Raw genomic sequence first — 70544 nt, 5'->3', positions numbered from 1 at the left:
AGCTCCGGGGACTCCCCGTCGCCCGGCTGTTCGTCTGACACGTCGCTCTCGGGCAGGTCGTCCGGCCCGTACCCCGCGGACACCATCACGCTGTCCGTGTCCCCGTACATGACCGGGCAGCGGTTTTTGTAAAAAGTCGACACGCAGTCGTTCACCACCGATATCTGTCTCCTGCCGTGTCCCGATATGAGGGACCCGCAGGGTGGGGGAGCGGTCCCGTAAAACGAATTGGCCATGACTTTGCACTCTGCCTCCTGCACCTTGTAGTACGCTCGCTCCGCGTCGCAGAGGGCCGGGTCCTTAAGCTTGGCCTTGAACTCGTCCCGCCTGTTGAGGTAATGCTCCACGGAGGAGGAGAAGACGGCCGGCGCCCGCTCGAAGACGGCTCGGTCCGCGTCGTACCGGAGGATCAGCGTCGCATACTCAAAGCCTTCGGCCTCCCACTTGTACACGACCCATCCGGAGAGATCGTGGGGGAAGGAGCGCGGGGGCCAGGGCACGGTGGTCTCTGGAGAAATGTTGAGCGCGCACATGATGGACGGGTACATGCTGGCGAAATCGAAGGCCAGCTCCAAGCCCATGCCGGGCCCAGAGTAGTGGAGGCCCGAGAGGGGTTCGCACACAGACCCTCCCTTCCACGTGTCCTCGCCCGCTCCGTCGAGCCCCGGCGGTGAGGCGTCCCAGGGCTCGCGGCTGCTCAGCTCTCTGCCCGAGGGTCCCGCCCTGACCCTCAGAGTGTCGAGCACGTACTTGAGCTGGGGCATCTGGACCGAGTGGATGCTCTGCACGAAACCGCCAAAGTTGTCTCCCCGCCCGTGCACCACCACGTCTATGTTGAGCGTGATCCTGCACCTGTGGAACAGCGCGGACGCGGGCTTGAGCGCCTTGGCCATCCTCGAACACAGCTGCGAGTCCACCAAGTTGTACAGCAGCACAGCGAACAGTTCGGTCCCGCCGCGGTGGATCATGCCGTCCATCATCGAGTAGGGCACGTCGGTCAGCTTCCGCAGCTTACGTGGGTCTTTGGGAGGCAGTCCGCGCAGCTCTCGGTCTCTGGAAATCACGAAGGGCGCCACGTCGTTCAGCTTCATGCTCGTGCAGGCGAATCTGATCTCCCTGGTGCCCGCCATCCTGTACAGGTCCACGACTGTCATGCCGCAGCCGATCATCTTAAAGTGGCCCAGCTTGCCCTTGTCCTTGTTGAACTTGTCCACGTGTCGACACGCTGCTTCGACCTCGCGCTCGGTGAGCTTGCCTCCGGTCAGGCTCGAGCCCACGGCGGTCAGCATCTCCTTGTAGATTTCCAAGTGGCGCACCGACTCGAAACGGAAAACGGGAGGCAGGTCTTCCGAGAGGTGCCTGGTGACAAAGAGCCCGTGCCAAGACCGGAGGATTTCAGCGCACCTTCTGCGGGTATCCTCGTCCGATCGCTCTGCGTAGTTGGAGTGCGCGTAGAAATGCACGCGCTGGTCGATGACTCTCAGGTCGAATTCCGCATTGTACACGTACAGGAGCTCCACGCCGTGGCGATCGAGCAGCCGCAGGGTCTGCTCTAGGAGCGCGAGCTCTCCGGCGCAGGGGTAGAAAAGGATCCTGGACGCGGACTCCAGTCCCACGGCCTCCACGAGCGCGCCATCGGGTTTCGGGCGTCCCTTGCCCTTTACCTTCAGTTTGTTGTAGACCACTATCAGTTGTTTCCTGTGACTCCTCGGCTCGGGCTTTGGGAGGTGCGAGTTCATCAGCACCAAGGACACGCATGTGATCTCGTGCTCCTGTCCCGGCATGTCACTGGCCAGGGCCGGTATGGACACCCGACAAGCCCCTCTGAGCGGGCCTTTCTTCAAGTCGCTCAGGATCTTGACCAGTTTGCTCCTGTACGCCGTCAAATCGGAAACCGTGCGCTCCGTGCAGTAGGGGAACCTGTGGGCGAAAAACTCGCACCTCAGGGAGCGATCGCGGAAGGCCTCGTCCACCACGGTCTCGATGTCAAGACAGGCGGCCCTGTAGACGTGCGGCGCGTGCACGGTGTCAAACAGCTTGGCCTCCTCTTCGGACCTCTCGTGGTCGTACACGAGCTCGCTTGGGACCAGGGTCCCGCCACACTTTTCCTCGGGCAAGAAATACACTCGTCCGTACATGACATCGCAGCACAGGGCCGGCGTGTTGCCGTCCCGTGCAACGTAGTAGCCGCTCTCTGGGTGGAAATCCCCAAACGTGAGAGCTCCTTTTACGGTCTCCATATATTTTTTGGCCAGCGCTATGCTCCCCAGCGGGAACGCAGCGGCCTTCACTTCCCTTTTCACGTCGTCGTGCACCACTCTCACGTGAGCCGGTTCCGCAGCAAAGTGTCTGCGCCACTCTCGACTCACCCGCTCCCAGCTCTCACAGGCGTCGCCCTGGTCAGAGTCCAATTCCAAGTCATAGCCCACCACGGGCATTATGCCCACCACTTTGAAACACACTGTGGTGTACACCGTGGTGCCGTTGTGAGCCTGCAGCACCAAGCCCCTGCACAAGAGTGCCTCCTCCAACCTGTGAAACATCACAGACTTGACCATGAGCCCGATCAAACCTCTTTCCGAGGGCGATACTGCTCTACGTTTCGGAAAGATGTCGGGGAACAAATTCACGAAAGGAATGGGCCTATCCATCGTTCTCCTCAGAAAAAAAAAAAATGGGGGGTACAGTGAACTTAGACTGGACACAAGGTGTTTGGTTTATTTTTATTTTATTTTATTTATTTTTAAATTCCTTTTCTCTTCTATTTTCTTCTTCTTCTTTCTTATTCACCTCTTTTCTTTCTTCTTCTCAACACAGGTTCCCCTTGCTACACAGAAGGACTCCGACCGCCGCTGAAAGGGTCCGGCCACGATCTAAAATCTCCGACGTAGCAAAGACCAGCCCCGACCGCCAGCAAAACGATCCGATCGAAAAGAGGCAGCCTCTGAAAGTGTCCAACCCACAGCAAAAAACTGAAGGGGATGCCCTGCCTCCAGACTCTGAGCGTTTCCCACCGCCTCAGTTGAAGTCAGACTGCTCACTTGGCCAGCCTACCGATGAGCTCGTGAGTGAGTGAGCCAGAGGCCGCCTCTGAAAGTGTCCAACCCACAGCAAAATCTGATCGAAAAGAGGCTGGCTGTGGGCGCCTCTGAAAGTGTCCAACCCACAGCAAAAAACTGACGGGGATGCCCTGCCTCCAGACTCTGAGCGTTTCCCACCGCCTCAGTTGAAGTCAGACTGTTCACTTGGCCAGCCTACCGATGAGCTCGTGAGTGAGTGAGCCAGAGGCCGCCTCTGAAAGTGTCCAACCCACAGCAAAAAACTGACGGGGATGCCCTGCCTCCAGACTCTGAGCGTTTCCCACCGCCTCAGTTGAAGTCAGACTGCTCACTTGGCCAGCCTACCGATGAGCTCGTGAGTGAGTGAGCCAGAGGCCGCCTCTGAAAGTGTCCAACCCACAGCAAAATCTGCCGGGGATGCCCTGCCTCCAGACTCTGAGCGTTTCCCACCGCCTCAGTTGAAGTCAGACTGTTCACTTGGCCAGCCTACCGATGAGCTCGTGAGTGAGTGAGCCAGAGGCCGCCTCTGAAAGTGTCCAACCCACAGCAAAATCTGCCGGGGATGCCCTGCCTCCAGACTCGGAGCGTTTCCCACCGCCTCAGTTGAAGTCAGACTGCTCACTTGGCCAGCCTACCGATGAGCTCGTGAGTGAGTGAGCCAGAGGCCGCCTCTGAAAGTGTCCAACCCACAGCAAAAAACTGACGGGGATGCCCTGCCTCCAGACTCGGAGCGTTTCCCACCGCCTCAGTTGAAGTCAGACTGCTCACTTGGCCAGCCTACCGATGAGCTCGTGAGTGAGTGAGCCAGAGGCCGCCTCTGAAAGTGTCCAACCCACAGCAAAAAACTGACGGGGATGCCCTGCCTCCAGACTCGGAGCGTTTCCCACCGCCTCAGTTGAAGTCAGACTGCTCACTTGGCCAGCCTACCGATGAGCTCGTGAGTGAGTGAGCCAGAGGCCGCCTCTGAAAGTGTCCAACCCACAGCAAAATCTGCCGGGGATGCCCTGCCTCCAGACTCGGAGCGTTTCCCACCGCCTCAGTTGAAGTCAGACTGCTCACTTGGCCAGCCTACCGATGAGCTCGTGAGTGAGTGAGCCACACGCAGATCCAGATGTAGTGTTGGCAGCAGGTTCGCGCACACCACGAGCATGGAGTCTGACAAAAAGGCCCCGCAGAAGGAGCGAGCGGCGTTGCCCCACAGGGAATCTAACACCGCCGTGGTGCGAATGGTGGAACTCCCCACCGACAGGAGAGCTCTGTTCCTCGCGTTGGACACCGAAATGCTGCACGACGACGAGACGGTCGAGCTGGCTTTTCGGGCTCTGCCGCCCTGCGAAAGGTCTTTGGTGCAGCTGCTCCTCTACCTCACCTATTGCTGCAAAGGACAAGTCCTCCAGTTGACCTTGGAGGACCCGGACTTTTCGAGCATGTCGGCCCCCGTCAGGGAGGACTTTGCGCACGGAAGGCTTTTCTGTTTCGTGTTGGACATGAACGGGGGCGACTCTCCCGGAATTTCTAGCTTTGTGGCCGCTGGACGCGAGTCGGGTAAACGTCGCGGTCGCGAGGACGGCGACCCGGCCGAGTGCGTTTACGGCGGTGGTCTACTGCGTTTCGTGGAGGCGGACGCGAGCGTGTTCCGCAGTCCCGGGGCGAGCGGAGACGAGCATTCCGACACCAGTGTGGACAGCGAGCCTGACGAGGGCGATGACGGCGACGAGGAGCCACACGACTGGACCGCCATCGACTACGAGCTTGGAGAGGAGGCCTACAACGCCTTCATGAGACTTCAGCTCGTCAGGCAGAAAGCTGTGTCGCTGAACAACGCTATGATCGTCATGAGAGACCCCAAGGGAGAACTGAACCCTGCGTTCGAGTGGTTAGACATTCGCAGCGATACGCTGAACCCCGACAAGATAGATCGGAAAAAGGTCAAGGAACTGCAGGGCTCGATGTACGTGCCCGCCTGCCAGGGCGGAAAGCAGACGACCGCGCTGCCTGAGGCGATCACCGGTCTGACGCTGAAGTCCCTGGCCGAGGCGATAGGGAGGATCACGGACACCGAGAGTCGGGACCAAGGCAAGGAACTCTTCGAGCGCCTGGTCTCGAGGCTCGCAGAGGACAACTGGAGAAGGCACAAAGTGGTGCAGAGGTACAGCTCGAGCATCCCAAACGACGCAAGATTCTTGGAGGAGGTGAGAGCCTTCACGCGAGCCCTCGCGGGCGGGACAGCGCCCCAAGTCTGCGTGGGTAGGCTCCTGGTGTTTAGGTACTCGATCGAAAGGCTTATAGACAGGGACAAACCCGACGCCTTCCTGAACTCCATGCTCCACAGGCACATGCCGGTGACGAAGCCTCGCATCTCGAGAGCGCTGCGAGAGATCAGGGCCAACCGCAGGACCCGGCACCTCGCTCGGCTGTTGACGGGCGGGCGCTGCCACTGCCCCTGCCCCCGGCCCGGCCCGGCCGTCGACCAGGATCGTCGAGGGAGGAGGTGCCGGGAAGACTGTCAGACTGCGTACGCGTGCTTCTACAACGTGTGCGAGCAGCACCCCTTCTCCGTGAGCAGGTGCGACTACAACCATTACTTTGCGCACCTGTACCCTCACCTGGGAAAACTCGAACGCCTGAGCAAGGACATGAAGACGAAATACGGAGGACACAGGCACTTCGAGAGCATAGCCAACATGGTCTTCGACATCCTCGCGAAGCGCCGTTCCTCGCACGCCGACGCGCTGTACGCGGGGCTCCGGGACCTGATGGGAGAAGGGATGCTCAACTCGCGCCTGTCTCTCGGACGCGCTCTCCCCGACATACACGAGGAGCTGTGCCTGGAGTTCCCGGCTGAGGACTACTACGACGACTACGCCGAGGACCCGCGCTCGCTGAACCCGGTGAAGGTCTACGACCACGCGCTGGTGCGCTACATGTTCTCTGACAGCCTCCAGGTGGGCAGGCTATTTCAGGCCTCCACCACCTTCAACTACGTGGTGACCAACACCGCGCCCAGGTACACGATCGAACGGATCATGCTGTTCAACGTCACCGGGCCCGGGGAGGGCAAGAGCTACGCCAACAACGTGCTGAACTGCCAGTTCAGGCAGGTGAAGGGCTGCATAGAGACGCTCACGTCCTTCACCCCGCAAGCTTTCAAGTACAAGCAACAGAGGAAAGCTTGCGTGGTGATGATAGACGACGCTCACATCACCCACGAGAAAAACCTAAAGGCCCTGGACAAGGAGTCCAGCGTGATACCCAACACGTTCAAGAACCTGCTGGACACCAGCGTCTTGGAGAGCGACGTGGTGGGCAAGGACGCGTGCAGCGGAAAGGTGGACACCGTGAGGTATCACGCGGTGCACAACTGCGGGTTCGTGTGGAACACCAACACCCTGGGGTTCGTGAGCGACGCCTGGGCCGACCGCTGCGTGATCATGGAATCCGAGTTCTCGGCGCACGTGACTCGGACGCGCAGCTCGAAACAGCTGCAGGACACAGTGGAGAAGCGATCCATGGACAAGGTGGCTGCCGTCTGCCTGTACAGGCAGAACCTGGTGCAGTCGGCCACCATGATCGCCGAGTCCGAGATCATGCAGTTCGACAGGAGGTTCGACGCGGCCAGAGACGCCTGCGTCGAGGCCATGTACGCCAGTCACGTCGTGTGCGCGGGAGCCTTGAGCAGACGGGTGTCCTTCTGCATAAACCAGCTGGTCTTCGCCGAGGCCATGAAACTGGCCTGCCACTTTGTGTTCGACGTGTGGGTCCCTCCGTGGACGGAGGTGCCAGACGAGGGGAGCTTCCCGGACCTCCGCGGCTTCTGGACGCAGCTGAACAGGAACAGACTGAGGGCCCTGGACAGGCTGTCTTTCGGACAGATCTGCCTGGAGACCAACGCGGCGTTCAAGCTCTGCGCGGCCGCCTGCCTGCCGGACATTTGCCCCCGCGTGCTGGACGCGCAGGGACGCTTCGCGTGCAAGGCGCTGGGCCGCCTTCTTTGTCAGGTGCGGGAAAAGGGCCTGAAGACCGCCGTCAAGGACGGTCAGATGTGCATTTCGGGCGTCGATTCTTTGAGTTTTTCGGGCCCCGAATTTAGAGGCGGCAACGACGCCGCTCACGAAATGCTCCAGCTTTGCTCGAACTGCACGTTTCCCGAACGTGGCGGGACGGGTCCCAGGAGCCGCAGGCTCTGCTCGTACAAATGCGCCCCCTCTCAGAACACGCAGCAGGGCAGGCGTGGACACGCTCGGCCCAAAAAGGTGAGCTCCGTCACCCTTTCTCTCGAAGCGGTCTACGACATGCTGGCTCTGTACGCGCCCGAGGCGCACCGGGGCTTCTGGGACCAGCTGGGCGAAGCGATGATGGACGCCTATGACAACGAAACGGTCGAAAAGACCAACGCGTTCGGGACCGCACAGGCCGACGGGGACGAGGAGATGGATCGGAGCGCTAGACTGGTGTTTTCCCTGGACTTCGGCGACGACCCGGTTCGCTCCCTGATACTCGAGGCGACGGCGGGAGTGGATCCTCTGAACGAGCTCTCGTTCAACAAATGCGCCATCGGGGGACAGCTCTTTCGCTGCACTGCGCCCTTGTACTACGGAGGGCTGGTGGCGAGAGCCTTCAGGCTCAGGGGAGACGACCCGCCGCGGGGATCTCTGGACCCTCTGCACGAGAGGGAGTCCGAGAGAGGCCCGGCGGACACTTTTCACGGGCCTCGCTTGAGCGTCTACTCGCCGGAGTACTCGGGCCTGCCGGTGAAAAACGTGAGCTCCTTCTGCGCCACGCGAACCGTGTACCACCAGGAGCGAATTCTGCTGAGGGAGGAAGACGGCACCCGCCGGCCCGTCGTCGAGCTGGAACCGGATTGGGAGTGGCTGGAAGCCTGCGAGGTGTTCAACAGACTGCACGGTCATGATGCGTTCACCGTCGAAAGCCTGAAACGGGACTACGCCGTGGCCATGACTGTGGTCAAGGGGGAGGACGCGTCCAGGGCGCCTATGAGATCGCGAAGGTTGGCCCGCGCGGTGAGCGTCTTGCGCAAGGCCGACGGTCGCGCCGCTCTGGAGATGAGAACGTGGCCTTCGACCCAGTCTCGCGCAGGTGAAACTCGGCACGAAGTGAGGACTTCTGGACTGGGAGGGATGGGCCGTTCGCGCAAACGGCTGACCTCCAGGTCAATCTGCTCTGAGAGCCTTGACAAGCGACGGAGACGTTGACTAGGAACATCTGAGCGATTCGCTGGACAAATCTTTTGTATTTTTCCATTTTATTGTCTATGAGAGCGTCTCCAAGTCATGCTGTAATAAAAAAAAAATCACCACGCAAAACCAATTCTGGGTGTCTTTGTGGCTTTTTTATTCGTTTTGTTATTGTTTTATTCCACAGCCAGTGAAAACCACACACAATGTTTGCAATAGCTTCTGAACCTATTGCTCGAACGCCAACCCTCTCCTCTCGTGATGGAGTTCTGGGCCCTTTTGGTTTCCAGCCTGGGTCAGCCCTAAATGTAAATCCCGAGGCTCTTCCCCTGACTGTTCGAGCGTGGGATTTACTCGTGGGGCAGCGTGCCGTAGTGAGGGGCGGCGGTATTTCCCTCTCAAATGCGTGGCTGGGGACAGCGAGGACTCCGATGGGCAGACTCTGAAACAGAATGAAGAGTGCGGTATCTAACAGCAGCACCGAAAGTGTTTCGCACGACTACCAGTCGCCTTTCTAAGCACCGTTTTTTTTTTTAAAAAAAGCACAGCTTCTTTTGCTTTTCATTTCTTTTTATCACTCTCCAAAGCTCGGCGGGGTCTCTGAGCCTGCTCTGAAGCATCTCTGTTCCCCGTTGTATGCCCACAAGAACAAAACAAAAATCTGGGTTCTTCTCAGAAGAGTCACACTCCACTGAGCTCTGCGGGCTGCAATTGCTTCAGGTGTGGGGCTGGAAAGCCAACTCTTTCTCCATTTCGCTGAGCTATCCCTGGGTTGAAATAAAAAAGTCATACCAAAACAAACAATTTCTGTGTTCGTTTGGATTTTCTGTCCCGTTTGATTTTTTTTTCTTTTATTTCACACCCATCGCAAACCTCACAGAACATTCAGAATAGCTTTAAATTTGTTGCTTGAAGGCCAACTCTTTCTCTTCGTTCTGCTGAGCTCTGGGCCGTTTCGGTTCACTCCCCGATCTGGCCCCGCATGTAATTCTGGCCGCTCGAGAGAGAAAAAACCTTTCCAAAAACGACCCATACGCCAGGCAGCCCTGCGTCTGTCAGGAGAGGCAGACTCAGGGGCAGGCTGCAACCTTTGGTCGAGACGAGTCACACGCCACGGAGCTGTGCGTCCTGTCGAGGGGAGCCCGCTCAGAGGCGGGCTGGAGCCTTTAGCAACCAGAGCCGCACAGCCTCGGAGCTCTTCTTCTGTCAGGAGAAGCCCGCTCAGGAGGCAGGCGGGAGACTTCCTCTCAGACGAGTCACACGCCACAGAGCTCTGTGTCAGGGAGGGGCGACTCAGAGGCAGGAGGCAGGCTGGAGAAGTCATACAAAAACAAACAATTTCTGTTTTCATTTGGATTTTCTGTCCTGTTTGTTTTTTTTTTTTTTTTTTTTTATTTCACACTCATTGAAAACCTCAAAGAACATTCCCAATAGCTTCAGGCGGAGAGCTCTAAGACCGACATTCTATTCAGTCTGCTGAGCTCTGGGCCATTTCTGTTCCCTCTCCGGGCTGCCTCGGGATGTAATTCTGACAGCCGGATTGAGAAAACCCTTTCCGAACACAAGCGTTCTGACTTTGAAACAACTTCACGGGAGCTGCAGCGCAGCCCGCAGGCGGACCCTGTCCCCTCCGTCAGCACATGAAGCTTGACAGAAAGGCTCGGTTTGTGTGAAGCAAAAATCACGAGCGGCTCTGTGTGGAGTAGAGACACGGAGGCTCGTGTCAAGGGGGGGGCCAACGCAGAGGAAGGCTGGAGCCTTTTGCCTCTGAGGCACACGAGCCTGCAGGGGAGGGAATGAAAGGCAGGCTGGATCGTGCAGGGGAGCGACTGAAGGCAGGCTGGATCGTGCTTTGTCTGAGAGCGGCCCGCAGGCAGGCTCTGTGTGGAGTAGAGACACGGAGGCTCGTGTCAAGGGGGGACCAACGCAGAGGAAGGCTGGAGCCTTTTGCGTCTGAGGCACACGAGCCTGCAGGGGAGGGAATGAGAGGCAGGCTGGATCGTGCAGGGGAGCGACTGAAGGCAGGCTGGATCGTGCTTTGTCTGAGAGCGGCCCGCAGGCAGGCTCTGTGTGGAGTAGAGACACGGAGGCTCGTGTCAAGGGGGGGCCAACGCAGAGGAAGGCTGGAGCCTTTTGCGTCTGAGGCACACGAGCCTGCAGGGGAGGGAATGAGAGGCAGGCTGGATCGTGCAGGGGAGCGACTGAAGGCAGGCTGGATCGTGCTTTGTCTGAGAGCGGCCCGCAGGCAGGCTCTGTGTGGAGTAGAGACACGGAGGCTCGTGTCAAGGGGGGGCCAACGCAGAGGAAGGCTGGAGCCTTTTGCGTCTGAGGCACACGAGCCTGCAGGGGAGGGAATGAGAGGCAGGCTGGATCGTGCAGGGGAGCGACTGAAGGCAGGCTGGATCGTGCTTTGTCTGAGAGCGGCCCGCAGGCAGGCTCTGTGTGGAGTAGAGACACGGAGGCTCGTGTCAAGGGGGGGCCAACGCAGAGGAAGGCTGGAGCCTTTTGCGTCTGAGGCACACGAGCCTGCAGGGGAGGGAATGAGAGGCAGGCTGGATCGTGCAGGGGAGCGACTGAAGGCAGGCTGGATCGTGCTTTGTCTGAGAGCGGCCCGCAGGCAGGCTCTGTGTGGAGTAGAGACACGGAGGCTCGTGTCAAGGGGGGGCCAACGCAGAAGAAGGCTGGAGCCTTTTGCCTCAGAGGCACACGAGCCTGCAGGGGAGGGAATGAGAGGCAGGCTGGATCGTGCAGGGGAGCGACTGAAGGCAGGCTGGATCGTGCTTTGTCTGAGAGCGGCCCGCAGGCAGGCTCTGTGTGGAGTAGAGACACGGAGGCTCGTGTCAAGGGGGGGCCAACGCAGAAGAAGGCTGGAGCCTTTTGCCTCAGAGGCACACGAGCCTGCAGGGGAGGGAATGAGAGGCAGGCTGGATCGTGCAGGGGAGCGACTGAAGGCAGGCTGGATCGTGCTTTGTCTGAGAGCGGCCCGCAGGCAGGCTCTGTGTGGAGTAGAGACACGGAGGCTCGTGTCAAGGGGGGGCCAACGCAGAAGAAGGCTGGAGCCTTTTGCCTCAGAGGCACACGAGCCTGCAGGGGAGGGAATGAGAGGCAGGCTGGATCGTGCAGGGGAGCGACTGAAGGCAGGCTGGATCGTGCTTTGTCTGAGAGCGGCCCGCAGGCAGGCTCTGTGTGGAGTAGAGACACGGAGGCTCGTGTCAAGGGGGGGCCAACGCAGAGGAAGGCTGGAGCCTTTTGCGTCTGAGGCACACGAGCCTGCAGGGGAGGGAATGAGAGGCAGGCTGGATCGTGCAGGGGAGCGACTGAAGGCAGGCTGGATCGTGCTTTGTCTGAGAGCGGCCCGCAGGCAGGCTCTGTGTGGAGTAGAGACACGGAGGCTCGTGTCAAGGGGGGGCCAACGCAGAGGAAGGCTGGAGCCTTTTGCGTCTGAGGCACACGAGCCTGCAGGGGAGGGAATGAGAGGCAGGCTGGATCGTGCAGGGGAGCGACTGAAGGCAGGCTGGATCGTGCTTTGTCTGAGAGCGGCCCGCAGGCAGGCTCTGTGTGGAGTAGAGACACGGAGGCTCGTGTCAAGGGGGGGCCAACGCAGAGGAAGGCTGGAGCCTTTTGCGTCTGAGGCACACGAGCCTGCAGGGGAGGGAATGAGAGGCAGGCTGGATCGTGCAGGGGAGCGACTGAAGGCAGGCTGGATCGTGCTTTGTCTGAGAGCGGCCCGCAGGCAGGCTCTGTGTGGAGTAGAGACACGGAGGCTCGTGTCAAGGGGGGGCCAACGCAGAGGAAGGCTGGAGCCTTTTGCGTCTGAGGCACACGAGCCTGCAGGGGAGGGAATGAGAGGCAGGCTGGATCGTGCAGGGGAGCGACTGAAGGCAGGCTGGATCGTGCTTTGTCTGAGAGCGGCCCGCAGGCAGGCTCTGTGTGGAGTAGAGACACGGAGGCTCGTGTCAAGGGGGGGCCAACGCAGAAGAAGGCTGGAGCCTTTTGCCTCAGAGGCACACGAGCCTGCAGGGGAGGGAATGAGAGGCAGGCTGGATCGTGCAGGGGAGCGACTGAAGGCAGGCTGGATCGTGCTTTGTCTGAGAGCGGCCCGCAGGCAGGCTCTGTGTGGAGTAGAGACACGGAGGCTCGTGTCAAGGGGGGGCCAACGCAGAAGAAGGCTGGAGCCTTTTGCCTCAGAGGCACACGAGCCTGCAGGGGAGGGAATGAGAGGCAGGCTGGATCGTGCAGGGGAGCGACTGAAGGCAGGCTGGATCGTGCTTTGTCTGAGAGCGGCCCGCAGGCAGGCTCTGTGTGGAGTAGAGACACGGAGGCTCGTGTCAAGGGGGGGCCAACGCAGAAGAAGGCTGGAGCCTTTTGCCTCAGAGGCACACGAGCCTGCAGGGGAGGGAATGAGAGGCAGGCTGGATCGTGCAGGGGAGCGACTGAAGGCAGGCTGGATCGTGCTTTGTCTGAGAGCGGCCCGCAGGCAGGCTCTGTGTGGAGTAGAGACACGGAGGCTCGTGTCAAGGGGGGGCCAACGCAGAGGAAGGCTGGAGCCTTTTGCGTCTGAGGCACACGAGCCTGCAGGGGAGGGAATGAGAGGCAGGCTGGATCGTGCAGGGGAGCGACTGAAGGCAGGCTGGATCGTGCTTTGTCTGAGAGCGGCCCGCAGGCAGGCTCTGTGTGGAGTAGAGACACGGAGGCTCGTGTCAAGGGGGGGCCAACGCAGAGGAAGGCTGGAGCCTTTTGCGTCTGAGGCACACGAGCCTGCAGGGGAGGGAATGAGAGGCAGGCTGGATCGTGCAGGGGAGCGACTGAAGGCAGGCTGGATCGTGCTTTGTCTGAGAGCGGCCCGCAGGCAGGCTCTGTGTGGAGTAGAGACACGGAGGCTCGTGTCAAGGGGGGGCCAACGCAGAGGAAGGCTGGAGCCTTTTGCGTCTGAGGCACACGAGCCTGCAGGGGAGGGAATGAGAGGCAGGCTGGATCGTGCAGGGGAGCGACTGAAGGCAGGCTGGATCGTGCTTTGTCTGAGAGCGGCCCGCAGGCAGGCTCTGTGTGGAGTAGAGACACGGAGGCTCGTGTCAAGGGGGGGCCAACGCAGAGGAAGGCTGGAGCCTTTTGCGTCTGAGGCACACGAGCCTGCAGGGGAGGGAATGAGAGGCAGGCTGGATCGTGCAGGGGAGCGACTGAAGGCAGGCTGGATCGTGCTTTGTCTGAGAGCGGCCCGCAGGCAGGCTCTGTGTGGAGTAGAGACACGGAGGCTCGTGTCAAGGGGGGGCCAACGCAGAAGAAGGCTGGAGCCTTTTGCCTCAGAGGCACACGAGCCTGCAGGGGAGGGAATGAGAGGCAGGCTGGATCGTGCAGGGGAGCGACTGAAGGCAGGCTGGATCGTGCTTTGTCTGAGAGCGGCCCGCAGGCAGGCTCTGTGTGGAGTAGAGACACGGAGGCTCGTGTCAAGGGGGGGCCAACGCAGAGGAAGGCTGGAGCCTTTTGCCTCAGAGGCACACGAGCCTGCAGGGGAGGGAATGAGAGGCAGGCTGGATCGTGCAGGGGAGCGACTGAAGGCAGGCTGGATCGTGCTTTGTCTGAGAGCGGCCCGCAGGCAGGCTCTGTGTGGAGTAGAGACACGGAGGCTCGTGTCAAGGGGGGGCCAACGCAGAGGAAGGCTGGAGCCTTTTGCCTCAGAGGCACACGAGCCTGCAGGGGAGGGAATGAGAGGCAGGCTGGATCGTGCAGGGGAGCGACTGAAGGCAGGCTGGATCGTGCTTTGTCTGAGAGCGGCCCGCAGGCAGGCTCTGTGTGGAGTAGAGACACGGAGGCTCGTGTCAAGGGGGGGCCAACGCAGAGGAAGGCTGGAGCCTTTTGCGTCTGAGGCACACGAGCCTGCAGGGGAGGGAATGAGAGGCAGGCTGGATCGTGCAGGGGGGAGCGACTGAAGGCAGGCTGGATCGTGCTTTGTCTGAGAGCGGCCCGCAGGCAGGCTCTGTGTGGAGTAGAGACACGGAGGCTCGTGTCAAGGGGGGGGGGGCAACGCAGAGGAAGGCTGCAGCCTTTTTTCCTCTGAGGCACACGAGCCTGCAGGGGAGGGAATGAGAGGCAGGCTGGATCGTGCAGGGGGGAGAGACTGAAGGCAGGCTGGATCGTGCTTTGTCTGAGAGCGGCCCGCAGGCAGACCGTTGAGCTGTGGCCCGTTTCTGTTCCCTCTTCGGGCTGGCTCCGCTTGTATCTCTGACAGCTCGAGTGAGAAAAACTCTTTCTGAATGCAACTCTTTCTGGCCAACGCGATGAGCCTTTTGCATCAGGAGGCATACCCGAGTCACAACAAAGAAAATCATCATGCAAAAAATAAAAAATAAAACAATTACAATAATTTTTGGGTTCTTTTGGATTTTTTGCTCTGTTTTTTATTTTACATCTAGTGAAAACCTCACACGACATTCACAGTAGCATGAGGTGGACAGCTCATTTGCAAAAACAATAAGAGATTTAGTGCTAGAAGGCCAACTCTTTCTCCATTCCGCTGAGCTTTTGGCTGTCGCGGTTCCCTCCCCAAGCTGGCTCCACATGTAATTCTGAAAGCTCGAGAGGGAAAAAAAAAAAAAACCTTTCCTCAGGCCGCACCCTCAGAGGCAGGCCGGAGCCTTTCGCGTCTGAGAAACACAGGCAGCCCCCGCCCGCGAGTGAGCCGAGCGAGAGACAGGCTGGATGCCACGAGTCACACGGCAGAGCTGTGTGTCAGGCAGGGTTGGCTGAGCTGCGGACCGTTTCTGTTTCACCCCTGGGTTCGATACCCAGCTCGTGTTGTAATAAAAAAAGTCATCACACAAAAGAAATTTTCTGTGTTCTTTTGGGTTTTCTGTCCCGTTTTTATTTCGTTTTCATTTTTATTTCACAGCCAGCAAAAACCTCACAGAACACTCTAGACAGCTACGGGCAAAGAGCTCGGTGGCAAACTTTCTCTTCACCCCGCTGAGCTCCGGGCCCGTTCGGTTCACTCCCAGAGCTGGCCCTGCACTTAATTCTGACCGCTCGAGTGAGAAAACAAATCTTTCCCAACACCAGCCAGGCTCCGCAGAAATCCGTGTCAAGCAAGCTGCAGAAGCAGAAGCAGAAGCAGGCTGCGGTCTTTCGAAACAGATGTCACAAGGCACAGGGCTCCGCTTCTGTCGGGAAGACCCCACTCGCAGGCAGGCTCTCTACGGAGGCTCTATACAGAGGCTCAGGCCGCACACTCAGAGGCATGCCGGAGCCTTTCGCGTCTGAGAAACACAGGCAGCCCCCTCCGCGAGTGAGCCAAGCGAGAGACAGGCTGGATGCCACGAGTCACACGGCAGAGCTGTGTGTCAGGCAGGGTTGGCGGAGCTGCGGACCGTTTCTGTTCCACCCCTGGGTTCGATACCCAGCTCGTGTTGTAATAAAAAAAGTCATCACACAAAAGAAAATTTCTGTGTTCTTTTGGGTTTTCTGTCCCGTTTTTATTTCGTTTTCATTTTTATTTCACAGCCAGCAAAATCCTCACAGAACACTCTAGACAGCTTCGGGCAAAGAGCTCGGTGGCAAACTTTCTCTTCACCCCGCTGAGCTCCGGGCCCTTTCGGTTCACTCCCCAGCTGGCCCTGCACTTAATTCTGACCGCTCGAGTGAGAAAACAAATCTTTCCCAACACCAGCCAGGCTCCGCAGAAATCCGTGTCAAGCAAGCTGCAGAAGCAGAAGCAGAAGCAGGCTGCGGTCTTTCGAAACAGATGTCACAAGGCACAGGGCTCCGCTTCTGTCGGGAAGTCCCCACTCGCAGGCAGGCTCTCTACGGAAGCTCTCTACAGAGGCTCATGCCGCACACTCAGAGGCATGCCGGAGCCTTTCGCGTCTGAGAAACACAGGCAGCCCCCGCCCGCGAGTGAGCCGAGCGAGAGACAGGCTGGATGCCACGAGTCACACGGCAGAGCTGTGTGTCAGGCAGGGTTGGCTGAGCTGCGGACCGTTTCTGTTCCACCCCTGGGTTCGATACCCAGGTCGTGTTGTAATAAAAAAAGTCATCACACAAAAGAAATTTTCTGTGTTCTTTTGGGTTTTCTGTCCCGTTTTTATTTCGTTTTTATTTTTATTTCACAGCCAGCAAAATCCTCACAGAACACTCTAGACAGCTTCGGGCAAAGAGCTGAGTGGCAAACTTTCTCTTCACCCCGCTTAGCTCCGGGCCCTTTCGGTTCACTCCCAGAGCTGGCCCTGCACTTAATTCTGACCGCTCGAGTGAGAATACAAGTCTTTCCCAACACTAGCCACGCTCTGCAGAAATCCGTGTCAAGCAAGCTGCAGAAGCAGAAGCGGGCTGCGGTCTTTCGAAACAGATGTCACAAGGCACAGGGCTCCGCTTCTGTCGGGAAGTCCCCACTCGCAGGCAGGCTCTCTACGGAAGCTCTCTACAGAGGCTCATGCCGCACTCTCAGAGGCAGGCCGGAGCCTTTCGCGTCTGAGAAACACACGCAGCCCCTCCCGGGGGGAAATTCGTTTGAATTTTCTGTTCTGTTTTTTTCTAATTTTTATTTTACAGCCAGTGAAAACCTCACGGAACATTTGCGATAGATTCAGGCGTAGAGCTCTAAGAAGGACATTCTCTTCAGTCTGTTCAGCTCTGGGCCATTTCTGTTCCCTCTCCAGGGTGGCTCAGGATGTAATTCTGACAGCCGGAGTGAGAAAACCCTTTCCAAACACAAGCGTTCTAACTTTGAAGCAACCTCAAGGAAGCCGAGCCGCAGCGCAGCCCGCAGTCAGAGCCTGTCCCCTCTGACAGCACATGAAGCTCAACGGAAAGGCTTGGGGTGTGTGTAGGGAAAAATCCTGAGCGGCTCTGCGTGAAGTAAAGCCACTGAGCGCTGTTTCAAGGGGGGCCGAGGCAGAGGATGGCTGGAGCCTTTCCTGTCTGAGGCACACACGCAGCCCGCGCCTGCAGGGGAGGAGAATGAGAGGAAGGCTGGACCGCGCAGGGGCAGGCTAGATCGTGCATTGGCTGAGAGCAGCCCGCACGCAGACCCTCTCCCCTCTGACAGCACATGAAGCTCCGTAGAGAGGCTCAGGTCGGGTGAAGGGAACCGCACGAGCGGCTCTGCGTGGCTCAGGATGTAATTCTGACCGCTCGAGTGAGAAAACCCTTTCAGAACACAATCCACACACCACAGAGCTCTGTGTCGGGGGGCAGGGGGGCATCCTCAGAGACAGGCTGGGGCCTTTCGCGTCTGAAAAACACACGCAGCCTGCGCCTGAGAGTGAGCTGACTGAGAGACAGGCTGGATGCCACGAGTCACACCGCAGCGCTCTGTGTCAGGGAGGGCCGACTTTCTCCATTCCGCTGAGCTCTGACCGTTTCGGTTCCACCCTGGGTTGGATACCCAGGTCATGTTGTAATAAAAAAGTCTTACAAAATAAAAACAATTTCTGTGTTCGTTTGGATTTTCTGTCCTGTTTTTTATTTTTATTTTACAGACAGTGAAAACCTCACGGAATATTCGCGATAGCTTCAGGCGGAGTGCCCAAAGACCAACATTCTCTCCTTTCCGTTGAGCTGTGGTCCGTTTCTGTTCCCTCTCCGGGCTGGCTCCGCTTGTATCTCCAAATGTTCCAAATGTGAAGCAACCCCAAGGGGAGCCCAGCCCCAGAGCAGGCCGATCGCCTCCACTCTGACAGCACATGAAGCTCTATGGGAAGGGTTTGATGTGTGGCTCTGCGAGTCACATCACAGCGCGCTGTGTCAGGGAAGCCGAATCAGAGGCAAACTGAAGCGTGTCGTTGATGAGAGGAGCTCGCAGGCCAATCCTATCCCAGAACGAGCAGCCGTGTGGCAGCTCGGCTACCCTCGCAAACCCACGCTGCTCGTTTCCAGGGCGCAGACCAGATCGCGAAGGCTGGCCAGCGCTACGAGCCTTTTGCATCAGAAGACATCCCCGAATCACACAAAAAAAAAAAAAAACTATAATGTTTGGGTTCTTTTCGATTATTTGTTCTGTTTTTATTTTATTTTACACCCAGTGAAAATCTCACACAACATTCACAGTAGGTTTAGGTGGAGAGCTCATAGGATTCATAAGAGATTTGGTGCTACAAGGCCAACTCATTTTTTTCCCCTTCCGCTGAGCTCTCGGCTGTTGCGGTTCCCTCCCCAAACTGGCTCCACATGTAATTCTGACAGCTCGAGTGGGAAGAAAAAAAAAAATCTTTCCGGACTCAAGCATTCTGAATGTGAAGATACCTCCAGAACGCCAAGCCTCAGAGCTTGCAGGCCAATTCTCTCCCCGTAAAGCTTAGAATCCCTGCTGACTCTGTTTATCCACTCGAACGAGGACAGAGTTGGCCTGTGGGCGCTGAGAGGCTTTGCGAGCTCAAACCAGCCCTGTTTGTAGGCCTTTCTTTGTGAATCGAACACGTTGGATCGAAATATCCGTACCTTCGCGTAGACCCCTCAAACCCTTTCAACAGTTTTGCTTCTCGAATGTTCACACAGACACACGCGCACACAGACACCTTTGTACGACAGCAGTTCTCAGTTTTATTTTCAGAGGACATACAGGGCGGCACAGAGGACAGACTCGCTGATATCAAAACAGAACAGATTTTCAGTTACTCGAGTGGGAAACGAGGCATCAGGTCGCGCTACCAGACAGCTCGATCCCTTTCACTGGGACGCGTCTGTGTCGCCGTCCCTTCCCTGGCGCTCGGAGCAAAGGGGGCAAAAGGGGACAGTGCAGCCTCTGCAGATGCTCTTTCCGCAGCTCTTGCAGGAGATCAGCGTCTTTGTGTCCTTGGAGCGCGGGCATATCTGACATCGTTTTCTTTTCCCCTCGCTGCGCGCGCTCGTCCCGCCGGCTTCTTGCATGCTGACCATTAGATCGTAGGCCGGCCTTGCGCGAGGAACACGCTTCCTGCGAAGTACGAGCGGTCTGACGAGATCTTTGCCCAGCTGCTCGAGGAAGATTCTCCTTCGGTTGCGGTTCCACGGCATCCAGTCCGGGTGCATTTCCCTCCATATCACGTACGCGTTGTACGCCGACATGTCTATCATGTTGTGGAACATAGCCAAGGGCCAGCGCTTGGTCATTCTCCTGCAGCTGTACGTGGCCAGCAGTTTGTCCAGGTTGTCCACGCCGCCCTTGGTTCTATTGTAATCCAAGATCATCTCTGGTTTTTTGTCCCTGCGTTCGTGGCATATTTCGACCCTCGAATGCTTCGTGCTAAGGAGCAGGACGTTTTTGTTCTTTTTGGGCACGTAGGAAAGGACCGCGGCGCAGTCCGTAAAGGCGAACCTGGAGGAGAGTGCTTCTCGTCCGCGGGCCGACGCGAGCTCCGGAGGCAGTTCGGGTTTGTTGCTTTTGATCGTACCGAGCAGGGTGATGTTCCGTTTCAGGAGCTCGGTGGCGAGCGCGTACGAAGTGAAGAAATTGTCGCACGTGACGTTACGGTGCTCCAGTCCCCGGGTGAGATCCGAAACCACTCGGGACGCAAGGTTTGTCTCTCGAGCACCCGAAGCCAGCTTGCCCATGTACGGTTGGACCCTCCAAGCGTAGCTCGTCCTTGCGTCGCAAGCGACCCATAGTTTGAGGCCGTACTTGGTAGGCTTGCTGGGAATGTACTGTCTGAAAGAACAACGTCCTGCGTAGAGAAAGAAAAACAAAAAGGAAGAGTTAAGACAGACGCGAATACGTCAAGGATACCCTGAGAACAGTAAAAAGGGAGGCTGAAACCGCACCTTTGAAAGGAACCATTCGTTCGTCCACAGTCACCTCGGGTCCGATGTCGTAAAGCCTGGGCAGCCGATCGCACCACTCTTCCCACACCTCTCTGACTGCGGCCAATCTGTCCGAAGCGCTCCTAGAGGCTCTCGTGCTTCGATCGTCGAACCTGAGCGTCGCAGAGCGCTGGTAAAAGCTTCTAAGGGACATGGTTGCCCCGAAGATCGGTCGTCCGCACTCGGGCTCCCACAGGCTCACCAACGCTTCGCCTCGAGACCTGTACACCCCGGCCAAGATCAGCAGTCCCACGTAGGCTCTCAGTTCAATCTCGTCCATGGGTTTCGGAGTCTTTAAGGCGTGGGCCTTATCGGCGCTATGGCGGTTGGTAGCTATCAAAATCAGTCTTTCTACATTCGGAGTGAAAAACAAAAGAAAAGAAGACAGGATGTCTTGAGCCCCCTCCCTCGCCTCAGTGGTAGGCCCTGAGGCCTGGTGAGGAGGGGACGCCCGGACGCTCGACCGATCACGCTCGTTCGCTGACCACTTTATTTCACCGTTCTTGGAGGAAAATGTATCCGGGTACACGCTCGCGCTCTCTGCGGCTGGTTCTTCCTCTATGTCTTCCTCGGCGTCTTCCTCAACGGCTTCCTCGACGTCTTCCTCGCCCGATGACCTGGGGCCCCGGTGCTGTTCTTCCGTTTCACTTTGAGAACCATCGAGCTCGTCCACGTCCGTTTCACACTCGTACAAATCCCAATCGGAGGGTTCGTCGCCTCTGCCCTGCCCTTCCAATTCATGCTGAGGACCCCCGGGCTCGACCGCTGCCGCATCAGGCTCGAGGGCTTCGTCCCGCGGCGGATCGGATCGCCTGTCCTCGAGAGTTTCACGGCCGACCTGACCGTGGCCCCCTCTGTCTCCGTCTCCCCCGCCCTGCCCTTCCGAGTCGTGCCGAGGACCCTCGGGCTCGACCGCTGCCGCATCAGGCTCGAGGGCTTCGTCCCGCGGCGGACCGTGGCCCCCTCCGTCTCCCCCGTCTGAGTCCGAATCCCAGTCGTAGGGTTCATAGCGGCCCGGCTTCGGGGCCCCGCGCTGCCCTTCCGAGTCGTGCCGAGGACCCACGGGCTCCACCGCTGCCGCATCAGGTTCACGGGCTTTGTCCCCCGGCGGATGGGATCGCCGGCCCGCGCGAGTTTTGCGGCCGACTCGACCGTGACCCCCTCCGTCTCCGTGTCCCCCGTCTGAGTCCGAATCCCAGTCGTAGGGTTCGTAGCGGCCCGGCTTCGGCCCCCCGCGCTGCCCTTGCGAGTCGGGCCGAGGATCCTCTGGCTCGACCGCTCTTGTTCCCCGCTTGTGGGCCAGGGGCCTCGACCTGCTTCTTAGTGTTCTTTTGCGGCCTTTGTTCATCCTTAGCGCCGCCTATGACCTTAATGTACATGGATGAGCAAGCTCGAGTACGCCAATCATCCTTTAGGTTGACACACGACGAACTCCAGCGGTAATTTAGAGATGGCTTCGAGAGTTGAAATCGACATTGTGTGGTGTAAATACAGACGTGCCCGAATGAAATAAAACTCTGAAAACTGCACTGGTGTGTTTGAATTTACTTTTATTGTTTCCATCGTGTTTGTTCGCTTATTTTTTTTCTTCTTCATTTTTTACACAGAAATTGGAATTGAAATGAAATACATCTCGCCCCTGTATCAACTTTCAAGACACAGACTCTGGGTCATCCTCTTATTGTGTTTGTTCGCTCGTTTTTTTTTTTCTTCTTCATTTTTTACACAGAAAATGAAATGAAATACATCTCGCCCCTGTATCAACTCTCAAGACACAGACTCTGGGTCTTCCTCTTCTATGAAACGCACGACTCCGTCGTGCACATGAAACCCATAATGGGGACCGATCCGGGGACCCTTCAGGGTCCACAGGTCGCACACGTATTTGAGCGTCCTGCACATGATTTCAAACTTTTTTCCAGTCCAATGCTTTGAGCTCGTAGACTTGGGGACTCCTGTGAGGCTGGCCAACTGTTCGCCCATGGCGCGAAACTCAAGGGACCTTTCGCTCCCTCCGCCATCCTCTCCGTCCCGGGACCACAGCGCGGTCACGAGCTTGGCGCACCAAGAGCTGAACTTCTCTCGGTTGCGTATCGCGCCACTCAGCAACCTTTTGATTCCCAGCCCCACTGGAGTGAAGCTGTAGTCTGTTCCGCAGAGGGCCATGAACAGCAAGTGTTTGGATCGGACGCTCTGGTCCTCCTGCGCTCTGGCTTTGGCTCTCAGGAACAGGTGCCTTCCGGAGCGAGCCAGTCTGAGGTAACGGGCGTGAGTGGACTCCGGGATTGCTCCGTCCGCGTAGGCTTTGGCCGTGCGCTTGAGCCCAGCCGTGATCTTTACCTCGGTCTTCTGGGGGTCGGATCCGATCTCTGGTTCTGCTTCGCCCTCCCGGTCGACCTCTGGCTCGCGGGGGCGCTTAGATCCCCGCTCGACCGAGCGTGCTGCGTTACCGAAAAGTTGCGACGAGGGCGCGTTCCCCGCGCCTAAGACTTTCGGGTCATCCGCGCCGCACAGGACCGTGAAGGCGAAGCGTAACGTGTTTGCGCTGCGTGTGCCGGGGGGGTACGTTTTCTGGCTCTCCAGTGCCAGTTCACTCAGTTTGCTCCTCGCGTCAGACTCGAAGAACGCGCTCAGGAAAGCGACGTAAACCGAGCCTCGAACACCGCCCCGGTACAAGAACTCGTACACTGAGAGTTTGAACGCCTCGCCCCCGTGGCTCTCCAGAAGGCGACCCAGATCGGCGTGTCTTTCCGCCGCGCCGTTGGGCAACAGGTGGTGCTCTGCGGAGCCCAGGTCGCACAGTGCGCTCAGCCAGTCGTCTGTGGCACCCGGCGCTCTGTTGGCGGTCCGTCGGACCGCTGGCTCGACAAGGAGCTCGCCGAAGGGCGATTCGTGCATGGCTCTGTCCTCAGTGTAGCTTTTGTTGTCCAACCTCAGTGTCAGGCCGGGCCGTCCGCTCGCAGCGAGCACGGCTATCAGATCTGTGTCCCCTGTGCACACTGTCACTGAGCCCGTCAGGGCGTTGGCCAACTCCACCATCAGCGTGTCGGCCTCCGTTTCTCGACACTCTGCGCAAGCCTTTAGCAAGCCCTGGAGCCGCTCGTCTTCCGGGCTCCCGAAAGCTGTCAAGAAAACTCCAGGCGTCCCCTCAGGCCTGTAGGTCTTGCCGTCGCAGTAGCTCAGATCCACGACGGGAAAATGGAGGGTCTCGATTTTGAAGTGGTCTGGCTCCGTGAGTGGACTGGCCCCCTCTCCCCCGCGCTCCTCGCGCTCGTTGTGGAACGAGACCAGGTTGCTGGCGCACTCGCCGGCGGTCTCGGCCCAGCGCGACTCGCCTACCGCCCCCGTGACTAAGAAAAAGCTGTCTCTCATGCCCACGTCGGCCAACAGTTTCATCGTGCCGTACTCTATCTCGGCCAGGTGAGCCTTACAGAACTTCAAGTGACCAGGGACCGTCCTGTTGGCCCTTTCTTCCCTCACGCTAGGCTTCTGCGCCCCCGGACCGTCTTTTACGAGCACGACGCATCGGCCGTGGGCCCTCTCTCTGACGTACCAGGATGCGAAATAGCTCGCCATCCTCGCGACCGACATCTCCGGTTCGCTCTCCCTGTAATCGCTTTCTCTGACTGTGTGTATGACCATGAGATGGTCTATCAGGATCCAGTCCTGCTGTTCGCTGGGTTTCTCGATTACTTCGAAAGGGGACACGTCTGGGTTGGCCAGCATGCCGTGGAGCGCTTGGTGCCTCAGACCCATGTCAGTTCTAGTTGTCCGTCAGTTTCCATCCAGCGCTCGAACACGCGGGGCTTTTCACCGAGTGTCATGCCTGCGCGGGAGCCGTGTTTGGCTCCGACGTGATGCGGACCCAGGACCCCTGGGGGCCCCGCTCGTCTCGGAGGAGGAGGGCGTTGGGTGCGGTGGACGGCCTTGCGATCCCTGATCGGGGTAACGTCTCTGCCGCACTCTGGCCTTTTCTCGGTTGAACATGACGTTCCTGTAACAGAGGTCGTTCGGGTCGATGCTCGCCCTGCCGCCAGAGCCTGGCTTCGGATAGGCCTGCACTCTCACGTTGACACAGGTCGGCGTGAGGCAGTTGAGCACCTGCGGACAAAGGCAGTTTATCCAGGGGAACTTGGTGCGCAGCGTCTTGGTCACGGAGGGCCTCAGACAGCTCCTTATGGTGACTGTGTTCGTGCCTGGCCTCACGATCACCAGGTAAGCGTTTGAGCGCTCCGCCACGCTCGGGTACGTGAGCGAGAACATCGTCCAGGTCAGCCACAGCTGGGCGTTGTACCGCCACAGGGTAGGGGCATCCAAAACGTCGCTGTTTCGGGTCTTGAGCTCTAGGAGGGCCACGGTGTCGGTCGTTGCATCGTGAGCCAGCAGGTCCACTTCCGTGTAGAAGGTGTTCCGTCCAGGCAGTGGCCCGCAGCCCCGGGTGCAGCCGTTGTGGTACGTGCTGCCGCCTCGGTCGGGCGTGGGCACGCCGGCCACTTTGAGGCCCGCGCAGATCGGCTTGAGGCGCAGGGCCTCGAGCTGGGCGAGCAGGAGGCGAGACACGGGCCCGGTCTCTGAAGCAGCCTTCTTTCCGTTGAACACGTCCTTGCACTGAGCGTCTACTGCGTTTCCTATGCCCCTGGACATGCGGCTCCTGTCCCAGGCGCGCCTGCACGACTCAAAGTTGAGAGAGCCGTGTGCCAGCAGGCGTCTCAACTCGCCCTCAAACTTACGGGCTGGGTCCTCAGGCGCGTTCAGGATGGCCAAGTGATGAGACAACCAGCCGAGCGGGTTTCGTCGGTCACGGACGAGGTGGCTAAGGAACCTAGCGTATAGGTCCACACATATCATGTTGTGAGATCGGACGCCTCTCCTGCGGCGCGCGATCGAATCCAAGGTCCTCGTGATGCCGCGGACCCTGTACCACCAGTCCTGCGTCACAGCCTTCGCCTGGAGGTCTCTTCTCGACCCTCTGAACTCGATCACGGGCCTCCCGAGCTTCATCGTATTAAATGTCTCGGGGTGGACCAAGACGCTGTGCGGCAGTAACCGTTAAAGGGGGGTTGGTAACCTATGCTGACTCGGCCCTCTCGTGCGCAGGACGCGACCCCGTCTGCCCACCTCTGCTGGGCGGGATGCAGCGGACCAGGTCCGGCCTCGTCGGAGGCTTCGATTCTTTGATTTCGTCCGGAAAAGAGATGTTGATGGGGAGGAAGTCCAACCCCGTACTGAGCGTTGCCAGGTTCAGGGGAAAGTTGGGGGCCGCCATCGCGGTCATCACCTCTCTCATTGTCGGGTTCCTCGCCTTGCCCAACAACATCCTCTACCTGATAGATAGCAGTCACGCCGTGAGGGGGAGCGCTCGGGACGTCTCCTTCGGCTCCTCTACGGCTCAGGAGAGGAGTAGCTACGATCACGCTTACATACACGGCGGCATAGCTGTGATAACCATGGGCTGTCTGGCGATGGTCGTGAGCGTGGTGCTGAGCTTTTTCGCGGCCAAGAGCAAGCGCAAGATGGACGACGCCGAGGAAGGAACCAGAAGGCTCAACAAAAGCACCCGGACGGTGCTGGCCTGTCTGATCATGATGAATCTGGAGCTGTTCATGGCAGTCGTCTCTGGTTGCATGGAGCTCTTGTACAGGCCGCTGATTCGTGACGAACACAGGATGCACAACGTGGAGTGCGCCATAGCAGTGTTCAACATCCTCATATACGCCATGTACGTGATCACCATGGTGCTCACCTCCACAGTGCTCAAAGAGAGGCAAGGCGACGGGAAAAATACAGACTCCTTCATGTCGCACAACGCTCATCGAGACGGTCTTAATGCTGCCAAAACATACGGGGATGGCGACTACTATTCACAGTCCAGCCTGTTCCTGTGAAATATGCTAGCAGTGAAAGGACTCTGTGCTGGCAGACGCTTTGAGTGTGTGAAATATTTTTTTTTTTTTAGTTTTAAAAATGCTTTTGCTTTTTTACTGTTGCTTGTGCTAAAGTAAACTTGCCTGTGAAACTCAATAAAAACAATGACGGGGTTGATGTGTTTTGTTTGTTGTTTTTTGTTTCTTTCTTTCAACTATGTTTTCACTCCAGCAAGGCATGAGTCAAGTAAACTTTATCTATAAAGCGCTTTTGTGACAGCAGAGGCTGACCAAAGTGCTTAATGATGAAAGATAAAACAAGACAACGATCCAAAATGAACAACATAATACAAAAGTAATGAAAATCAGTACAATCACCAACTCAAACTAAGTTAAAAGCCAGTGAGAAAAACTGAGTTTTCAACTTGGATTTAAAATCATTCGAAGAATGGGCCTGCCTAACCTGCATGAGCAGTGCAACTCACAAGCTGAGGCCAGCAAAGGAAAATGCCCCATACACTCTGAGTTTCCCCTGTGTCCTTGGTACATCCAGCAGCAGCTGGTCAGCTGATCTAAGAGGAATACAGCTGTAGCAGCTCAGAGAGACAGGGCAGAGCCAGACTGTTTAAAGATTTAGAAACAAATAAAAGAATTTTAAAATGAACAGTCAGCCAGTGTAGAGAAGTCAGAACTTGAGTAATATGCTCTCTGTTCCACATGCAAGTTAACAAACGTACAGCAGCGATCTTTGCCAGTTTGAGACAGGATAAGGACGAGTGAGAGATGGAAAGAGAGTTACAGTAATCCAGTCGAATAGAAACAAAGGCGCGGATTACTGTGTCAAAGTGCTTTATTGATTAAAACAATTTGAGTTTAACCAGCTGCTTTGACTGAAAGAAGCTGGATTTCCCCACTGAATTTGACTGAGTAAATCCACAGTGAAAATAAATTCAGGAACTTGACCCTCTTCGATTGCTGGAGGCCAGACCGGGGTGTACCTGTCTGGGGTCAATACCAAAGGGGGGTATGCGTTTTTAAAATGACCCCCCCTCCTTACCTTTTTTTTAATCCATGTTTTCTTCCCCCTAAGACAGCACAAGGGTTATCAATCTTACCTGTGATAAGCATGTAAAAAGGTATTGGTTTGTCAATATAACCCTTCCGCTCCCTTAGGTTGGCATGTGCTTTGGGGTCTGCATGACCCCACTCCAAAAAAATATAACTCCCTCCGCTGTGTTACAGGGCATAAGTGACCCCACGATGCATTTCTCGGTGGCCAGCACGAAACCCATTCCCTCCGCTGTTTTAACGGGCATAAGTGACCCCACGAGACAATACTTTATTTTTTTTTTCTCTTTCCATCCTCTCCGCTGTGTTACAGGGCATAAGTGACCCCACGATGCATTTCTCGGTGGCCAGCACGAAACCCATTCCCTCCGCTGTTCTACAGGGCATAAGTGACCCCACGAGACAATACTTTATTTTTTTTTTTCTCTTTCCATCCTCTCCGCTGTGTTACAGGGCATAAGTGACCCCACGATGCATTTCTCGGTGGCCAGCACGAAACCCATTCCCTCCGCTGTTCTACAGGGCATAAGTGACCCCACGAGACAATACTTTATTTTTTTTTTTCTCTTTCCATCCTCTCCGCTGTGTTACAGGGCATAAGTGACCCCACGATGCATTTCTCGGTGGCCAGCACGAAACCCATTCCCTCCGCTGTTCTACAGGGCATAAGTGACCCCACGAGACAATACTTTATTTTTTTTCTCTCTCCATCCTCTCTTCATTTTCTTTACACCCCAAGACCAGGGGGTGGAGAGGGAGGGAGGAGGGTATCATTTTTTTTAAAATTTATTTTTATACCCCTCGCGCTGTGCTTTGGCGTGCATTCGACCCCGTATTATTAAAAAAAAAAAAAGCGTTCACTCCGCTGTTTTACGGAGCTCAAATGACCCCAAGAGACAATACTTTATTTTTTTTTTCTCCAAAAAAAAAAGCGTTCACTCCTCTGTTTTACGGATCGTAAACGACCCCACGAGACAATACTTTTTTTTATCATCCTCTCTTCATTGTCCTTACACCCCACGACCACCAGGGGGTGGAGGGGGGGGGGAGAAGGGGGGCATCAATTTATTTATTTATTTTCATACCTCTCGCGCTGTCTTTTGGGTGCATTTGACCCCGTATTTGTTTTCTTCATTGTCCTTACACCCCACGACCACCAGGGGGTGGAGGGGATGAGGGGGGGCATCAATCTATTTATTTATTTTCATACCCCTCGCGCTGTCTTTTGGGTGCATTTGACCCCGTATTTGTTTTCTTCATTGTCCTTACACCCCACGACCACCAGGGGGTGGAGGGGGGGGGGAGAAGGGGGGCATCAATTTATTTATTTATTTTCATACCTCTCGCGCTGTCTTTTGGGTGCATTTGACCCCGTATTTGTTTTCTTCATTGTCCTTACACCCCACGACCACCAGGGGGTGGAGGGGATGAGGGGGGGCATCAATCTATTTATTTATTTTCATACCCCTCGCGCTGTCTTTTGGGTGCATTTGACCCCGTATTTGTTTTCTTCATTGTCCTTACACCCCACGACCACCAGGGGGTGGAGGGGGGGGGGAGAAGGGGGGCATCAATTTATTTATTTATTTTCATACCTCTCGCGCTGTCTTTTGGGTGCATTTGACCCCGTATTTGTTTTCTTCATTGTCCTTACACCCCACGACCACCAGGGGGTGGAGGGGATGAGGGGGGGCATCAATCTATTTATTTATTTTCATACCCCTCGCGCTGTCTTTTGGGTGCATTTGACCCCGTATTTGTTTTCTTCATTGTCCTTACACCCCACGACCACCAGGGGGTGGAGGGGGGGGGGGGGGGGGAGAAGGGGGGCATCAATTTATTTATTTATTTTCATACCTCTCGCGCTGTCTTTTGGGTGCATTTGACCCCGTATTTGTTTTCTTCATTGTCCTTACACCCCACGACCACCAGGGGGTGGAGGGGATGAGGGGGGGCATCAATCTATTTATTTATTTTCATACCCCTCGCGCTGTCTTTTGGGTGCATTTGACCCCGTATTTGTTTTCTTCATTGTCCTTACACCCCACGACCACCAGGGGGTGGAGGGGGGGGGGAGAAGGGGGGCATCAATTTATTTATTTATTTTCATACCTCTCGCGCTGTCTTTTGGGTGCATTTGACCCCGTATTTGTTTTCTTCATTGTCCTTACACCCCACGACCACCAGGGGGTGGAGGGGATGAGGGGGGGCATCAATCTATTTATTTATTTTCATACCCCTCGCGCTGTCTTTTGGGTGCATTTGACCCCGTATTTGTTTTCTTCATTGTCCTTACACCCCACGACCACCAGGGGGTGGAGGGGGGGGGGGGGGAGAAGGGGGGCATCAATTTATTTATTTATTTTCATACCTCTCGCGCTGTCTTTTGGGTGCATTTGACCCCGTATTTGTTTTCTTCATTGTCCTTACACCCCACGACCACCAGGGGGTGGAGGGGATGAGGGGGGGCATCAATCTATTTATTTATTTTCATACCCCTCGCGCTGTCTTTTGGGTGCATTTGACCCCGTATTTGTTTTCTTCATTGTCCTTACACCCCACGACCACCAGGGGGTGGGGGGGGGGAGAAGGGGGGCATCAATTTATTTATTTATTTTCATACCTCTCGCGCTGTGCTTTGGCGTGCATTCGACCCCGTATTATTAAAAAAAAAAAGCGTTCATTCCGCTGTTTTACGGAGTGCAAATCACCCCAAGAGACAATACTATATTGTTTTTTTTCTCCAAAAACAAAAGCGTTCACTCCGCTGTTTTAGGGAGTGCAAATGACCCCACGAGACTATGCTTTTTTATTTTCCTATCTTCATTTTCCTTACACTGCACAACCACCAGGGGGAAGGGGGGGGGGGATCAATTTTTTTTAAAAAAAATTTATTTTCATACCCCTCGCGCTGTGCTTTCGCGTGCATTCGAACCCGTATTATTAAAAAAAAAAAGCGTTCACTCCGCTGTTTTAGGGAGTGCAAATGACCCCACGAGGCTATGCTTTTTTATTTTCCTATCTTCATTTTCCTTACCCCTCCCACTCGCTCAGGTGGGCATGTGCTTTGGGGTCTGCATGATCCCCCAGAGGGTGGAGGGGATTGGGGGGGGCATCAATCTATTTATTTATTTATTTTCATACCCCTCGCGCTGTGGAGTTTGCGACTACTATTCGCAGTCCAGCCTGTTCCTGTGACGCTTTGAGTGTGTGAAATATTGTTGTTTTTGTAAAAAAAAAAAATGCTTTTGTCTTTTCACGGTTGCTTGTGTTACAGTAAGCTTGCCTGTGAAACTCAATAAAACAATGATGGAGTTGATGTGTTTTTTTTTTCTTGTTGTTTTTTTTTTCTTTCAACCATTTTTCACTCCAGCAAGGCATGAGTCAAGGTAAGTAAACTTTACAGCGACTTTTTCTTTTTAGCTGGGACGTTTGATTATGTTTTATGTCTTTCTTTTTTTTTTAAAAAAAAAAACCTGTTGCAACTGTAAGACTTTAGATTATTATTAAATACCTTTTATTTATTTTTTGGTTTCTTTTTTTTTGTTGTTTGTTTTTGCTTTCAAAAAATAAAAAGTTGTGTCTCAGCTCGCTTTTTGGAAAATCAGTTTTAAGACAGAAGCAGTTGCTGCAATACCTCCACACCAGGTGGTGGCAGTATTGCACCATTCTGTTTTTCCTTGTCAAGCTGCAGGAACGTAAAACAACTTCCTGTTAGCATAGCGACACATATGAAGAATGGCAGAGTGGAAGAATTGCAGTTTCTGTGGTGTTCCAGGCTGTTCGTCTTCCAACCAAAAACAGCCCTACTTTTCATTTCATTATTTTCCTGTGGATCCAAACCTCAAACCCAAATGATATAGGCGATCCGAAGAGAGGAAGGGCATAGTTTAATGTAAACACAGGTGGCACCCTCTGCTCTGCTGCCGGCAATTTCGCTCCGGATTGTGGTGCGGCTGCGTCGTTCGTCGCCCGAAGAGTGGTGTTGTCCCGAGCCTTTTCCCTTGGAAAAACTTTACTGCTCCTTTGAGAATGGAGTCATTATATGACAGAACCTCAAACATCGGGCTATGCAGCTATGCTGTGAAGATAGCAACATGGTGGCTAAGCTAAGGCAGTAAATGGATCAGGACTACGTGACACACCCACCTGCAGGTAAGGTTGTTCATAATGTGTTTGGTTAACGTTAGTCAACTATGTGTACCGTTATTGGATAAATGCATTTCTACCTGAACAAATTAATGTTTATAATCAGTGATGAAAGTCTTCCGGGAATTCCCGGAAATCCGGGTTTTTGAGCAAACCGAACGTACTTTCCGGGAAATAAAGACCTGATCTCTACGGACAAATCGCTTTCCGGATTAGAAAATGGTCTGAAATCAGCTAATTTTAGCTTTATTTTCTATATTTCTCCGCAGATCGCTTCCTCAATGGTCGTGGCCATCTTTCGTCTTCCCGGCCTAATTGACCAATAACGGGACGTTTTAGTTGCTTTCGGATGCGTCGACGGGTCTGATTGGCTCTGTCTGCACCACGTGGTCAGCGTGACTTGCTTTTTTTTTTTCAAACTTTATTGAATGTAAAAAATCAATACAAAATAATGTTGAACATTGAACAACGAAGAAACAAGCCAGGGGGTTTATACATTTTATGCATAAAGATTGAAACTAATACACAGATCTAATGTTTTGATGGCGTTCTTATTATCAGAGTTTCTTATTGTCTTAATGTATTGTTTGAACTCATTAATAAAGACTGAGAAATGAGGGGTATGATTCGTTACTTTTGATTTATGAATGTGCCATTTGCATAAAACAACAAAAGGTTAATGAGGTACAACTGTTCTTTTTTATGAGATGGACAGTGGGTGATGCCAAACATAACATTTTCTAAGTACAGGCGGAAGTCAGGGTCAATGTGGGCAGAAATGAAATGACAAACTTCAGACCAGAGAGTGGTGGAAAAGGGACATGACCAAAATAAATGTACAGTATCTTCAGGCTGTTCTTGGCAAAAAGAGCAAGTAACATCAATATCTTCCTTGAACTTTTGTAGATATAGTTTGGTTGGATAGAATTTATGGATTAGTTTGAATGAGATTTCTTTCACTTTATTGGTTAAAAAGTATTTTGCTGGTAAATTCCAAATCTTTTTCCATTCTAAATGATAAACTAAATTATTCCAAAAAGAAACTACGTAAGGAATGGAGACAACATCCTTCTGGAAGAGTGAGCGTATACGGCGATTTGTGTTACGTGAAGAAGAAAAACAAATTTGGCCTATTTCTATTTTAGTCGGATCAATTGGCAATAAAGTTGGACTTTGTAATGATGAACTTTTGAATAATGTAATAATACATTTAGGAATTGCTTTCAAAACAAAGTTAAATTCGGTTTTTGGTATTTTGATGGAGTATTTGAAGCAGAATTCTTCTACTTTGAGCAATTTTCCAAATTCTTTTTTAGGACCAGCAAGTCCTTAATGGAGAGTCAAACTAGGGGTTTGAATGACAAATCATGATGCTCCAATTAGTCTTAGTTTCTTGATAAAGAAGTGAATAACTAGCTGCCAGAATGCACCAGAATGCATCTAAGACCACGTATTTTTCCAAAATTTCGCTCTGTGCCCGCCATATCGCTCAAAGAAAAGTTCAGGGATTTTTTCCTTGCCTGACTTTCATCACTGATAATAAAAGCTGTTCATGCTCTCACCTATTTTAATTACATGTATTTAATTAATTTAGAGTATTTTGTCATTTTGTATTTTCTTTAACAAAAATAAATGAAACCTTTTTGTAATTAAATACTTAACATACTTTTCAAATCATGATTACTGTGTTGTGGTGAAAGGTAGCAAATGTTTTAATACTGATTTTTAATTTCTTTATCTTCACAGGTGCTCTGGATGAGGCTTTCCATGACTTAGAAGCCAAGTTCCTTTGCTGGAGCCAGGAGTCGATGTCATGGCGGACAAAGAGTTCCTCGTTCAAGACCTCATTACTGACATTGGATCTAAGCTCATCATGCCACCTTTTAAGCGTTCAGCTCCATCAGCAAGGAGGAAACGGAACAAACGCAGTCATGCCCCGCCTCAGAATTATGGTGGAAAGAGTGATCTGTAGGATAAAGTCCTTTCACATCAGGGACTCTCTCGTGCCGCTCACACTGATGGGCAGTGTGAATCAGATCTGGCTTAACTGCCGTGTTTTGGCAAATTGTCAAGGACTTTTTTGTTTTGAAGAGTGAATTAATGTTTGGTATGTAAATAATGTATAATGTGCAAATAGTATGGAAAAATTTAGTGTTCCCACATATTCTTAAAATCTAATTAAATATAATTGTTATATTCTTAATATTTTTCTGTTGAAATGTGACTTTGACTTCACACAAAAATTAGATGAACAAATAAAACAATTTTGGTCAAAATTGTGCCTCATTTACTTTTTTGGTATGCGTAACAACTGATTAATCACAACACAAATAACATCAAACATTTACAATAAAAAACAACATTACAGATCAACAGTAAGACAGAAGGCTGCACTAATTGTTAAAGACAAGATAAGTGTAATTTCAGGTAGCTGGGACGTTTGATTATGTTTTATGTCTTTCTTTTTTTTTTTTTAAAAAAAAACCTGTTGCAACTGTAAGACTTTAGATTATTATTAAATACCTTTTATTTATTTTTTGGTTTCTTTTTTTGTTGTTTGTTTTTGCTTTAAAAAAAAAATAAAAAGTTGTGTCTCAGCTCGCTTTTTGGAAAATCAGTTTTAAGACAGAAGCAGTTACCTCCACACCAGGTGGTGGCAGTATTGCACCATTCTGTTTTTCTTGTCAAGCTGCAGGAACCGGAAATCAGAAGCTATGCGGTCTACAACGCACGCATTTAATTGCTTTTAAAAACTATAAACACTAAATTGTGCAGCACTGTATGCCGTTATAGTTATCAATTAGGGAGGGAATTCGGACACAGCTTTTCAGGACTTTTGGAACCTTGAGATTTAATGTTTACAAGCTTCACGTGTTTACATGGCTTTGTTACAAAACGGTGAGTTTTCCCGGTCATATGTGGGCTTACCAGATATATCAAAAATAGAGATTAAAACATTTCTTAAAATGTAAAGACAACTCAAAGATGATGATATAATATTTTTCTACATTTTCTCATGTGATGCACACGTGTCGAACTACGTTGGTTACATATATTGATTACAATTAATGATTGCTATTACTTTTATAAAGAGCTTATATGTGGCTTGAAAAGTAACGAAAATAACATGTCATTCTGGGGGGGAGGTCCGGTCCACATCAGCGCAATCTTCCTTCATGTCATCGTCGTCCTCATCAGAAGAACTGCCTATATAAATGACTCCAACATGACTGTAAGGTATCGCATGTTCCCCATAGATTTCCATCTGTAAAAGATATAAAGACGTTAGGGAAATTTCATGTGTAATTGCATTAATTATTCATTAAAGAATAATGAATCAAAATTGCTTGAAAAGTAAAAAAAAACAAAACAATACATTACCTGGTTGGGTTGCATGTTATGGTTTATTGAAAGTGGTCTCTGGTTTTTTGTCTTCAAAGTGAATTTTTCATCACTGTCTGTCTGCACGGCTTTGTCAATCTTCGCAGGTTTGTCTGCTGTTGGAGTGCCTTCAGTTGAAGATGTGACATCTTCTATCATCTTTTCATCTTGGAAACTGGTTAGGTTTCTATTGATGCCTTCACAGCACAGGTATTGTCCTCCACAGAGGCAAAAACACCTCTTCCCTGAGCCAGGTTCAGGTGAACCAAAACCTTGGAGGTCCTTAAGATCTGCAGAAAAAAATGAAGGGGTAAAAGTTGTCCCGTCTAAATTTCTTTCGTGAATAATGCTAAGATCTTCCATCTTGTGCTCCAATCTGTTGTCCTGGGGAAAGCCTGAAGTAGAATGGGGAGGCCTTTATTTAAATCCTCTGTCTGGAGTCTGACTTCCTAATAAGGTTGAGGAGCAAGGTCGTAAATCAAAAGTTCCGAAGTTTATGGTTGCTCCTTTACCATAAACACATACATTTTAACTCAAGGATCAGAATTAGCTATTCTATCATTGTGCCATGTCATGTCAGACACCTCAGAACCCACACAGATTTAAATCTATGGAGGTTTTTAATACTATACTAATCTTTTAATATATATATATTTTTTGCTGTTGAACATTCCAAGTATGCTTTAGATTTCTTGTTTTTATTAACCCAGAATAAGATTTTCAGTTTCGAACAATTTCAGATACCTTGGCATTAACATAACAAAAGATATATCTGGACTTTTTAAACAAAATTTTCTGAATCTTTACCAACAAACAATTTAAGCGTCTAGGTAATGTACCCATCTCATTAGCTGGTCGTGTAAATATAGTTAGAATGAACGTATTGCCAAAATATTTATTCCTTTTCCAATGCATCCCTATTATAATTCATTAAAAGTTTTTAAAAAAAAAATCGATTCGCTTGTCTCATCATTTATTTGGAATAAAAAAACACCCAGAATTAAAAAAGTTTTTTTGCAAAGACCAAAATTCCTGGGAGGATTAGGACTGCCTAGGTTTAGTCTGTAGTTGAGCTTAAATGTAAGTGCGGACGAGCCAATTTATTCGCCCAAAACAGAAAAGAAATACAACCTTTTTGGTAAAGTTACATTTGTGATTAAGACGAAAGAAAACCGATAATTCAAATAATTCAATCTCTTCAGTGGCTATAAGTGATTGTGTAAAAAACAGCCCTGCAGCTTTTGCACATTTCATCCACAAGGTGACAGCATTCTCCACAACAAAATCCACTGCCAACCTATTTTGAATCCCTGTAAAAGCAGCAACTTAATAGCAAATCAAATGACAATAAAACAATCCAACATAAAGAACACAACAGCTCAATGAGGGTGAGTTTGGAAAGTCATAGTCTTTATCGGTCTGAAAAGGACCTCTTTGCACCAAATCCATTCTTACTGGATCAGAGAGTGTGGTTGGTCATTCAGCTGGATCAACTGGATTTAAGTTTGGGCGAATTTTGGATCCAGCCTGCTTCTCTTCCATACACGCCTCTCTTGGAGCCTCTGGAACATAAGATACAGAGCTACAATAAAAGCAAACAGTTAAAAGAAAAACAGTCAAATGTTTCCCTTTCAACAGTAGATGTGGTGACAGGAGTTTCTTCTGCAGATAAAAAACAAGAATTATTATTATAGAATAATCACTGATAAAGCCAATAAAATATCTATAGCAGAATAATAATATATTGGCTCGTTTAAAATCTGTGTGCAGGTTTTTCACAATTTCATGATCTTTTTATATATTTATGAGAGATTTATTGTTTGATTGTATATTTGCATAAGGTCATATTTCATTATGCAGACACTGTTTTTTTTTTTATTACTCCAATACTTTTTAATACTTTTTGAGAGCAGAAGAAACTGTCGGCTGAGATGGAACTGTGCAAAACATCATCATTATGTAAACTAAAACTGCAAAATATAAATGAGAAATAAATGTACCTATTTATAAATAATAAAATGTGAACACTAATTTGAGAATAAGTGGAAATATAAGCCTTTAATACACTTCTTTTTGTATTATTTTGTATGTTCATAATTTTAAAATTAGTACATTTATTTTGTTTGTCATTTATAGATGAGAACCTTTATTTCCTGACACACTCGTTGTAAAACTCAGACTACCTCACTGTCTATAACAGATAAACAGCAGTTTTTATGCTGTAATAAACCGAAAAATGCAGAACGCACTAAATATGTGTTACCAAAACAATGAAACAAAACGATAACGTGAGTTAATTGCGCAGCTGCACAGAACTGCTGGATAATGTAAAAATAAAGCCCCAACATCCTCCAAACTTACCTGGTGACTGATGTTGAAGTTTTTTTTTTAATCCCTTTTAGCTCCTGGTGGATAAAGTCTCTGAAAAATTAAGTTTTCTTGTTCTCCAGTTGATCAATGACAAAATGTGATGGTTCGTTGATTTGTTGTTAGCTACCCACCTTGAAACGGAATGCATCCACCTAAGGGCTGTGTAAACATTACCTGGTGACTGATGTTGAAGTTTTTTTTTTTTATCCCTTTTAGCTCCTGGTAGATAAAGTCTCTGACAATTAAGTTTTCTTGTTGAGTTGATCAGTGACAAAATGTGATGGTTCGTTGATTTGTTGTTAGGAACCCACCTTGGAACCGGAAGGCATCCACCTAAGGGCTGTGTAAACATTAAGGTTAACGTTTTTTTAGGTTTCATGCTTTTCTATTCCCGTTTTTGCTTGTTCCTTTAGCATAAATCCTTTTAAATTTGATTCTGTCAGGTTAGGTTATGTGGACAGTGTTTAAGTCCAAAATACATTTAAAAAATAAATAAAAATACAGATCGGGAGAGGTGCAGGAGGGATAGACCAGCATTTTATGTATGTATGTATGTATGTATGAATGTATGTGTGTGTGTTGAAGGCCGATAATCATTTTATTACCATTTAGCTTATAATTTTGTTTGTGTTTACGCTGAACACTTTTATTGAAACTGCTGAAACTTTTATATAACTTTTGCATTATCTTAAAGTAGATGTGGATTTTACTTAAATGTGTTTGCTAGATCTGTTTTTTTTTTTTAAGGAGGGGCGTGATGGTGACCTCAGGCCTTGTCTACAGAATCAATGTATTTTCTCTTTATTTTATCGCAAAGCCCTTTTCGCACCTTCAAGGAGTTGTAAAGTGCTATATGTATGAACAAAGTGTCATTCGTTCAGGTTCCCTTAAATGAAATAATTGTTTCTGACAGAGGCAAAACGACGGGGGAAAATAGTGTATGAGGATTCATACCTGCAGATCGTTCCCGACATTCCACAAAGCGTTCGTATCGCCAGAAGAGCGTTCAACTCCGTGTGCGCGCACCTCATCCAGAGGAATATACGCTTCCAGATGGCTTATCCAGCAACACTGTCCTTCACAATCAACGGACCTGAAAAGACTTTCAGAGACTCGAAAGAGGCTGAACTATTTCTAAAAATTGCCCACAAATGAGGTACTGTACTTCTATTCCAACCTCAATAATAATCTGGTGAGTAAACGTCGCAGTAATGAATGACTAATGTTTGTTAAGGGTATTGAATGAATTGCACTCCTCGGGAGAGAGAAATTTGACTTGAGTTTACTTTAATGACTATGGTAATCTTTATGTTTCTTAAATTTTTACTTATTTTTTGTTTACTATGTTTTTGTTTGTTGCGGGAATTTGGGAAAGTGTCTTCACAGAGTCTTCTACTTGCAATCTGGACATTTTTCTGACTCAATATTTCTACAACTAAAACATAATAATGCAAAAAGTATTGTTATTGGAGTAATATATCACCCACCAGACTCTGATTATGACATATTTAGAGACAAACTTGAAAACATTCTTCTCCACATAAACCTAACGAACATAAATTGTCTTATTATGGGTGATTTAAATATAGATATATCCAAGGACAATAAAACCAACAATGACTTTATTAATACTCTTTTCTCCTCATCCTTTTTCCCAAAAATCAATAAGTACACCAGAGTTGCGGAAAAAAAAAAATCAGGGGTTGTATACTCAGACATTACAGACCATTATCCTATTGCATGCTATATGAAACTAAATAAAAAACCGTCAATCCCACGTACAAGGAGAAAAGTGAAAGTTGTAAACACCCAAACTTTAGCAAACCTAATCAGTCACCTTCAGACCAAAAGGTGGGACGCAGTATTCAACACCACAGATCCCGAATCTGCATATAATTCATTAATTGAAGAATTAACTGACTCAATTAGCATAACAATCCCAGAAAAAAAAAAAAATTAGACAAAAAGACATTTAAAGTAAAACCTTGGATAACCAAGGGAATACTAAATTCAATCAAACAAAAGAATAAATTGTACAAAAAGTATATAAAAAAACAAATTATTTAACTTACATAAAATATAAAAACAATCTAACAAAACTATTACAAATAAGCAAACAAAATCATTTTACTACACAACTGAAGGTTGCATCTGGAGATCGAAAAAAAAAAAAAGTCTTGGAGGGTGTTAAATGACATTCTCAGCCGCAGAACAAAAACTACAGTCATCCCTGATGCCTTAGAGCAGTGGTTCCCAAACTTTTTCTGCAGGGCCCCCCTTTCTAAAGATTAGAATATTTTCGAGCCCCCCCACACTGACACAAACATACAAATCCTTTGTTTCTAAACTCCACTGCGCCTTATAACATGTGGTTAATGAGAAATCTCTCTCTGAACGGTAGAATTCTGTTATCTGAAGCTGAAGGAATCTCTAGATCTGTCTATGTGTCTCTGTCTTTAGAAATGCCAAAACACATCTGTAACCTATTAAACAAAACATTATTTGATTTTGGAGGAAAAATGTCATTACTTAAGGAAAAATATTTGTGTAACACAGTGCTTCTCAAATAGTGGGGCGCGCCCCCAGGGGGGGGGGGGCACGAAGCGATGCGAGGGGGGGCGCGCGGTGGTGGCGGTTTTAGGCACAGGTTTGTCCGGTGCGCAAATTTAACGTGGGGGCAGCGGTGACAGCGGCTCAGTGCTTGGAAAATAATCTGGTCCACTATTCGGTTCCTATTGTCTGTTCTGTCTGTCCGCGGCTGCGCGAGTGAGAACGAAAGGGGAGGGGTGGTGTGGGCCCTGTCTGCCAGGGGAATCGGGGCACGCGGACCACTGCTACCGCTGCCTGTTGCCCAAGATCACCGCTGCCCTTAGATTCCTAAGCTCATGCTAACAATGTCATTCTTTATGAACTATTGTAGACATTTTGATGACGTGTCTTTATTTTCCATCCATGTTTTCTTTGTCTGCCTGCGGTTTAGTTGGTTTCAGACAGACAGAAAGACAGCAGGTAATGTAGGAAAACAGCTGCACTTTTATGAGATCAGAAATAAACAATCCGTCATTTAGAAAAAAAAAATCAGCACGTTTTTACCTATTTCTTCAGACTAAAAACGTTAAATATATTGGTGCTGCTGTGTTAATGTTTCAGATCAATTTAGATTTAATATTATTTATTGATTGAATTATTTTTTTCAGCATCAAATGGTTCAGTTGGTCAAAATGTTTCTAGTTTAAATAAGGAATGACAGATTTTTTTTTTTATTTCAGGTACTTTCAGCTTCTTTTCTGTTTTAGACTAGAACAGGGTTTCTGTGGCTAAATAAAGTTAATATTTGTTGAAAGTGGATTTATTTTGCTTTTTTCTTTTGTTAGTGTTAAAAGATACAATTTTAGGTATACAAATTTTATAGATACTGACCTGATGTATTGTCACCGCGCGAGTGTGTCTGTGTGTGTGTGTGTGTGTGTGTGGGGGGGGGGTCAGGGGGGGCGCGAAACATTTTCTTTTCCTAGGGGGGGCCTGGCAAAAAATAATTGAGAAGCACTGCCTTAATGTCAAAGTAGACAAAGATTGTATCTTCATTACACAATTGTTTTTATTATTGGCAAAATTCCATATCCATAAAGCCAAACGGTCAAACTCCAAACCTAAATTCCAGCAGTTTCTGAGTGAAATCAATCAGTACTGTACCATTATCAAACATCTGCAAAACCAAAAAGCAATCCAACTAATTTAATTTTTGAAAGATTTAAAATTTATTAAACCCCAAAGATTTTTGAAGGAATGATTCTTTTTTCTCTTATCTTGTATATGTATATGTATATAGTTTTTGTTTTATTTCCTATATTTTTCTGCAATATGTACACATTTCAATTCCCCCTGAGACATTCACATTGTTATTGTATTATTATGTAGAGTATTTTGACACCACTAAAGTATTGCGCATCAAAACAGTAAAACCGCGCATCAAAACCCCAAATCTGTGAATCAAAATGCATAAATTGAGAACCAAAACCCACAATTTGCAACCAAAGGCCTTTCCCCAAAGCACAATCCTATTTCTCAGCTGCCGATTTGTTTTCTCGCCATTCTGAAATCCTGTTTTTGAGTTGCAGTTTTATTTTGAAACTGTCTTTTTGAGTTGCGCTTTTATTTTTTGAGTTGCGCTTTTATTTTTTGCGGTTTTGATTCTAAAACCTGTCGACACGTAAAAACAGCGACATGTCAGTCAAGGGGAGGGGAGGCGGGACATCCCTGATATCCAGAAGCTCATTGGCTACCGAATAAGACCGAGTCTTACGTCAACAGACCAGTTTAGAATGTGCCGGTAAGTTTCTCATGTTTTTCATATCTTTTACTATATTAAAAGATCAAAATTGTACTTTATTTAACCAGAGGACGCCAGCGCATTCAGATGAGGAGCTCCACCAGTAGCTGCTAGTGAAAAAAGATGTTAGAAAGTTAGATGTTGCATGAAAAACTACCACCATTGTTCTCCTGTGTTAGCATGCTAGCTAGCTCAATGCTAGCGGGGTATCCAGCTCTTATGACTTTTGTGGATTAAACAAAGTACATTTTTTACCACAGTGTCAGGATCGGTCATGTAAACCTGGGAATAATTGCCCGTGGATTGTCACTAGGGTTAATCAAATAGTTTATAACCTATAAGGTTTCTCAATATTTTTCAGGGTTTACAGACAGAGGGAATTATTGAACAGAGAAACAATATTGCTGTGCCATATTATTCAAAATGTATGCGTCTGCACTATGCAGACTGGCAGAAGTCCGGTATTCGAGTGAACCAGAGCAGAGTAAATTGTAGCAGACCAGCAAAAACGTGTTTTATTCCACTTTAAATTATTCCAGTATTAGACATCAATAGAATTATTAGTATATTTAATTGGGTGGTGGTTTTAAAATTGACAGCGTCGTGTATTGCTGAATGTTTGTTGTTTTCTATAAGGGCCGTTGTTATGCATACCATAACAAAAAAGGCAGGAATACTGAGGCAGCTACGACGTGGATGTCTACATCTTCTTTAAGGTAATGAAAAAAAATGTAATCTTAATTTTTCTCTTCTTTTTTTGGTTAATTAACTTTGCTGTTTTTGTTTCTTTCCAGATGCAGGCCCCAAAGACGTCCCAGTGTGATGCAAAGGCTGTCCAGCAGGCTCACAGACATCTCCTGTCAACTGAAAGAGAAGCCTTTAAAATAGTTGTCCATTTCGACCACACTGTCTGCTTCCCATTTCTTAGTGCCTGTACGAAAACAGTGACTTTTCCACCTCAAATCTTTTAAGGAGTTTTAAAAACAGTTATTTTAATTTCTCTGAATTGTGGTTCAGAATTTCACAGAATCTAATGCACTTGACTCTGTGTTTCAAAGATCTTTGCAAAACCATCAGTCTTTTGTACAAAACACATTCAATGGTCAAACATTAAAAAATGAAGCTTTACAAAATACCAGTGGTGATTATTAGCCATTTATTTTCTTAAGGGGGGCAGTATTTTGTAAGGCAGATGAGATCTGTTCACATTGTTAGTTTTTGTTACATCCTGCTGTGATGACATGCATAGATCAGTACATAAATGTTAATGTCTTGGCCATGGTTTTCTGATGTCCCACAAGGGTTGAACAGGTCTGAGAGGAGAGAGGACAAGCCACAGAGGGAACAACAACTCCAACAGTTTCCTGCTCTGCCTGGTTTAAGTTAGTCTGTCGTCCAATGTCCACAGCATCCTGCACACAAAGAAAAATGTATTTAAGACAGTTAAAATGAGTGTGTGTGTGTATATATTTATATATATATATACACACACATACACACACCTTAATTGCTACTCAGTAGCTGCATATTGTGAAAGGTAACTTCCTGTGTTAACCTGCAATCTTTAAGGTTGAGAAAATTATTTTGGAATACAGTTCAGAATCAGAAAAACTTTATTGATCCCACCTGTGGGAAATTTGCTCTGGTACTTCAAATAAAAATTGTGTTTCTTTTATTTATTTATTTTAAATAGGGATTAACTTGATCCCAAACTAGGAAAGTAACACTTTCTTGCAGCAATATGTTGCTTTGTTGTTCAATCCATCTGTGTAATCCCTAAGGAAATATTGAAAAACCTTATATATACATGAATGTACTTCTTAAAAAACTATTTGATTAACCCTAGTGACAATCCACGGGCAATTATTCCCAGGTTTACATGACCGATCCTGACACTGTGGTAAAAAATGTACTTTGTTTAATCCACAAAAGTCATAAGAGCTGGATACCCCGCTAGCATTGAGCTAGCTAGCATGCTAACACAGGAGAACAATGGTGGTAGTTTTTCATGCAACATCTAACTTTCTAACATCTTTTTTCACTAGCAGCTACTGGTGGAGCTCCTCATCTGAATGCGCTGGCGTCCTCTGGTTAAATAAAGTACAATTTTGATCTTTTAATATAGTAAAAGATATGAAAAACATGAGAAACTTACCGGCACATTCTAAACTGGTCTGTTGACGTAAGACTCGGTCTTATTCGGTAGCCAATGAGCTTCTGGATATCAGGGATGTCCCGCCTCCCCTCCCCTTGACTGACATGTCGCTGTTTTTACGTGTCGACAGGTTTTAGAATCAAAACCGCAAAAAATAAAAGCGCAACTCAAAAAATAAAAGCGCAACTCAAAAAGACAGTTTCAAAATAAAACTGCAACTCAAAAACAGGATTTCAGAATGGCGAGAAAACAAATCGGCAGCTGAGAAATAGGATTGTGCTTTGGGGAAAGGCCTTTGGTTGCAAATTGTGGGTTTTGGTTCTCAATTTATGCATTTTGATTCACAGATTTGGGGTTTTGATGCGCGGTTTTACTGTTTTGATGCGCAATACTTTAGTGGTGTCAAAATACTCTACATAATAATACAATAACAATGTGAATGTCTCAGGGGGAATTGAAATGTGTACATATTGCAGAAAAATATAGGAAATAAAACAAAAACTATATACATATACATATACAAGATAAGAGAAAAAAGAATCATTCCTTCAAAAATCTTTGGGGTTTAATAAATTTTAAATCTTTCAAAAATTAAATTAGTTGGATTGCTTTTTGGTTTTGCAGATGTTTGATAATGGTACAGTACTGATTGATTTCACTCAGAAACTGCTGGAATTTAGGTTTGGAGTTTGACCGTTTGGCTTTATGGATATGGAATTTTGCCAATAATAAAAACAATTGTGTAATGAAGATACAATCTTTGTCTACTTTGACATTAAGGCAGTGCTTCTCAATTATTTTTTGCCAGGCCCCCCCTAGGAAAAGAAAATGTTTCGCGCCCCCCCTGACCCCCCCCCCACACACACACACACACACACACAGACACACTCGCGCGGTGACAATACATCAGGTCAGTATCTATAAAATTTGTATACCTAAAATTGTATCTTTTAACACTAACAAAAGAAAAAAGCAAAATAAATCCACTTTCAACAAATATTAACTTTATTTAGCCACAGAAACCCTGTTCTAGTCTAAAACAGAAAAGAAGCTGAAAGTACCTGAAATAAAAAAAAAAATCTGTCATTCCTTATTTAAACTAGAAACATTTTGACCAACTGAACCATTTGATGCTGAAAAAAATAATTCAATCAATAAATAATATTAAATCTAAATTGATCTGAAACATTAACACAGCAGCACCAATATATTTAACGTTTTTAGTCTGAAGAAATAGGTAAAAACGTGCTGATTTTTTTTTTCTAAATGACGGATTGTTTATTTCTGATCTCATAAAAGTGCAGCTGTTTTCCTACATTACCTGCTGTCTTTCTGTCTGTCTGAAACCAACTAAACCGCAGGCAGACAAAGAAAACATGGATGGAAAATAAAGACACGTCATCAAAATGTCTACAATAGTTCATAAAGAATGACATTGTTAGCATGAGCTTAGGAATCTAAGGGCAGCGGTGATCTTGGGCAACAGGCAGCGGTAGCAGTGGTCCGCGTGCCCCGATTCCCCTGGCAGACAGGGCCCACACCACCCCTCCCCTTTCGTTCTCACTCGCGCAGCCGCGGACAGACAGAACAGACAATAGGAACCGAATAGTGGACCAGATTATTTTCCAAGCACTGAGCCGCTGTCACCGCTGCCCCCACGTTAAATTTGCGCACCGGACAAACCTGTGCCTAAAACCGCCACCACCGCGCGCCCCCCCTCGCATCGCTTCGTGCCCCCCCCCCCCTGGGGGCGCGCCCCACTATTTGAGAAGCACTGTGTTACACAAATATTTTTCCTTAAGTAATGACATTTTTCCTCCAAAATCAAATAATGTTTTGTTTAATAGGTTACAGATGTGTTTTGGCATTTCTAAAGACAGAGACACATAGACAGATCTAGAGATTCCTTCAGCTTCAGATAACAGAATTCTACCGTTCAGAGAGAGATTTCTCATTAACCACATGTTATAAGGCGCAGTGGAGTTTAGAAACAAAGGATTTGTATGTTTGTGTCAGTGTGGGGGGGCTCGAAAATATTCTAATCTTTAGAAAGGGGGGCCCTGCAGAAAAAGTTTGGGAACCACTGCTCTAAGGCATCAGGGATGACTGTAGTTTTTGTTCTGCGGCTGAGAATGTCATTTAACACCCTCCAAGACTTTTTTTTTTTTTCGATCTCCAGATGCAACCTTCAGTTGTGTAGTAAAATGATTTTGTTTGCTTATTTGTAATAGTTTTGTTAGATTGTTTTTATATTTTATGTAAGTTAAATAATTTGTTTTTTTATATACTTTTTGTACAATTTATTCTTTTGTTTGATTGAATTTAGTATTCCCTTGGTTATCCAAGGTTTTACTTTAAATGTCTTTTTGTCTAATTTTTTTTTTTTTTCTGGGATTGTTATGCTAATTGAGTCAGTTAATTCTTCAATTAATGAATTATATGCAGATTCGGGATCTGTGGTGTTGAATACTGCGTCCCACCTTTTGGTCTGAAGGTGACTGATTAGGTTTGCTAAAGTTTGGGTGTTTACAACTTTCACTTTTCTCCTTGTACGTGGGATTGACGGTTTTTTATTTAGTTTCATATAGCATGCAATAGGATAATGGTCTGTAATGTCTGAGTATACAACCCCTGATTTTTTTTTTTCCGCAACTCTGGTGTACTTATTGATTTTTGGGAAAAAGGATGAGGAGAAAAGAGTATTAATAAAGTCATTGTTGGTTTTATTGTCCTTGGATATATCTATATTTAAATCACCCATAATAAGACAATTTATGTTCGTTAGGTTTATGTGGAGAAGAATGTTTTCAAGTTTGTCTCTAAATATGTCATAATCAGAGTCTGGTGGGTGATATATTACTCCAATAACAATACTTTTTGCATTATTATGTTTTAGTTGTAGAAATATTGAGTCAGAAAAATGTCCAGATTGCAAGTAGAAGACTCTGTGAAGACACTTTCCCAAATTCCCGCAACAAACAAAAACATAGTAAACAAAAAATAAGTAAAAATTTAAGAAACATAAAGATTACCATAGTCATTAAAGTAAACTCAAGTCAAATTTCTCTCTCCCGAGGAGTGCAATTCATTCAATACCCTTAACAAACATTAGTCATTCATTACTGCGACGTTTACTCACCAGATTATTATTGAGGTTGGAATAGAAGTACAGTACCTCATTTGTGGGCAATTTTTAGAAATAGTTCAGCCTCTTTCGAGTCTCTGAAAGTCTTTTCAGGTCCGTTGATTGTGAAGGACAGTGTTGCTGGATAAGCCATCTGGAAGCGTATATTCCTCTGGATGAGGTGCGCGCACACGGAGTTGAACGCTCTTCTGGCGATACGAACGCTTTGTGGAATGTCGGGAACGATCTGCAGGTATGAATCCTCATACACTATTTTCCCCCGTCGTTTTGCCTCTGTCAGAAACAATTATTTCATTTAAGGGAACCTGAACGAATGACACTTTGTTCATACATATAGCACTTTACAACTCCTTGAAGGTGCGAAAAGGGCTTTGCGATAAAATAAAGAGAAAATACATTGATTCTGTAGACAAGGCCTGAGGTCACCATCACGCCCCTCCTTAAAAAAAAAAAACAGATCTAGCAAACACATTTAAGTAAAATCCACATCTACTTTAAGATAATGCAAAAGTTATATAAAAGTTTCAGCAGTTTCAATAAAAGTGTTCAGCGTAAACACAAACAAAATTATAAGCTAAATGGTAATAAAATGATTATCGGCCTTCAACACACACACATACATTCATACATACATACATACATACATAAAATGCTGGTCTATCCCTCCTGCACCTCTCCCGATCTGTATTTTTATTTATTTTTTAAATGTATTTTGGACTTAAACACTGTCCACATAACCTAACCTGACAGAATCAAATTTAAAAGGATTTATGCTAAAGGAACAAGCAAAAACGGGAATAGAAAAGCATGAAACCTAAAAAAACGTTAACCTTAATGTTTACACAGCCCTTAGGTGGATGCCTTCCGGTTCCAAGGTGGGTTCCTAACAACAAATCAACGAACCATCACATTTTGTCACTGATCAACTCAACAAGAAAACTTAATTGTCAGAGACTTTATCTACCAGGAGCTAAAAGGGATAAAAAAAAAAAACTTCAACATCAGTCACCAGGTAATGTTTACACAGCCCTTAGGTGGATGCATTCCGTTTCAAGGTGGGTAGCTAACAACAAATCAACGAACCATCACATTTTGTCATTGATCAACTGGAGAACAAGAAAACTTAATTTTTCAGAGACTTTATCCACCAGGAGCTAAAAGGGATTAAAAAAAAAACTTCAACATCAGTCACCAGGTAAGTTTGGAGGATGTTGGGGCTTTATTTTTACATTATCCAGCAGTTCTGTGCAGCTGCGCAATTAACTCACGTTATCGTTTTGTTTCATTGTTTTGGTAACACATATTTAGTGCGTTCTGCATTTTTCGGTTTATTACAGCATAAAAACTGCTGTTTATCTGTTATAGACAGTGAGGTAGTCTGAGTTTTACAACGAGTGTGTCAGGAAATAAAGGTTCTCATCTATAAATGACAAACAAAATAAATGTACTAATTTTAAAATTATGAACATACAAAATAATACAAAAAGAAGTGTATTAAAGGCTTATATTTCCACTTATTCTCAAATTAGTGTTCACATTTTATTATTTATAAATAGGTACATTTATTTCTCATTTATATTTTGCAGTTTTAGTTTACATAATGATGATGTTTTGCACAGTTCCATCTCAGCCGACAGTTTCTTCTGCTCTCAAAAAGTATTAAAAAGTATTGGAGTAATAAAAAAAAAAACAGTGTCTGCATAATGAAATATGACCTTATGCAAATATACAATCAAACAATAAATCTCTCATAAATATATAAAAAGATCATGAAATTGTGAAAAACCTGCACACAGATTTTAAACGAGCCAATATATTATTATTCTGCTATAGATATTTTATTGGCTTTATCAGTGATTATTCTATAATAATAATTCTTGTTTTTTATCTGCAGAAGAAACTCCTGTCACCACATCTACTGTTGAAAGGGAAACATTTGACTGTTTTTCTTTTAACTGTTTGCTTTTATTGTAGCTCTGTATCTTATGTTCCAGAGGCTCCAAGAGAGGCGTGTATGGAAGAGAAGCAGGCTGGATCCAAAATTCGCCCAAACTTAAATCCAGTTGATCCAGCTGAATGACCAACCACACTCTCTGATCCAGTAAGAATGGATTTGGTGCAAAGAGGTCCTTTTCAGACCGATAAAGACTATGACTTTCCAAACTCACCCTCATTGAGCTGTTGTGTTCTTTATGTTGGATTGTTTTATTGTCATTTGATTTGCTATTAAGTTGCTGCTTTTACAGGGATTCAAAATAGGTTGGCAGTGGATTTTGTTGTGGAGAATGCTGTCACCTTGTGGATGAAATGTGCAAAAGCTGCAGGGCTGTTTTTTACACAATCACTTATAGCCACTGAAGAGATTGAATTATTTGAATTATCGGTTTTCTTTCGTCTTAATCACAAATGTAACTTTACCAAAAAGGTTGTATTTCTTTTCTGTTTTGGGCGAATAAATTGGCTCGTCCGCACTTACATTTAAGCTCAACTACAGACTAAACCTAGGCAGTCCTAATCCTCCCAGGAATTTTGGTCTTTGCAAAAAAACTTTTTTAATTCTGGGTGTTTTTTTATTCCAAATAAATGATGAGACAAGCGAATCGATTTTTTTTTTAAAAACTTTTAATGAATTATAATAGGGATGCATTGGAAAAGGAATAAATATTTTGGCAATACGTTCATTCTAACTATATTTACACGACCAGCTAATGAGATGGGTACATTACCTAGACGCTTAAATTGTTTGTTGGTAAAGATTCAGAAAATTTTGTTTAAAAAGTCCAGATATATCTTTTGTTATGTTAATGCCAAGGTATCTGAAATTGTTCGAAACTGAAAATCTTATTCTGGGTTAATAAAAACAAGAAATCTAAAGCATACTTGGAATGTTCAACAGCAAAAAATATATATATATTAAAAGATTAGTATAGTATTAAAAACCTCCATAGATTTAAATCTGTGTGGGTTCTGAGGTGTCTGACATGACATGGCACAATGATAGAATAGCTAATTCTGATCCTTGAGTTAAAATGTATGTGTTTATGGTAAAGGAGCAACCATAAACTTCGGAACTTTTGATTTACGACCTTGCTCCTCAACCTTATTAGGAAGTCAGACTCCAGACAGAGGATTTAAATAAAGGCCTCCCCATTCTACTTCAGGCTTTCCCCAGGACAACAGATTGGAGCACAAGATGGAAGATCTTAGCATTATTCACGAAAGAAATTTAGACGGGACAACTTTTACCCCTTCATTTTTTTCTGCAGATCTTAAGGACCTCCAAGGTTTTGGTTCACCTGAACCTGGCTCAGGGAAGAGGTGTTTTTGCCTCTGTGGAGGACAATACCTGTGCTGTGAAGGCATCAATAGAAACCTAACCAGTTTCCAAGATGAAAAGATGATAGAAGATGTCACATCTTCAACTGAAGGCACTCCAACAGCAGACAAACCTGCGAAGATTGACAAAGCCGTGCAGACAGACAGTGATGAAAAATTCACTTTGAAGACAAAAAACCAGAGACCACTTTCAATAAACCATAACATGCAACCCAACCAGGTAATGTATTGTTTTGTTTTTTTTTACTTTTCAAGCAATTTTGATTCATTATTCTTTAATGAATAATTAATGCAATTACACATGAAATTTCCCTAACGTCTTTATATCTTTTACAGATGGAAATCTATGGGGAACATGCGATACCTTACAGTCATGTTGGAGTCATTTATATAGGCAGTTCTTCTGATGAGGACGACGATGACATGAAGGAAGATTGCGCTGATGTGGACCGGACCTCCCCCCCAGAATGACATGTTATTTTCGTTACTTTTCAAGCCACATATAAGCTCTTTATAAAAGTAATAGCAATCATTAATTGTAATCAATATATGTAACCAACGTAGTTCGACACGTGTGCATCACATGAGAAAATGTAGAAAAATATTATATCATCATCTTTGAGTTGTCTTTACATTTTAAGAAATGTTTTAATCTCTATTTTTGATATATCTGGTAAGCCCACATATGACCGGGAAAACTCACCGTTTTGTAACAAAGCCATGTAAACACGTGAAGCTTGTAAACATTAAATCTCAAGGTTCCAAAAGTCCTGAAAAGCTGTGTCCGAATTCCCTCCCTAATTGATAACTATAACGGCATACAGTGCTGCACAATTTAGTGTTTATAGTTTTTAAAAGCAATTAAATGCGTGCGTTGTAGACCGCATAGCTTCTGATTTCCGGTTCCTGCAGCTTGACAAGAAAAACAGAATGGTGCAATACTGCCACCACCTGGTGTGGAGGTAACTGCTTCTGTCTTAAAACTGATTTTCCAAAAAGCGAGCTGAGACACAACTTTTTATTTTTTTTTTAAAGCAAAAACAAACAACAAAAAAAGAAACCAAAAAATAAATAAAAGGTATTTAATAATAATCTAAAGTCTTACAGTTGCAACAGGTTTTTTTTTAAAAAAAAAAAAAGAAAGACATAAAACATAATCAAACGTCCCAGCTACCTGAAATTACACTTATCTTGTCTTTAACAATTAGTGCAGCCTTCTGTCTTACTGTTGATCTGTAATGTTGTTTTTTATTGTAAATGTTTGATGTTATTTGTGTTGTGATTAATCAGTTGTTACGCATACCAAAAAAGTAAATGAGGCACAATTTTGACCAAAATTGTTTTATTTGTTCATCTAATTTTTGTGTGAAGTCAAAGTCACATTTCAACAGAAAAATATTAAGAATATAACAATTATATTTAATTAGATTTTAAGAATATGTGGGAACACTAAATTTTTCCATACTATTTGCACATTATACATTATTTACATACCAAACATTAATTCACTCTTCAAAACAAAAAAGTCCTTGACAATTTGCCAAAACACGGCAGTTAAGCCAGATCTGATTCACACTGCCCATCAGTGTGAGCGGCACGAGAGAGTCCCTGATGTGAAAGGACTTTATCCTACAGATCACTCTTTCCACCATAATTCTGAGGCGGGGCATGACTGCGTTTGTTCCGTTTCCTCCTTGCTGATGGAGCTGAACGCTTAAAAGGTGGCATGATGAGCTTAGATCCAATGTCAGTAATGAGGTCTTGAACGAGGAACTCTTTGTCCGCCATGACATCGACTCCTGGCTCCAGCAAAGGAACTTGGCTTCTAAGTCATGGAAAGCCTCATCCAGAGCACCTGTGAAGATAAAGAAATTAAAAATCAGTATTAAAACATTTGCTACCTTTCACCACAACACAGTAATCATGATTTGAAAAGTATGTTAAGTATTTAATTACAAAAAGGTTTCATTTATTTTTGTTAAAGAAAATACAAAATGACAAAATACTCTAAATTAATTAAATACATGTAATTAAAATAGGTGAGAGCATGAACAGCTTTTATTATCAGTGATGAAAGTCAGGCAAGGAAAAAATCCCTGAACTTTTCTTTGAGCGATATGGCGGGCACAGAGCGAAATTTTGGAAAAATACGTGGTCTTAGATGCATTCTGGTGCATTCTGGCAGCTAGTTATTCACTTCTTTATCAAGAAACTAAGACTAATTGGAGCATCATGATTTGTCATTCAAACCCCTAGTTTGACTCTCCATTAAGGACTTGCTGGTCCTAAAAAAGAATTTGGAAAATTGCTCAAAGTAGAAGAATTCTGCTTCAAATACTCCATCAAAATACCAAAAACCGAATTTAACTTTGTTTTGAAAGCAATTCCTAAATGTATTATTACATTATTCAAAAGTTCATCATTACAAAGTCCAACTTTATTGCCAATTGATCCGACTAAAATAGAAATAGGCCAAATTTGTTTTTCTTCTTCACGTAACACAAATCGCCGTATACGCTCACTCTTCCAGAAGGATGTTGTCTCCATTCCTTACGTAGTTTCTTTTTGGAATAATTTAGTTTATCATTTAGAATGGAAAAAGATTTGGAATTTACCAGCAAAATACTTTTTAACCAATAAAGTGAAAGAAATCTCATTCAAACTAATCCATAAATTCTATCCAACCAAACTATATCTACAAAAGTTCAAGGAAGATATTGATGTTACTTGCTCTTTTTGCCAAGAACAGCCTGAAGATACTGTACATTTATTTTGGTCATGTCCCTTTTCCACCACTCTCTGGTCTGAAGTTTGTCATTTCATTTCTGCCCACATTGACCCTGACTTCCGCCTGTACTTAGAAAATGTTATGTTTGGCATCACCCACTGTCCATCTCATAAAAAAGAACAGTTGTACCTCATTAACCTTTTGTTGTTTTATGCAAATGGCACATTCATAAATCAAAAGTAACGAATCATACCCCTCATTTCTCAGTCTTTATTAATGAGTTCAAACAATACATTAAGACAATAAGAAACTCTGATAATAAGAACGCCATCAAAACATTAGATCTGTGTATTAGTTTCAATCTTTATGCATAAAATGTATAAACCCCCTGGCTTGTTTCTTCGTTGTTCAATGTTCAACATTATTTTGTATTGATTTTTTACATTCAATAAAGTTTGAAAAAAAAAAAGCAAGTCACGCTGACCACGTGGTGCAGACAGAGCCAATCAGACCCGTCGACGCATCCGAAAGCAACTAAAACGTCCCGTTATTGGTCAATTAGGCCGGGAAGACGAAAGATGGCCACGACCATTGAGGAAGCGATCTGCGGAGAAATATAGAAAATAAAGCTAAAATTAGCTGATTTCAGACCATTTTCTAATCCGGAAAGCGATTTGTCCGTAGAGATCAGGTCTTTATTTCCCGGAAAGTACGTTCGGTTTGCTCAAAAACCCGGATTTCCGGGAATTCCCGGAAGACTTTCATCACTGATTATAAACATTAATTTGTTCAGGTAGAAATGCATTTATCCAATAACGGTACACATAGTTGACTAACGTTAACCAAACACATTATGAACAACCTTACCTGCAGGTGGGTGTGTCACGTAGTCCTGATCCATTTACTGCCTTAGCTTAGCCACCATGTTGCTATCTTCACAGCATAGCTGCATAGCCCGATGTTTGAGGTTCTGTCATATAATGACTCCATTCTCAAAGGAGCAGTAAAGTTTTTCCAAGGGAAAAGGCTCGGGACAACACCACTCTTCGGGCGACGAACGACGCAGCCGCACCACAATCCGGAGCGAAATTGCCGGCAGCAGAGCAGAGGGTGCCACCTGTGTTTACATTAAACTATGCCCTTCCTCTCTTCGGATCGCCTATATCATTTGGGTTTGAGGTTTGGATCCACAGGAAAATAATGAAATGAAAAGTAGGGCTGTTTTTGGTTGGAAGACGAACAGCCTGGAACACCACAGAAACTGCAATTCTTCCACTCTGCCATTCTTCATATGTGTCGCTATGCTAACAGGAAGTTGTTTTACGTTCCTGCAGCTTGACAAGGAAAAACAGAATGGTGCAATACTGCCACCACCTGGTGTGGAGGTATTGCAGCAACTGCTTCTGTCTTAAAACTGATTTTCCAAAAAGCGAGCTGAGACACAACTTTTTATTTTTTGAAAGCAAAAACAAACAACAAAAAAAAAGAAACCAAAAAATAAATAAAAGGTATTTAATAATAATCTAAAGTCTTACAGTTGCAACAGGTTTTTTTTTTTAAAAAAAAAAGAAAGACATAAAACATAATCAAACGTCCCAGCTAAAAAGAAAAAGTCGCTGTAAAGTTTACTTACCTTGACTCATGCCTTGCTGGAGTGAAAAATGGTTGAAAGAAAAAAAAAACAACAAGAAAAAAAAAACACATCAACTCCATCATTGTTTTATTGAGTTTCACAGGCAAGCTTACTGTAACACAAGCAACCGTGAAAAGACAAAAGCATTTTTTTTTTTTACAAAAACAACAATATTTCACACACTCAAAGCGTCACAGGAACAGGCTGGACTGCGAATAGTAGTCGCAAACTCCACAGCGCGAGGGGTATGAAAATAAATAAATAAATAGATTGATGCCCCCCCCAATCCCCTCCACCCTCTGGGGGATCATGCAGACCCCAAAGCACATGCCCACCTGAGCGAGTGGGAGGGGTAAGGAAAATGAAGATAGGAAAATAAAAAAGCATAGCCTCGTGGGGTCATTTGCACTCCCTAAAACAGCGGAGTGAACGCTTTTTTTTTTTAATAATACGGGTTCGAATGCACGCGAAAGCACAGCGCGAGGGGTATGAAAATAAATTTTTTTTAAAAAAAATTGATCCCCCCCCCCCTTCCCCCTGGTGGTTGTGCAGTGTAAGGAAAATGAAGATAGGAAAATAAAAAAGCATAGTCTCGTGGGGTCATTTGCACTCCCTAAAACAGCGGAGTGAACGCTTTTGTTTTTGGAGAAAAAAAACAATATAGTATTGTCTCTTGGGGTGATTTGCACTCCGTAAAACAGCGGAATGAACGCTTTTTTTTTTTAATAATACGGGGTCGAATGCACGCCAAAGCACAGCGCGAGAGGTATGAAAATAAATAAATAAATTGATGCCCCCCTTCTCCCCCCCCCCACCCCCTGGTGGTCGTGGGGTGTAAGGACAATGAAGAAAACAAATACGGGGTCAAATGCACCCAAAAGACAGCGCGAGGGGTATGAAAATAAATAAATAGATTGATGCCCCCCCTCATCCCCTCCACCCCCTGGTGGTCGTGGGGTGTAAGGACAATGAAGAAAACAAATACGGGGTCAAATGCACCCAAAAGACAGCGCGAGAGGTATGAAAATAAATAAATAAATTGATGCCCCCCTTCTCCCCCCCCCCCCCTCCACCCCCTGGTGGTCGTGGGGTGTAAGGACAATGAAGAAAACAAATACGGGGTCAAATGCACCCAAAAGACAGCGCGAGGGGTATGAAAATAAATAAATAGATTGATGCCCCCCCTCATCCCCTCCACCCCCTGGTGGTCGTGGGGTGTAAGGACAATGAAGAAAACAAATACGGGGTCAAATGCACCCAAAAGACAGCGCGAGAGGTATGAAAATAAATAAATAAATTGATGCCCCCCTTCTCCCCCCCCCCTCCACCCCCTGGTGGTCGTGGGGTGTAAGGACAATGAAGAAAACAAATACGGGGTCAAATGCACCCAAAAGACAGCGCGAGGGGTATGAAAATAAATAAATAGATTGATGCCCCCCCTCATCCCCTCCACCCCCTGGTGGTCGTGGGGTGTAAGGACAATGAAGAAAACAAATACGGGGTCAAATGCACCCAAAAGACAGCGCGAGAGGTATGAAAATAAATAAATAAATTGATGCCCCCCTTCTCCCCCCCCCCCCCCCCTCCACCCCCTGGTGGTCGTGGGGTGTAAGGACAATGAAGAAAACAAATACGGGGTCAAATGCACCCAAAAGACAGCGCGAGGGGTATGAAAATAAATAAATAGATTGATGCCCCCCCTCATCCCCTCCACCCCCTGGTGGTCGTGGGGTGTAAGGACAATGAAGAAAACAAATACGGGGTCAAATGCACCCAAAAGACAGCGCGAGAGGTATGAAAATAAATAAATAAATTGATGCCCCCCTTCTCCCCCCCCCCTCCACCCCCTGGTGGTCGTGGGGTGTAAGGACAATGAAGAAAACAAATACGGGGTCAAATGCACCCAAAAGACAGCGCGAGGGGTATGAAAATAAATAAATAGATTGATGCCCCCCCTCATCCCCTCCACCCCCTGGTGGTCGTGGGGTGTAAGGACAATGAAGAAAACAAATACGGGGTCAAATGCACCCAAAAGACAGCGCGAGAGGTATGAAAATAAATAAATAAATTGATGCCCCCCTTCTCCCCCCCCCCTCCACCCCCTGGTGGTCGTGGGGTGTAAGGACAATGAAGAAAACAAATACGGGGTCAAATGCACCCAAAAGACAGCGCGAGGGGTATGAAAATAAATAAATAGATTGATGCCCCCCCTCATCCCCTCCACCCCCTGGTGGTCGTGGGGTGTAAGGACAATGAAGAAAACAAATACGGGGTCAAATGCACCCAAAAGACAGCGCGAGAGGTATGAAAATAAATAAATAAATTGATGCCCCCCTTCTCCCCCCCCCCTCCACCCCCTGGTGGTCGTGGGGTGTAAGGACAATGAAGAGAGGATGATAAAAAAAAGTATTGTCTCGTGGGGTCGTTTACGATCCGTAAAACAGAGGAGTGAACGCTTTTTTTTTTGGAGAAAAAAAAAATAAAGTATTGTCTCTTGGGGTCATTTGAGCTCCGTAAAACAGCGGAGTGAACGCTTTTTTTTTTTTTAATAATACGGGGTCGAATGCACGCCAAAGCACAGCGCGAGGGGTATAAAAATAAATTTTAAAAAAAATGATACCCTCCTCCCTCCCTCTCCACCCCCTGGTCTTGGGGTGTAAAGAAAATGAAGAGAGGATGGAGAGAGAAAAAAAATAAAGTATTGTCTCGTGGGGTCACTTATGCCCTGTAGAACAGCGGAGGGAATGGGTTTCGTGCTGGCCACCGAGAAATGCATCGTGGGGTCACTTATGCCCTGTAACACAGCGGAGAGGATGGAAAGAGAAAAAAAAAAATAAAGTATTGTCTCGTGGGGTCACTTATGCCCTGTAGAACAGCGGAGGGAATGGGTTTCGTGCTGGCCACCGAGAAATGCATCGTGGGGTCACTTATGCCCTGTAACACAGCGGAGAGGATGGAAAGAGAAAAAAAAAAATAAAGTATTGTCTCGTGGGGTCACTTATGCCCTGTAGAACAGCGGAGGGAATGGGTTTCGTGCTGGCCACCGAGAAATGCATCGTGGGGTCACTTATGCCCTGTAACACAGCGGAGAGGATGGAAAGAGAAAAAAAAAATAAAGTATTGTCTCGTGGGGTCACTTATGCCCGTTAAAACAGCGGAGGGAATGGGTTTCGTGCTGGCCACCGAGAAATGCATCGTGGGGTCACTTATGCCCTGTAACACAGCGGAGGGAGTTATATTTTTTTGGAGTGGGGTCATGCAGACCCCAAAGCACATGCCAACCTAAGGGAGCGGAAGGGTTAAGTGGTTGTCCCGCTTTTTTCTTTTTTTCTTTTTTCAAAGTTTGCAAGTTTTTCTATTTTTGATTACATTCTTGCCTGGTGGAAAAACCGTAACACCTGCCATGCACTTCTACGACGGAGAGGAGGATGGAGGTGCTTGGACCACGGTGCGCTACGGGAGGAGACACTACAGAAATCCCCGTGCGCTCAGCTTTAATTACCGGGGCCGACCGGACCATAGGATGGACCGTGCATTTCCCGTCTCCGGCTGGAAGAGGGCGCCAAGGTTCCCAAATTTTGGCTGGAGTAGGGCTTCACCTTCAAATCCTAACTGGCCTGCGCCTCCTATGTACGACGGGTCCCGGCCTTATTTTCCACAGCCCCGCTCTTATGCAGCAGCGGTCCGGGGCTCACCTACCAGACGAGCGACAAGATTTGGACCCCCAGCAGATGTTAGGCAGGACCTCCGGCGAGCTGCAGATGAAAGACTTGGACAGCTTATCCGCAAATTACATGCTGTAATTAAGATGGTGCATCACTTACAAAACGTGACCATCACGCCGGACAGACCAGAACCTCTGATGATCGCTCGCATAGTGGACTCATTAACCTCACTGATTAAACCCGCTGATCCCACGGATGATGTGTTAGACCTCATTGAGGGCAACGCAAAAAACTGGGGACAGAACACACTGCAGATCCTCCAGGATCACTACCAAAAGAGGCTGGAGAAACTTTTACAGGATCTCCCCGGTGATTTAACCCGAGATTGGAGGGAAGCCTTCATCGTGGCGACACGATGGGCTTGCAGAAATCTACCTCGGATCACGCAGGATGTTCTCGATCAGGCAGAGGCCCTGATCATCACCTGCAGATCAGACTCGGAGCGGCGAAGTCCAGCGGCTACGACACCACCCCCCGGCAGGGTCTGATAGCCGCCGGGGGCCGCGCACATCAGGAGGAAGAAAAAAGAGGACCCGTCAACCTGAGCGGGTCTCCATGAGCATTCAAGCTGAATGTTACGAGGCCACAAACCGATCAGTTGGAACTATGACGGACATGACACCAGCTTGGCCTCCAGATGCAGTTCCAGCAGCCGCTGCCGAGAAGCAGCGTGGACCGCGAACGGCGACCCGCCGCAACCCCTTCGTGGCGCGTGAGGAATTTCTCCCTCAGATTGTGGGGATAACTTCACCCTCTGCTCCCAGACCGGCAGCACGGGCGCCACCTTCCCGAATTTCAGCACTGGACAGCTCCCAGGAGGAGGAAAGCTCCGATAGAGAGGAGAACCGCGGCGGGGAGGTTCTTCACGAGGAGGAGGAGGAGGAGTTCGATAATGAATACGACAGCGAGGAAGATGGGGATGAGGCGGACACGGACGCTGACCCCCCAGCTTCAGGTAGTTCGGGGCTGGATCATATTGTAAGGCCTGGAGGGTTGAAAGATGGGGTAAACAACAAAAAATTGAATGAGGGTATTGAAGGGCTAGAGGAATGATCTGGGGAGAGCGCACGCACACCACCAAAGAGGACCCAAATTCTTGGCCACAATGACAATTTATTCCGATGGAAAAAACATATGAATGGCCAAAAAGTTCCAGTTAAAAGACACTTAAAACAAGCATAAAATGCGTCTAAAAATTCTAGGCACGGATTAAAACAGTAAAACACGATAAAAATCCCAGGAACAGTTGAAAAAGGATAAAAGAGACCTAAAAGTCCAAAGAACAGTTAAAACTGGTTTAAAAATGCAGCTCAAAGGGGGGAATCACTGATCCCAAACCAGGAGACGTCTCTCTTCCCCCGACGCTGTTCCGAGGATCCCTCCAGTCATACACACAAAGACCTGGGGGGCGGGCTCCGTTCCGCCTCTGGGGTTTGTGACCGGCACTCCTCCGCGTCACCTCCAGCTGGCTCTCCTGGACACGCTGGAATCTGTGGAAACAGGCAAGCGGCAGCACGAAAAGCAATTCCTGATGCAGGCTGCCACTAGCCCTCCCACCTATTTCCACCAGTCTGCTGAAGCCCGTTCGGCTACTTACACACAGGCAGGGTCCCTGCCCTGCCCTTGCGTGTCGATCGCTCTGCAGACTGATGGTCCCAGCGCCCAGCGCTCTCAGAGTGTGTGTCCCGATCACAGCGAGTCTTCCCGACGTCTGGCGGTCCCGACGTCTGGCGGTCCCGGCGTCCCACTCGCGCCCCGCGTGCATGCGCCTGCTGTCGGTGTGCGACTGCCTTTGGCTTTCCTCCTCAGGACTTTTATAAGTCCCTCCTGATGAGGAGCAGGTGCGGTGGATCGGCGCGCTATGTTACAAGGGGGGTGTGTCCATAGAAAGCATGCAACAAACAGGTAGCACCACAAACATGCAAAAGAAAAACACCCTACAACATGCAATCCCCCCACATCATCACAATATTTCGGACAGCCCGGGTGTGACAGAATGCCAGGAGGACAGCGCATCTCCAGCTTCAGCGGAGGAACGCTGTATTACAGGGCTGGAGCTAGCAGGTGACGGTGCTGAGCCACCAGTAGCCCGTGTTGACTTACCTGCCCCAGAGCGGCAGGTTTTCAAGGTAAAGCGTCACCCTGAAACAAACAGAGAATTGATTGACTGGTTTCTGGAAGTGGAGAAAAGGTGTCTTATTGTTGGTGACTCAAATTTATCCAGAATCCCTGAATATTCCATCCCAGATCTACAGATTGAGAGGTGTCCAGGTGCTAATTTTCGCCACATGCAGGCTTTATTTGAGATAGCCCACGTTCCGTGGGATTTGGTGGTTCAGAATGTGGTCATTGCAGCCGGCATTAACGCCAAAGGTCAGAACATTAAAGAAACTGCAGTTAAACAGCTCCAGCGGGCTCTGAAGATGGCTAAACACAGATTTCCATCTGCTGTCATCTGGGTTCCCTTGGTTAATTTTTCTGGTAACTTATCTGCAATGGAGCAGAACAACATGAAACTACTAAATCAGCATATTAAAAAAGAAATATGAGACACATCCCCCTGCTGGAGGACTCGCATTTTGCAACAGAAAAAGATGCAATTCACTGGACCGAGGACACGGCCAGAGCAATGTTGGAACATTGGAGGTATTTTTTAAAGTGGAATACCCACTAAGTCCATTCAGGGTAGAGTGTGTAAGGGGACAGCCCTTTATGGCCCCACAATATCATGGTTTTGACTGAAAAGTGATGCCCTGACAGAACAACAAGGTGACCTCCTCAAAAACGGTTTAACTTTTATTTCCATGGATAACTTTTTAAAAAAATACAGACCCAAAACACAAGACTGTATTAATCATGTTTCCTGTTCTTTGTGGGATTAACATTTGGTGGGACAAACCGAAACTTTTGTTAGCACAAGAAAGTGACAACATAAATATAATATTGCTCATAATGGATAGGTGCATAACCCACTGGTGGAGCATTTTCTCATGACCCAGGGTTTTTCTTTATGGTGAACAGTGTGAGAGATTTTGTTATCATTGTTACTGTTATTATGGCTATTGTTCTTATGGTTCTTATTACTGTTTTATGATGATTATTATTATTACTTTAACCCTACCCCTGGTCCTGTTTCTAACCCTAACCTTTAGTTTAATCTGAACCCTAATCCCAACCCTTAATCAGTTATTAGAAATTTAAATAATCTTAAACATAAAGCAATAACATGGTTGGAAGGAAAAGGTTTTGTTTCACGTGTCTTTTTGCCTGGTTAGCAGTATGCATGCAGGGGAGGGGCTTAGAACGCACAGGGCCCATGGTTCAGGACACGCAGGGCCCATGAGGCCGACGCGTGCTCCTTGGTAAGACAGTGTGAATAAAACAGCCACCTTTTGTCTCTCACTTCACTTTTACGCCTGTCCAGCCAAGTTGTAGCTGTTGTGGTGTGCATAGAGCCTGATGAAGGCAGAATTTGCCGAAACGCGTAGCGAGCACACTTTATTCTAATTTTGTATTGTTTATTTATTTATTTTTTTACATTTTTGTGAATAAAAACACTCATTTAAGTGGTTGTCCCGCTTTTTTCTTTTTTTCTTTTTTCAAAGTTTGCAAGTTTTTCTATTTTTGATTACATTCTTGCCTGGTGGAAAAACCGTAACACCTGCCATGCACTTCTACGACGGAGAGGAGGATGGAGGTGCTTGGACCACGGTGCGCTACGGGAGGAGACACTACAGAAATCCCCGTGCGCTCAGCTTTAATTACCGGGGCCGACCGGACCATAGGATGGACCGTGCATTTCCCGTCTCCGGCTGGAAGAGGGCGCCAAGGTTCCCAAATTTTGGCTGGAGTAGGGCTTCACCTTCAAATCCTAACTGGCCTGCGCCTCCTATGTACGACGGGTCCCGGCCTTATTTTCCACAGCCCCGCTCTTATGCAGCAGCGGTCCGGGGCTCACCTACCAGACGAGCGACAAGATTTGGACCCCCAGCAGATGTTAGGCAGGACCTCCGGCGACCTGCAGATGAAAGACTTGGACAGCTTATCCGCAAATTACATGCTGTAATTAAGATGGTGCATCACTTACAAAACGTGACCATCACGCCGGACAGACCAGAACCTCTGATGATCGCTCGCATAGTGGACTCATTAACCTCACTGATTAAACCCGCTGATCCCACGGATGATGTGTTAGACCTCATTGAGGGCAACGCAAAAAACTGGGGACAGAACACACTGCAGATCCTCCAGGATCACTACCAAAAGAGGCTGGAGAAACTTTTACAGGATCTCCCCGGTGATTTAACCCGAGATTGGAGGGAAGCCTTCATCGTGGCGACACGATGGGCTTGCAGAAATCTACCTCGGATCACGCAGGATGTTCTCGATCAGGCAGAGGCCCTGATCATCACCTGCAGATCAGACTCGGAGCGGCGAAGTCCAGCGGCTACGACACCACCCCCCGGCAGGGTCTGATAGCCGCCGGGGGCCGCGCACATCAGGAGGAAGAAAAAAGAGGACCCGTCAACCTGAGCGGGTCTCCATGAGCATTCAAGCTGAATGTTACGAGGCCACAAACCGATCAGTTGGAACTATGACGGACATGAGACCAGCTTGGCCTCCAGATGCAGTTCCAGCAGCCGCTGCCGAGAAGCAGCGTGGACCGCGAACGGCGACCCGCCGCAACCCCTTCGTGGCGCGTGAGGAATTTCTCCCTCAGATTGTGGGGATAACTTCACCCTCTGCTCCCAGACCGGCAGCACGGGCGCCACCTTCCCGAATTTCAGCACTGGACAGCTCCCAGGAGGAGGAAAGCTCCGATAGAGAGGAGAACCGCGGCGGGGAGGTTCTTCACGAGGAGGAGGAGGAGGAGGAGTTCGATAATGAATACGACAGCGAGGAAGATGGGGATGAGGCGGACACGGACGCTGACCCCCCAGCTTCAGGTAGTTCGGGGCTGGATCATATTGTAAGGCCTGGAGGGTTGAAAGATGGGGTAAACAACAAAAAATTGAATGAGGGTATTGAAGGGCTAGAGGAATGATCTGGGGAGAGCGCACGCACACCACCAAAGAGGACCCAAATTCTTGGCCACAATGACAATTTATTCCGATGGAAAAAACATATGAATGGCCAAAAAGTTCCAGTTAAAAGACACTTAAAACAAGCATAAAATGCGTCTAAAAATTCTAGGCACGGATTAAAACAGTAAAACACGATAAAAATCCCAGGAACAGTTGAAAAAGGATAAAAGAGACCTAAAAGTCTAAAGAACAGTTAAAACTGGTTTAAAAATGCAGCTCAAAGGGGGGAATCACTGATCCCAAACCAGGAGACGTCTCTCTTCCCCCGACGCTGTTCCGAGGATCCCTCCAGTCATACACACAAAGACCTGGGGGGCGGGCTCCGTTCCGCCTCTGGGGTTTGTGACCGGCACTCCTCCGCGTCACCTCCAGCTGGCTCTCCTGGACACGCTGGAATCTGTGGAAACAGGCAAGCGGCAGCACGAAAAGCAATTCCTGATGCAGGCTGCCACTAGCCCTCCCACCTATTTCCACCAGTCTGCTGAAGCCCGTTCGGCTACTTACACACAGGCAGGGTCCCTGCCCTGCCCTTGCGTGTCGATCGCTCTGCAGACTGATGGTCCCAGCGCCCAGCGCTCTCAGAGTGTGTGTCCCGATCACAGCGAGTCTTCCCGACGTCTGGCGGTCCCGACGTCTGGCGGTCCCGGCGTCCCACTCGCGCCCCGCGTGCATGCGCCTGCTGTCGGTGTGCGACTGCCTTTGGCTTTCCTCCTCAGTACTTTTATAAGTCCCTCCTGATGAGGAGCAGGTGCGGTGGATCGGCGCGCTATGTTACAAGGGGGGTGTGTCCATAGAAAGCATGCAACAAACAGGTAGCACCACAAACATGCAAAAGAAAAACACCCTACAACATGCAATCCCCCCACATCATCACAATATTTCGGACAGCCCGGGTGTGACAGAATGCCAGGAGGACAGCGCATCTCCAGCTTCAGCGGAGGAACGCTGTATTACAGGGCTGGAGCTAGCAGGTGACGGTGCTGAGCCACCAGTAGCCCGTGTTGACTTACCTGCCCCAGAGCGGCAGGTTTTCAAGGTAAAGCGTCACCCTGAAACAAACAGAGAATTGATTGACTGGTTTCTGGAAGTGGAGAAAAGGTGTCTTATTGTTGGTGACTCAAATTTATCCAGAATCCCTGAATATTCCATCCCAGATCTACAGATTGAGAGGTGTCCAGGTGCTAATTTTCGCCACATGCAGGCTTTATTTGAGATAGCCCACGTTCCGTGGGATTTGGTGGTTCAGAATGTGGTCATTGCAGCCGGCATTAACGCCAAAGGTCAGAACATTAAAGAAACTGCAGTTAAACAGCTCCAGCGGGCTCTGAAGATGGCTAAACACAGATTTCCATCTGCTGTCATCTGGGTTCCCTTGGTTAATTTTTCTGGTAACTTATCTGCAATGGAGCAGAACAACATGAAACTACTAAATCAGCATATTAAAAAAAAATATGAGACACATCCCCCTGCTGGAGGACTCGCATTTTGCAACAGAAAAAGATGCAATTCACTGGACCGAGGACACGGCCAGAGCAATGTTGGAACATTGGAGGTATTTTTTAAAGTGGAATACCCACTAAGTCCATTCAGGGTAGAGTGTGTAAGGGGACAGCCCTTTATGGCCCCACAATATCATGGTTTTGACTGAAAAGTGATGCCCTGACAGAACAACAAGGTGACCTCCTCAAAAACGGTTTAACTTTTATTTCCATAGATAACTTTTTAAAAAAATCAGACCCAAAACACAAGACTGTATTAATCATGTTTCCTGTTCTTTGTGGGATTAACATTTGGTGGGACAAACCGAAACTTTTGTTAGCACAAGAAAGTGACAACATAAATATAATATTGCTCATAATGGATAGGTGCATAGCCCACTGGTGGAGCATTTTCTCATGACCCAGGGTTTTTCTTTATGGTGAACAGTGTGAGAGATTTTGTTATCATTGTTACTGTTATTATGGCTATTGTTCTTATGGTTCTTATTACTGTTTTATGATGATTATTATTATTACTTTAACCCTACCCCTGGTCCTGTTTCTAACCCTAACCTTTAGTTTAATCTGAACCCTAATCCCAACCCTTAATCAGTTATTAGAAATTTAAATAATCTTAAACATAAAGCAATAACATGGTTGGAAGGAAAAGGTTTTGTTTCACGTGTCTTTTTGCCTGGTTAGCAGTATGCATGCAGGGGAGGGGCTTAGAACGCACAGGGCCCATGGCTCAGGACACGCAGGGCCCATGAGGCCGACGCGTGCTCCTTGGTAAGACAGTGTGAATAAAACAGCCACCTTTTGTCTCTCACTTCACTTTTACGCCTGTCCAGCCAAGTTGTAGCTGTTGTGGTGTGCATAGAGCCTGATGAAGGCAGAATTTGCCGAAACGCGTAGCGAGCACACTTTATTCTAATTTTGTATTGTTTATTTATTTATTTTTTTACATTTTTGTGAATAAAAACACTCATTTAAGTGGTTGTCCCGCTTTTTTCTTTTTTTCTTTTTTCAAAGTTTGCAAGTTTTTCTATTTTTGATTACATTCTTGCCTGGTGGAAAAACCGTAACACCTGCCATGCACTTCTACGACGGAGAGGAGGATGGAGGTGCTTGGACCACGGTGCGCTACGGGAGGAGACACTACAGAAATCCCCGTGCGCTCAGCTTTAATTACCGGGGCCGACCGGACCATAGGATGGACCGTGCATTTCCCGTCTCCGGCTGGAAGAGGGCGCCAAGGTTCCCAAATTTTGGCTGGAGTAGGGCTTCACCTTCAAATCCTAACTGGCCTGCGCCTCCTATGTACGACGGGTCCCGGCCTTATTTTCCACAGCCCCGCTCTTATGCAGCAGCGGTCCGGGGCTCACCTACCAGACGAGCGACAAGATTTGGACCCCCAGCAGATGTTAGGCAGGACCTCCGGCGAGCTGCAGATGAAAGACTTGGACAGCTTATCCGCAAATTACATGCTGTAATTAAGATGGTGCATCACTTACAAAACGTGACCATCACGCCGGACAGACCAGAACCTCTGATGATCGCTCGCATAGTGGACTCATTAACCTCACTGATTAAACCCGCTGATCCCACGGATGATGTGTTAGACCTCATTGAGGGCAACGCAAAAAACTGGGGACAGAACACACTGCAGATCCTCCAGGATCACTACCAAAAGAGGCTGGAGAAACTTTTACAGGATCTCCCCGGTGATTTAACCCGAGATTGGAGGGAAGCCTTCATCGTGGCGACACGATGGGCTTGCAGAAATCTACCTCGGATCACGCAGGATGTTCTCGATCAGGCAGAGGCCCTGATCATCACCTGCAGATCAGACTCGGAGCGGCGAAGTCCAGCGGCTACGACACCACCCCCCGGCAGGGTCTGATAGCCGCCGGGGGCCGCGCACATCAGGAGGAAGAAAAAAGAGGACCCGTCAACCTGAGCGGGTCTCCATGAGCATTCAAGCTGAATGTTACGAGGCCACAAACCGATCAGTTGGAACTATGACGGACATGACACCAGCTTGGCCTCCAGATGCAGTTCCAGCAGCCGCTGCCGAGAAGCAGCGTGGACCGCGAACGGCGACCCGCCGCAACCCCTTCGTGGCGCGTGAGGAATTTCTCCCTCAGATTGTGGGGATAACTTCACCCTCTGCTCCCAGACCGGCAGCACGGGCGCCACCTTCCCGAATTTCAGCACTGGACAGCTCCCAGGAGGAGGAAAGCTCCGATAGAGAGGAGAACCGCGGCGGGGAGGTTCTTCACGAGGAGGAGGAGGAGGAGTTCGATAATGAATACGACAGCGAGGAAGATGGGGATGAGGCGGACACGGACGCTGACCCCCCAGCTTCAGGTAGTTCGGGGCTGGATCATATTGTAAGGCCTGGAGGGTTGAAAGATGGGGTAAACAACAAAAAATTGAATGAGGGTATTGAAGGGCTAGAGGAATGATCTGGGGAGAGCGCACGCACACCACCAAAGAGGACCCAAATTCTTGGCCACAATGACAATTTATTCCGATGGAAAAAACATATGAATGGCCAAAAAGTTCCAGTTAAAAGACACTTAAAACAAGCATAAAATGCGTCTAAAAATTCTAGGCACGGATTAAAACAGTAAAACACGATAAAAATCCCAGGAACAGTTGAAAAAGGATAAAAGAGACCTAAAAGTCCAAAGAACAGTTAAAACTGGTTTAAAAATGCAGCTCAAAGGGGGGAATCACTGATCCCAAACCAGGAGACGTCTCTCTTCCCCCGACGCTGTTCCGAGGATCCCTCCAGTCATACACACAAAGACCTGGGGGGCGGGCTCCGTTCCGCCTCTGGGGTTTGTGACCGGCACTCCTCCGCGTCACCTCCAGCTGGCTCTCCTGGACACGCTGGAATCTGTGGAAACAGGCAAGCGGCAGCACGAAAAGCAATTCCTGATGCAGGCTGCCACTAGCCCTCCCACCTATTTCCACCAGTCTGCTGAAGCCCGTTCGGCTACTTACACACAGGCAGGGTCCCTGCCCTGCCCTTGCGTGTCGATCGCTCTGCAGACTGATGGTCCCAGCGCCCAGCGCTCTCAGAGTGTGTGTCCCGATCACAGCGAGTCTTCCCGACGTCTGGCGGTCCCGACGTCTGGCGGTCCCGGCGTCCCACTCGCGCCCCGCGTGCATGCGCCTGCTGTCGGTGTGCGACTGCCTTTGGCTTTCCTCCTCAGGACTTTTATAAGTCCCTCCTGATGAGGAGCAGGTGCGGTGGATCGGCGCGCTATGTTACAAGGGGGGTGTGTCCATAGAAAGCATGCAACAAACAGGTAGCACCACAAACATGCAAAAGAAAAACACCCTACAACATGCAATCCCCCCACATCATCACAATATTTCGGACAGCCCGGGTGTGACAGAATGCCAGGAGGACAGCGCATCTCCAGCTTCAGCGGAGGAACGCTGTATTACAGGGCTGGAGCTAGCAGGTGACGGTGCTGAGCCACCAGTAGCCCGTGTTGACTTACCTGCCCCAGAGCGGCAGGTTTTCAAGGTAAAGCGTCACCCTGAAACAAACAGAGAATTGATTGACTGGTTTCTGGAAGTGGAGAAAAGGTGTCTTATTGTTGGTGACTCAAATTTATCCAGAATCCCTGAATATTCCATCCCAGATCTACAGATTGAGAGGTGTCCAGGTGCTAATTTTCGCCACATGCAGGCTTTATTTGAGATAGCCCACGTTCCGTGGGATTTGGTGGTTCAGAATGTGGTCATTGCAGCCGGCATTAACGCCAAAGGTCAGAACATTAAAGAAACTGCAGTTAAACAGCTCCAGCGGGCTCTGAAGATGGCTAAACACAGATTTCCATCTGCTGTCATCTGGGTTCCCTTGGTTAATTTTTCTGGTAACTTATCTGCAATGGAGCAGAACAACATGAAACTACTAAATCAGCATATTAAAAAAGAAATATGAGACACATCCCCCTGCTGGAGGACTCGCATTTTGCAACAGAAAAAGATGCAATTCACTGGACCGAGGACACGGCCAGAGCAATGTTGGAACATTGGAGGTATTTTTTAAAGTGGAATACCCACTAAGTCCATTCAGGGTAGAGTGTGTAAGGGGACAGCCCTTTATGGCCCCACAATATCATGGTTTTGACTGAAAAGTGATGCCCTGACAGAACAACAAGGTGACCTCCTCAAAAACGGTTTAACTTTTATTTCCATGGATAACTTTTTAAAAAAATACAGACCCAAAACACAAGACTGTATTAATCATGTTTCCTGTTCTTTGTGGGATTAACATTTGGTGGGACAAACCGAAACTTTTGTTAGCACAAGAAAGTGACAACATAAATATAATATTGCTCATAATGGATAGGTGCATAACCCACTGGTGGAGCATTTTCTCATGACCCAGGGTTTTTCTTTATGGTGAACAGTGTGAGAGATTTTGTTATCATTGTTACTGTTATTATGGCTATTGTTCTTATGGTTCTTATTACTGTTTTATGATGATTATTATTATTACTTTAACCCTACCCCTGGTCCTGTTTCTAACCCTAACCTTTAGTTTAATCTGAACCCTAATCCCAACCCTTAATCAGTTATTAGAAATTTAAATAATCTTAAACATAAAGCAATAACATGGTTGGAAGGAAAAGGTTTTGTTTCACGTGTCTTTTTGCCTGGTTAGCAGTATGCATGCAGGGGAGGGGCTTAGAACGCACAGGGCCCATGGCTCAGGACACGCAGGGCCCATGAGGCCGACGCGTGCTCCTTGGTAAGACAGTGTGAATAAAACAGCCACCTTTTGTCTCTCACTTCACTTTTACGCCTGTCCAGCCAAGTTGTAGCTGTTGTGGTGTGCATAGAGCCTGATGAAGGCAGAATTTGCCGAAACGCGTAGCGAGCACACTTTATTCTAATTTTGTATTGTTTATTTATTTATTTTTTTACATTTTTGTGAATAAAAACACTCATTTAAGTGGTTGTCCCGCTTTTTTCTTTTTTTCTTTTTTCAAAGTTTGCAAGTTTTTCTATTTTTGATTACATTCTTGCCTGGTGGAAAAACCGTAACACCTGCCATGCACTTCTACGACGGAGAGGAGGATGGAGGTGCTTGGACCACGGTGCGCTACGGGAGGAGACACTACAGAAATCCCCGTGCGCTCAGCTTTAATTACCGGGGCCGACCGGACCATAGGATGGACCGTGCATTTCCCGTCTCCGGCTGGAAGAGGGCGCCAAGGTTCCCAAATTTTGGCTGGAGTAGGGCTTCACCTTCAAATCCTAACTGGCCTGCGCCTCCTATGTACGACGGGTCCCGGCCTTATTTTCCACAGCCCCGCTCTTATGCAGCAGCGGTCCGGGGCTCACCTACCAGACGAGCGACAAGATTTGGACCCCCAGCAGATGTTAGGCAGGACCTCCGGCGACCTGCAGATGAAAGACTTGGACAGCTTATCCGCAAATTACATGCTGTAATTAAGATGGTGCATCACTTACAAAACGTGACCATCACGCCGGACAGACCAGAACCTCTGATGATCGCTCGCATAGTGGACTCATTAACCTCACTGATTAAACCCGCTGATCCCACGGATGATGTGTTAGACCTCATTGAGGGCAACGCAAAAAACTGGGGACAGAACACACTGCAGATCCTCCAGGATCACTACCAAAAGAGGCTGGAGAAACTTTTACAGGATCTCCCCGGTGATTTAACCCGAGATTGGAGGGAAGCCTTCATCGTGGCGACACGATGGGCTTGCAGAAATCTACCTCGGATCACGCAGGATGTTCTCGATCAGGCAGAGGCCCTGATCATCACCTGCAGATCAGACTCGGAGCGGCGAAGTCCAGCGGCTACGACACCACCCCCCGGCAGGGTCTGATAGCCGCCGGGGGCCGCGCACATCAGGAGGAAGAAAAAAGAGGACCCGTCAACCTGAGCGGGTCTCCATGAGCATTCAAGCTGAATGTTACGAGGCCACAAACCGATCAGTTGGAACTATGACGGACATGAGACCAGCTTGGCCTCCAGATACAGTTCCAGCAGCCGCTGCCGAGAAGCAGCGTGGA

At 47.9% G+C, this 70544-nt stretch overlaps 8 long non-coding RNA genes across 10 annotated transcripts; 4 read left to right on the top strand and 4 right to left on the bottom strand.

Annotated features, from left to right (window-relative positions):
- Positions 1-30645: 30645 nt before the first annotated feature.
- LOC144996738 (uncharacterized) lies at positions 30646-33377 on the top strand. The gene is made up of 2 exons (XR_013659583.1): positions 30646-31107; positions 32848-33377. It is a non-coding gene; the product is annotated as an uncharacterized LOC144996738 (long non-coding RNA).
- A 483-nt stretch (positions 33378-33860) lies between these two features.
- On the top strand, positions 33861-34802 carry LOC144996736 (uncharacterized). Its single transcript, XR_013659581.1, has 3 exons — positions 33861-33999; positions 34248-34338; positions 34590-34802. It is a non-coding gene; the product is annotated as an uncharacterized LOC144996736 (long non-coding RNA).
- On the bottom strand, positions 33926-37096 carry LOC144996739 (uncharacterized). Of its 2 annotated transcripts, XR_013659585.1 has the most exons (5): positions 36984-37096; positions 36844-36903; positions 35938-36044; positions 34483-34772; positions 33926-34366 (listed from the first exon to the last, which is right to left on the bottom strand). It is a non-coding gene; the product is annotated as an uncharacterized LOC144996739 (long non-coding RNA). The 2 variants fall into 2 exon arrangements; XR_013659584.1 differs by lacking the exon at positions 36984-37096 and having other exon boundaries at positions 36844-36963.
- Positions 37097-41045: 3949 nt separating this feature from the next.
- On the top strand, positions 41046-42315 carry LOC144996734 (uncharacterized). Its single transcript, XR_013659578.1, has 3 exons — positions 41046-41182; positions 41819-41898; positions 41977-42315. It is a non-coding gene; the product is annotated as an uncharacterized LOC144996734 (long non-coding RNA).
- Positions 42316-42321: 6 nt separating this feature from the next.
- On the bottom strand, positions 42322-43474 carry LOC111947967 (uncharacterized). Its single transcript, XR_013659579.1, has 2 exons — positions 43338-43474; positions 42322-42594 (listed from the first exon to the last, which is right to left on the bottom strand). It is a non-coding gene; the product is annotated as an uncharacterized LOC111947967 (long non-coding RNA).
- Positions 43475-47424: 3950 nt separating this feature from the next.
- On the top strand, positions 47425-50595 carry LOC144996740 (uncharacterized). 2 transcript variants are annotated; one of them, XR_013659587.1, is made up of 5 exons: positions 47425-47537; positions 47618-47677; positions 48477-48583; positions 49749-50038; positions 50155-50595. It is a non-coding gene; the product is annotated as an uncharacterized LOC144996740 (long non-coding RNA). The 2 variants fall into 2 exon arrangements; XR_013659586.1 differs by lacking the exon at positions 47425-47537 and having other exon boundaries at positions 47558-47677.
- On the bottom strand, positions 49719-50660 carry LOC144996735 (uncharacterized). The gene is made up of 3 exons (XR_013659580.1): positions 50522-50660; positions 50183-50273; positions 49719-49931 (listed from the first exon to the last, which is right to left on the bottom strand). It is a non-coding gene; the product is annotated as an uncharacterized LOC144996735 (long non-coding RNA).
- A 483-nt stretch (positions 50661-51143) lies between these two features.
- Positions 51144-53875, bottom strand: LOC144996737 (uncharacterized). The gene is made up of 2 exons (XR_013659582.1): positions 53414-53875; positions 51144-51673 (listed from the first exon to the last, which is right to left on the bottom strand). It is a non-coding gene; the product is annotated as an uncharacterized LOC144996737 (long non-coding RNA).
- Positions 53876-70544: the final 16669 nt, after the last annotated feature.

This window comes from Oryzias latipes, chromosome 12 (genome assembly GCF_053564925.1).
Source record: "Oryzias latipes strain Hd-rR chromosome 12, Olatipes_Hd-rR_3.1".
In the NCBI taxonomy this organism is placed as follows: Eukaryota; Metazoa; Chordata; class Actinopteri; order Beloniformes; family Adrianichthyidae; genus Oryzias; species Oryzias latipes.
Note: the sequence above shows the minus strand (reverse complement) of the source record. Positions and strands in the feature narration are given on the sequence as shown.